The following is a 71,199-nucleotide window of genomic DNA, read 5'->3' on the forward strand; positions in this document are numbered from 1 at the left end:
CCAAGCACATTTTCAGCTCCAAAACAATACAAGTGGGAGTCAATTTTGTCAGGAAATCAAGGCTTATCTCATTTTTTATCCCAGTTGATTCTACACAGATTTATTCCACAAGCAGATTCGTTTCTCTCCTGAATCAGTTACTGTAACTCTGAGGAAAAAGCTTTGAGTGGTATAAACTGTGTTGCTTTTCACCCAACCTCATGCCAAGTATCTCTGTCATAGTCACTTTGCTCACTTCTCAAATGGGTTGTGAGGCAAAAAAGTCCAACAAAGCAGTGCTCTGAGTTGAAAAGTAATATGAGTTTCTTTACAAACATTCTACTGCATTAAGATATACTTTTGAGCCTGTTCTGCAAAGTGATTTGATACAGTCTAATTCTGATGAAAGATGCTCTGCATCTATGAAGCGCCTCATCCTGACCTGCTGCCAGCTGGGAGCAGCTCCCCAGGAACACTGAAGCAAGAGATTTGTGTTCTTCTGAGAGTCAGGGACATAAGTCACTGCTGCAGGTACGTGCTTCTCCTTCTTATTGTGCTCTGCCAAAATACCATCCTCAAGGGATGTGGCAGACAGCTGAGGTAGCTCTGGGGAAGTTCATTGCAGTGCTTTAATAATAAAAAAAATAAGAAGGGGTGAAGCTTAACAGTTATGAAGACACATCTTAACAACTGTCATGCTTGTTGTGCTTGTAGAAATGTGTAATGAATACTCTTAACAATCAAGATTAGTTCCTTACTTGAAGTATAATGAGCTACCTAAAACTTTTCTGCTGATCAATATCTGCTTATTTTTATTATCCAGCATTGCTTACATGCAGCCCTTATTTCCCAGTTCAGAAACAGAATTTAAACATCAAAAATATGGATTTTCTCTTCTTCATCTTACAAGAACCAATAGAAACAGAGCAGCAAGGTTCAAAGCCCTTGACTCCTTTTTGTCTTTAACCTCCAGCATGAGAAGCAGAAAGGTGAGTAAAGATTTGCTCTGCCCAGGAAGATCACTGACCAGGGAGTATTGCTTTAACTGCTGGATCATTCCTGAAGGCTGATCTTTTGAAAGGGCTATGTAATGATAATAAGGATGTGAATTTATAAAATAGCTCAATGTTTGAACAGCAGTATCTCATCAGCATTTGAGTGTGTCAGATGCAGACCTTGACCAGTTATGAATAAAAGAGGTGTCCTGCATTGAGATAAGGACAGGGAGAGATTACTCCCCAGTTACATCATGGGCAAAAAAAGACTTGACTTGAGGAATTAATTAATTAACAATCAAGTCAAAGCAGAATACTGAGGAACAAACTTAAACCTAAAAATACCTTCCCCGACCCTTTTCCTGGACTTTAATTTATTCCTGAATTCTCTGCCTCTTCCCCATCAGTATTGCAGAGGAATGGGGAATGGGGCTTTGGGCTCATCACATGCTGGTTCTGCTGCTCCTTAGGGACATGACTTCTCATACTTTTCCTCTGCTCCAGCATGGAGTCCCTCCTAATGAGACCATCCTCCATGAACTTCTCCAATATGAGTCCTTCCAACTGGCTGCAGTTCTTCACAAACTGCTCTAGCTCTCCCATCCAAAAGGTGCAATTACTCAGGGACAGCTTGCTCCAGCATGGAGCCCCTACAGGTCACAAGGTCTGTCAACAAACCTGCTCCCTGTGGGCTCCTCTGTCCATGGGCTCCTGCCAGCAGCCTGCTGCAGAATGGTCTTCCCATGGGGTACCAGCCTCCTTCAGGCATTCCCCTGCTCTGGTGTGGAGTCTCCATGGGCCACAGGGGATCTCTGCATCCATGGGCTGCAGGAGGGCAGTTGCCTCACCATGTCCTCCACTATAGGCTGCAGGGGAAATCTCAGCTCCAGTGCCTGGAGCACCTCCTGCCCCTCATTCTTTACTGACCTCAGTGTCTGCAGAGGGGTTGCTCTCACATATTATCACTCCTCTCTTCTCTGGCTGCAATCACTTCCATGCAATAACTTTTTCCCTTCTTAATTCTGTTCCCACAGAGGCACCACTGTCACTGGTGGGTCTGGCCTTGGCCAGCAGTGGATCAGTTTTGGATCCAGCTGGCTTTGGCCCTGTCACACATGGAGGAAGCTTCTGGCATCTTCACACAGAAACTGCTCCTGCAGCCCCCTTGTACCAGAACCCTGCCACACCAATCCAACACAGGAGGTGTACACTTAGAGCAGTGAAAATATAGTGAACCTAGCCAAATCTCCTGAAGGAGAAATGGACAAAAAGAACAAATACTTTGTGAATATATATCACTTGTTACCTGTTTACATTATTTAGTTCTATGGTGAAGAACTCACTATTCTCTGAGTTTTGATATTTTACATATAACCACAACTCACTTTATCCTTTGGTCTGGGTAACTCCTTTTCCTGTAATTTTAAAGTGACTGAATGATTTATTTTTTAATTTAGGTCTTTGCTCACCTGAGTTTGCATGAAATGTCTAGAAGAATGAGCATCTACAGGTTATTTTGACAGAATTCAGAACTCCAGTAAAGCCTCAGTTTTTTCTGAGCTTCCAAATGGTGTGCCTCAGAATAAATGACCTTGGAAGCAATTTATGGAGCTTTTCTAGTGCAACTCTCTTGCCCAGAGAAGGGTTCTCTAGAGCAGATGCTTTGGACTATGACTACTAGTGCTTTGACTATCTGCAAGGTTGGAGACTCCACACCTCTCTGTGAAACCAATTCCAGTGTTTGATCACCTACAATGTAAAATGTTTTTTCTTTTATTTAAGTGGAACTGACCCCGGGACCTTTTCTGCCTACATGATTTTCAGCTGGTCAGCTCCCAGCATGGTGCATGGGGTTACCCCATAGGTGCAGGAATTCACATTTCTCCTTGCTCAGCTGCAGGATTCCTGTTAGCCCAATACTCCAGGCTATCCATGTCCCTCACATTGGTAACAAAACCATCTGGAGTATCCTGACAATTTTTTATCATCTGGAAATGGAATAGGCAGCCAGTATTTGAGATTTGGAAAAGTTACGTGTTTTACCAGTACAGCATCTGAAACACCACTGTAGTAAGAGTTAAACTGTGGGGTTGACAGAATTATCACATTTTTTGTGATCTCAGACCTATCATAATAGCACTTGCAAGAATCATTGACATGGTCTTTTCAAATTCATAATTTTCTGGAATTTTTTAGAATTTTTTGAACTTAAAAATTTTGTGCACTTTTAAAAGAACTATAAAAAGAAATTCAAATGAGCCCCTTCTATCAAGTGTATATATAAAGTGAGCAAATTTAATTATCCTTATTATCTTCCAAATATATTGTTTACAATAAATTGATTACAGTTATTAAAAATAACTGTAATCTCTTAATTAAATAGATATGGTTGAGTTAATCACTTTAAATATTTTATTATATCATTAAAGAGAAAGGAAGGTGTGGTAGTTAAAGTGCTAATTGAGGAGACTTAAATTGAGTTCTTTACTGGGATTTTTTTGTGATTTGACACAGACCTGCTAACAAAGAACTGGCAGAGAAAGCCTGAATCATTTGCTCACACTTCACACAATGAGAAGAGCCATATGGTAGACATCTTATGTAGTAAGGGCTCCTAGAATACTCTTTTACGTGCTTCCACTCACTGCAAACTCATCCCAAAACTGATACAAAACTCTGTGTCTATAAAAGGTCAATATTATGTTGGTGGTTGTTTCTCCAACTCTGTTATTGGTAGATGTTAGTTTATTATGGCATGTATTTGACAAAGCTAGATACAAAGATCTCTGCAAAAGTGTTGTTGCAGTCTAGCTAGAATTTTGAAACACCAAAAAGCTTCTGTGCATATGACTTTTTTCCAGTATGAAATAGAAGCAGCAATCTTCAATGCTATGGAGAGACTAAGATAGTTACAAATCACTCGATAGAGACATCCATTGATTAGCCTGAGAGAACTGGTATAGTGTCCATGGGATACATTGGACATCACCAGGATAAAACGTTGTAAGGATTTTCATTGCAGGGCAGGTAATTTTATTTCCACACTTTGAAACATCATGAGGTTATTGTGGAGAAAGAGTATTATTTGTCACAAACCCTGCACCTATATCGGATTCCTGATACTTGGTATCTGGGTGCATTGCAAAGAGTTACACTATAAAGATGTTTTGTATGTCTCCATTAAGGTTTAGGGCTGAGACATCAAAGACTAAATGACTGTTTTGTGTGATTCTGTTCTACAAGTCTAATCTGTACTATTGTAGCTTTGATTCCAGCTAGGGTCTAGGAAGACAGCACCTTATGCCTGATTTCCCTGGAAGGCTCCATGCAATAGCATTCAAGTAATGTCTAAGACTTGTGTTGGTACCATCAAGGCCATGACATTATTTACTCCCAGCCTCCCACCAGTTTTATATACAGTAGCATTCTTCTGGGTGTCTTACCTTGCAAGTGCAGTTTCAACTCTTTCCTCCACTGTTTTTAGATGGGGTGAAACAACAAATGAAGGTATGTTTCATTAGATAATACAGCCTTGGTATATTTCACTGGCAAGAGTATCTTTTCAATGTTAATAAGAATCTTTGAAAGCAAAGATTTTCTGGAAGGGGTTTTGGACTGTGTGTATTAAAGAACCAGTCTGTGTGGGTTACTGTCCCTAACATTCCTGATTAATAGCTGAGAATGAAATATTATGGCTTTGGTTTTTTATGTGTGTCCCAGATGAAAAGCCTGTTGCTTTCAATGCAGTGTTGAGGATACCTAAGCACTTGAATGTTTTTAGCCTATAATCCTTCTCTAATGCAAATTCACATTTATTACATAACAGTGGAGTTATGTTTATAACATAATTGTGAAGCTTTCTTATCTCACAGGGGTTGCATGGCTAGATATACTAAATCCCTATGAGATTCTGAGGGAGAAAGGTCTGTAAACCACACTGAGAAGAATAAATGGAGAACAGCCTGAAATTTTTAAATGGCAGAAAAGTATTTCAAATGGCAGAATTTTCAAATTTTCAAATGGCAGAAAAGTTTTTCAAATGGCATAAAATATTAGTGCTATTACTATTGTCTGCTCTACAGAAATAGAAACACTGCACTTCTTATATAAACAGCTCTTACTTTGCAGTTTAGGAAGAAAAAAAGGAAAAAATAAGTAAAATTTGCATGTGAGGTGAAATTTTGGTGGTACTTTGCAAGTAGAAGTGAAGCTCCTCTTTCTTCTTTCCTTTTGAGGAATTTAAGGAGTAAAAAATCTGACACAGGCTCTAAAAGGGCAAACTACTAAGGCTTTAACAGAATTATATTAACATGTAGTAAAACTCATGAAATACCTTCTTTTCTCAATTATGCCTCAGTTATTCATGATCTATTAGTTCCTGCAGGAGTGGATTTCAGAGAAGTTCTTATACAGGTATTTAAATTTGGCATTGCCTAAAACCACCAGAGTACACACCACACAGGTGTGTTTGTGGACTGGACTCTGGCATCTCCTACAGCCATACTCAGCTGCTCACCCACCAGTCTGCTGAGACAGAGGTAAGGAAGAAGCAACACACCCTAGCTGGCCTGGCCTGCTGCAAGGAAAAATCCTTCTTAAGGATAAAATTTAGGATTTTGAGATTAAATTTAAAGAGATGACATTGTGTTAGATCCATGCTTTGAGAACTCAGAACTACAAAAACTGTTATCCTCAGGTTTTTATCTATTATGCTGAAACTTCCAAAATGAAAATTGTCTGAACCATGCTGAAAGTATGGCAGAATATAATCTATTCTGCGCTATTCATCATCCTCTGCTATATATAATCAGTTTTATGCACACAAATTAGACAACTGTTATTCCTTTTTCTTATTTATAATAAGGTGGTGGTTTCTAGACACTGAAGACTGAATCTGTGGAGAGACCTGTTATCTCAAAGAAAACATCCTGGTATAAAATGCTTCATCAATTCTCTTCCAGATTAACAGTACTGTTAGCCATATGATATAACAAAGCATAAGCCTTTTTCTGTCTTCTTTTACATCTGGTGTTTTTCCTTTCAACTTGCATGATCCACAAAAATAATTTCAAATTAGGAACAATTAGTCACTCTTGAAGAATAGCAAATAAATACTCTGGAATGCCTTCCCTTAACATAAATTTTAACCTTTTTACAATGACAGTTAAAAATCTTAAACTTGACATCAACAAGGAGGAACATCATGCCACCCCACCGCTGGTAAAAAAAAATGAGCAAAAAGTAAAAAAACCCAAGCCAACTAGTAAACAAACAAAAATCCAGGAAAAAACCCCACATCTTTTTGAAGTTCTAAAGGTCTAGGGACAAACATAAACACCACTTTATTTCTAAATGATTTTTTTGCCAAATTGTATAGATTAGGAATTCAGATGGAAATGTATATTTTATATGTCAATTTTTCATTCATTTAAATGAATACACTATGAAATTTCAGCTGCTCTCATTCCATATCATCATGATCAAGCAAATGCTGGAAATACAACATCATCCAAAATTTTTAAGGGAGACAGAAAACTCCAGGATGTGAAGCTTGTCTGTATATACTTTTCTTTCACCCTTTTGTAACTTTGCAGTCCTTACTTAATAGAGACTGAGCATAAAGATAAATTCTGATTTACTTTACCTCTGTTCCTCTGCCTCTAGGTCAGCACAAGGAATGACACAGAAGGGTGCAAAAAGGATATGAGGCTCAGTTTGCAGAGGAGGACAACAAAGCAAAGGCTTTCCAGGGAGCTCTCTGCAATGTCAGCTTTTCCAGGAGTGTTGCCTTTTCTAGGCAGTTTAGCCCTGCCTGGTTTCACTTTGTTGAAGCTGCCTGTGTACTCAGGCAGTGCTGACACTTGTGCAGCTGTGGTGTCAGAGCAGCCATCCACACCTTAGCTCCCCTTATCCTCCAGGTGAGCCCAGCACCAGCTTTGCTAGTGAGGCTCAGAGTTTGGGCTGGGGTAACAGTGTGTTTTGGGTTTCCTACTGTCCTACTACCATTTGCTGAGCTGGGCTGTGTCTCAGGAGGAACCTAGTGATTAAATTAAATTAAATGACTGGGGTTATTTCATTTTGGTTAATTGTATTTGTTTATAGTTATCAGCTTCTACAAAAATATTTTTTTCACGAATTCATTTTCAGATTAGCTTTCTTATTATTCATCAGCTGCATGATTAGCAGAGACCTTTTCACAGTTGTCAAGAAAATTCTTATTGGAATTGGTTTTTGTTTTGCTCTTTCTTAATAACATTCTCAAAGCAATGATTTAGCGTGTGCATTTTAGTTATTAAACTACAGTTTATCTGTAATTGTATAGAGGCGTCTTTTTGTAATGACTTCAGTTTGTGGATCTTATTATTAAGTAACTTCAAGACAGGGATTCATTAAATGAACATCTCAGTCATATTGTGTGAATTAGGTACCCAAAGTTATGTTTCTATTTCTTATTGTCTTCATGGTTTTCCATATCTTACTTTTCTTGTCTCTCCATTTCTAAAAAGAAGCCTAGTTTAATTGTATAACTCTATTCCCCAGATTTATGCATCATTCAGTCTTCCTTTTACTTTCCTTTCTTCATCCCTTCCCATATCAATTTTATATCAAGGTGACCTTAATTTAGCTTGGTAATATAATGTAGTGTTGTTGTAGGACCACCAGGCATCCCATTTATTATCCACTAGTAATTTTTCTCTGAAAATTCTGCTTGCCACCAGGAAAAGAGTAATGGAACTAAGATGTACACTCATTCATGTATTGATGTTGCTCTGAAGGCATTTTTTTTAACCCTGCCTCTAAATTTTGCAGTTCATAACTCATCATCATGGAAGAGCAAGAAGTTAGATGAAATTTAATTGCATGAAATTTCAAAGATGCAAATTGGTCAGGGAAGGGAATATTTAATCTATTAAGTTTTGAAAGCAACTGATACTAACATTAAAGAAGCTCTAGAGGCAACAGAATTCAGTATGTGACAAAGTTCTTCTCTGTAAATCTGTTTTGCACAGTCTCCTCATAAACTGGAAAAAGCTCCTATATATCTGCATTTGCAAGTGGAGCAGAGAAGGGCACTCACTGTGGTAATGACATTAAGCTTCTAATTCCCATACTACTCTCTCAAGCAACTTGTGAAACATTATGCTTATGTGCAGCTTTAATTTAAACATGGAAGTAAGTTTAAACCACTCAATAAATGTGCCAGCAATGCCGTTTTCCCATAGGTAGCTAGTGGGTAACTGTAAAAGCCTCTCACTTCAGGCAAGCTGGTTTGTCTGCGTCTTAAATGGCCACAGAGCAAACCTCTGATTTTTTCCAGTGCTGTGGCTTATTTTTTAATTTTTTTTTTTTTTGCCAGAAAGGTATGACTTGGAGAAGTACAGCAATCCCAGTGAAACCTTAGGTAGGTGGATGAGGGAGGGAGTGTCCCCCACACACCAGACTGAGAGCCCACTTCCCCAGCAATGAGATGTGAGGGGGTCTCATAGTTGATCCCAGCTACTTGACCTAATTTGAGAGGGGAAATAAGGAATGGAAAAAGGGTGCTGCTGTGCTCTAACATAAAATCCGAATGTGTGCCGGAAGGAAGATTGGTCAAGATGTCTAAAAGTAGTTTTCTTATCTCCCGATGATTCTGTGGCAACCTTAGCATAGGGACTGTGAGCTGTTAGGAGCAGCACTAAGCCCGAAGGAAGAACTGGCTAGCCAGATGGTTAATAAAGAATGGATAACCAGACAAATTAGTTTGGTTTTAGAGGAAAGCACCTCTTTGGCCTGAGACTATGTGATAGCTTAAAAGTTTGATGTGCATTATGTAACAAGTTAATGAATGAAGGGGGAAAGCTTTGTGTGAACAGAAATTGCTCTCATCGGTGCAGTGCGTATTCATTTAATAATGTATTGTAATGTGTCTTTAAAATTATTTTTTAGGGGGATAATTAAAGAATTGCAGACCTAGAGATACTCTGCTCCCCTTCTAAATTGGATTTGTCATGTAAATTCCAAGAGAAGCTTTTTGTAATTAGGTGCTGCAAGAATATGTTTTTTGTATAAACTCAAGCACCTTGTACAAAATAAAATCCATCAAAGTGGTTCAGTAAACAGCTACATTTAAGCTTGCATTTTGCTGTAAGCATGTGAATTGTGATTAGTTTCACTGACCTTAGGACAGCTCCCATACATGAGTTTTGTTCAACAATGTCTGCAGGAACTGGGAAAGAATCACTTCCTAAACACTGAAAAATTAAAAGTAAGAAATAGGAAGGTAGTCTTGGTTCATTCCAAATAGCTTTTTTAGTTCTCAAATGTAAAAGTAATTTTTTTTCTAGCCTCCAAGCCTATTCAATGAGCAATAGTACTGTAGGAATACTCTCTGTACTTTTATCTCAAGGCTTAATACTAGTTTCACTTTCTTCCCATTATGCTTAATATACCTCACAGTCATTTAATCCAATTGAGAACAGTGATCACCCACTTTGTCCTGAGATTTCTTCTTAAAAGTGTCTCCATCCACTTTGCCTACCACTTCACTGGTATGAGTGCTCTTATGCAAACAGTGAGTGAAGAAAAAAATCCTTTACTTGGGCTATATTCCTTTATCATCATTGTAAATTGGCATGATAGATTACAACTTCTCTATTTTTTATTTAGCACAAGGATAAGTTTTGAAGTTTAGCAGCTGAATAATTGAGAACAAAAATAGTCACACTTATGGCATTCCCACTATTTGTAGCAGTAAAACAAATACCTGTGTGAGCTGGAGGGTCCTAGCTCACTGACTTCAGTGAGATGGGGGTGATTGTGATGCTCTCTCCTTCCCAGAATTTTTACCCAGATTTTGGGATAAAAATGGCTGTCTGGAGGAACAGAGATGACAGCTATGACATATTTCTACTCTTTTTCTTTTTTCTTTCCTTTCAGTCTTTCCTCTCTGATGTGCTGCCAGCTTTGGTTAGAGATCTCACAAAGTATAATTTCTAGAGATGACAAGCCTAGTTACAGGCTTCCTGAGCACATTGATGATCACAGGATTCAATCCAGTTTATACTTCAGCCTGTGTTGTAATCACTTTATGGTAATTAACCAACTTTCCCTAATGATCAAGTATAGCAACTCAGAATATGTTTTTCATATTAATCTAAATTTCCTGCCAATGAGCCTTGAGTCTTATTCTATTGCTGATTTCAATTAGATGGTTTTGTCACAGTGATTACTTAAAATTAAGAAAAGTAAGTGAACAATTAATTATGAATTATTTATAAATTATCAATCACAATTACATTATGGGAAAGCTGTGTCAGTTTTCAGAGTAGAATGAAATTGGACAGAATCTATCCAACTTATGGATAGATCATGGTTACTTGTCATTTAAAGAGGCACAGTTTTACTTTGGCAGAGACTCAGACATGAGGAAACATTCCTTTAACGTGAAAATCAGAGGATGAGTGCTGACCTTCATACTACAATGTCCAAACCTCTCTCACATTTATTGAAGCCCTGCATTGGTAACATCATTAATATCAAACATTTAACACAGCTGTACTAGTGATTTTTTTCTTTAAAGGCTTGGAGTCAAAACAGCTTCTATAATTCTGCACTCACAAATGGGAACCCATGAACATTCAAGGTGGTGTAGCATTTTCTGGTCACCTCCTGGTAGCCCCTGGAATGCTGTGTGCCATCACATTCCCCTTCTGTGGTGTGTGGGGCCATCCCTGATGCCTCTGGGCTCTGCCAGCCCCTCTGTGTGCCCACAGCAGCTGCGCTCCATTGGCACACGGCTGTGCAGGGGCTTTGGGAGCCTCTTCCTGCTGCCTTTTCCAAACCCACAGAGGCTGCTCTTCAGGGCCTCCAAATTTACATTGTGTCATAGCAATAGCCCATCTGCCTTTTGGCTTCTTTGATTTAAGCTGTAATTAGTATAACAGAAGCATCGCATCATCTGGCTTAAGTCTAGGTTTTTAAATGAAGAATTAGATCTTGCCTTCCTCTTTTCTTCCATCTTCTTGAGCATGCTCCACATGGGCAGAGGGTGTTAGCCTCCCTTCCTCACCCTGGCGTGCTGGGAGCCCAGGCAGCAGCTCAGGATAGTGCAGCTCCTCTCTCAGTCATGAGCCTGCTGCTCCTCCTGCATCCACCCGCTCCCGCTTCCCTGCGCTTCCACCCCTGGGGCTGCAGCTCCTGCGCTGTCCTTGCCCCTCTTTCTCCACCTTTGGCTTAGGCCACCAGAGACTCAGTGCCACAGAGCAGGGGGGATTCCTGAGCCACGCTGCTGAAACCAACATGCAAGGCTGCACCTCTCAGTATTGCCTTTAAAGTCTCTTCAGGAAAGATAACAGTGAAAATACCTATTAGAGTATTTGTTAAGGAAGGAAATCATTGAAGCTCGTGCTCTTCCTTATGCCATCAAGACTTAGTGTCTTGGTATCTGGGCAACACTATGCATATGTGTAGTAAAAATAACAATATAATTTACTTAAAATTCAAGTCACTTTCTGATAATTTTTTTAAGTCATTCCCTACATGACTTCTGCTGTGCTAATTATTCTCCCCTGTAGGATCAATGCTTTACTCATTCAAATATGTTGTAACAATATTGTTACCAATTATCTTTACTGCTTCAAAAGGCAAATTGCTTTATGCCAGCAATTAGGAAAAAATTGTTTTGTTTTTCCTTTATGTAAATTTTTTGGCATTAGCATTTACCTTTTCGAGTAGGCATTTGATACAGGACAAGTAGCTGTATTACAGAAAAGGGTAGAAAGCAAAAAAATAATCATATCTCTCAAGAGAGATAAAATTATAGTAGTGTCTGTGATAAACAGGTAATTCTTAGAATTCAGCTACTGAAGTTACAACCACTCTTGGGAAACGTGATCAGCAGATATCGTACACAGCAGGTAGGGCATGTTCTCACAGCACTGAGTGAAATTATAACAGCAATCCTTACACCTGTAAAACACATGGTATGCCTGATTTATTTTTAAACTTATGATTTGCTTTTCTTTAAATGTTAGGCACTGTGTGCTTCTGTGGTAACACACAGTCTCTACCAGCAAACTATTTTAGGGGCAAGTACTACTTGCCTTACATAAACTATAACATTGACAGTCCTGAACAATTGTTCACTTAAGAAAAGAAGATTTGCTGCCTCTCCTTGTCTGTTCTTTTAACTTGATAATTGCTTAACTGTAAGAGGAAAGGAGAAAGAAGAGCAATGTCTCTTCCATAGAAGCACTCACATTTGTTTGCTTGTTTGATGGAAAACCAGTGTGTATAACAGGCAAAAAAAAAGATTAAACTGAATTAAAAAAATATTGTAAATGAAAATTGACAAAGTAAATATCTCCCTTTTGGACTTTGATTTTCAGTCTATTTACCATTTGGGATTATGAAGCAGTCACTAACTGAAGACATACACATCCATTTTAAAGCACTGGAAGCATTTCTCAATTCAGCTTGAGTATGGTAGATGTCTGATTCTGAGGCTTAGGGATGGCTTAATGTATGTGCAGAATCTGAGGCTCACACTTTAATCAGTCAACATTAGGATTCTCAAAACATGACTGAGTTGTGAAATGTCTAGGAACTGGTTTGGTAGGAGTTTGGGGGGTTTTTTTGGGTTTTTTTTTTCCTCTCTCTGAAAAATATTACCTTTACCTTTCTCACTTAGGTGTCAGAATAACATGTGTCCGTCCGAAATTATCATGTGGGTGAGTTGGAGTGTTTGAGTTCATGAAACACTTGTATTTTTAAGAGATAGAACCAATTTTCCTATTTAACCATGGTGTAAAGAGCACGTGAAAAAAAAAAAAAATTACACTGAGCACACTGACATTGAAATTTATGCAAGAAAGGTGCCTGGGTAATCTCCATGCCCAGAGAGCAGCTGCAGACTGGGAGTCACTGGGTTGCCTGCAGAGCAGTGAGGTGCCTGTCTCCTGGCAGCTCTGGGCCAGACTCACCTTTTTGGCTGGGAGCACAGGTGGAGCAGGGCGCTGTTTGCAAGCTGGGTGGGCCCAGCAAGGGGCTCTGGATGTGCCTCTGCCTGCACAGAGCTGTGCATATGGCACAGCAGCCCAGCATGAACTCTGCTGGCACTTGGCAGAGTGTCCTTGCAAAGAATGGTGATAAACCTGTGCTGTAGTGTAGTGCAAAATAACTTCATCAAAATCAGAGTGCCCAGCTGGTCATGCTCAATAAGTAGTACCTGAAGTTGTGAAGTTTTAGTGGGATGCTTAATTAATGCCTATGCTACTTCTAAAAACAACAGGTAAACATTTACTATGCACTGTGTATGTCTGAAAATGACCATTAATCAGTGGCCAGTTTACCTTCCTCTTATGAAGTCGGAATTCACAGCCTGGTTTGGGAGCATGTGCCCTTATTCCCTGCAGAGCAAAGTCCCTTCCCCTGCAGCTCTGCTTGTATCTGTTCCTCAAAGGTCAGCTGGGCTGATGAAAGACCACTTTAAACACTGCAGAGCTGGTGCTTAAATAACATTCAAATGAACCCCATTCTGCCTCCATTCTACTCTTGTACCAGGTCTGCTTCACAAAGCAGTGCAGGCTTTCATGTCTTTCTCTGAGGGAATAAATCTGAGGCTTCATTCACATGAAAAAATCTCAGTATGATTTATTTACAGGTTAAGGGCCTAAGCACATCCCTATAAATAATGCTTTAGCCTTATTTTTTCCTGTGTGAACTTTGCATTTTTGTGTGTCTCCTAAGGCCTTTGGGTCATTATCACAGTGAATATCACTACATTTTATGTACCATGTAGGAAATGACAAGTTGTTTTCCTTCAACCTAAAGAACTAACACCTAAGTCTAGTCTGTGTAGTAATGATACTTGAAATCCTTTTTTCTATTAATTCCTATCATGATTCTATTTCTTTCCAAAGTAGATACCTAACTACCACTTATCCATCTGCTTTGATATATATTTCAAGATGCTGCAAGTAGTCCAAATAAAAACTGTTAGGTTAGACAGGTTTGTTTCAAATATGTTTATGGTCATATAAAAACAAATATAAATTGTATAAAACACAATACAGAATATAGAGGGGAAAAAGTATTTTATTTTCATAACTTTCTTCAATGATGAGGTATAGTCTTTTTAATTTTTAAATTACAAGTATTAATGTGGTTTATTAGAAATCTAGCTTTGACACATTGTACTACCTGCTACAAAATATTATTAATTGTCACATAGATTATGCATTAATCTTGATTAACTACTAACTGTAACTAAATAATTATTTTAACTGAGGTAAGAGCTACAGGTCTAAAACCAGAACATTAAAAAAATTGCAGAACAAAAGCAGAGTAAAATGATACTATTTCTTTGAAAATGGGTTTCCATAAGGAGATCATACTTTGGTATTGATTTAATTGTTGTAATCAATAAAATTATGTCTTTTTAAATCTCTTTCTGATATTTTAATATCTGACACTTTTAGCCTAGTGTGTGAGAATAAAATACAATTACACATTTCTCACTGGGCTACCAGATGATCTCTTGGTGGAATGACCCCAAGGTCAAAGATATAACAGGCTACTTGCTGCTCTTTATGATGTTTTTACTGGAACTGTTTTTATTAGAGTTATAGTGGATGCTGTTATGTGTCTAGTGAGTCAGGGCCTTGGGACATTTATGCCACCTGTCATCCCCTTGTAACAGCTTTGATCTTGCATGCACTGGTTGAAAAAAATATTGTGCCATTTTTCCGTTTCAGCCTGCAGTGGTTTAACACAGCTACTGACACTTTTTCACAATATGAGTTGATACAGACAAGCATTTTTGAAGAAAGCCCCAAGGCTAACAATAATATTTATATCTTCTGCCATTCATGGAAAAACAGAGCCAATAAAGCAGGCAAAGGAACTGGTATGTGTTCCCTTTTGCTCATTAATGTTTCAGCTGATTCTGTGGGTGTTCTGTGGAAGAGTGGTTGCTTTCATTTTCTCATGAAAAGAAAATGCTGTATTTCTTATTCAAGTCTACTGCCTTTAAGATTCTTCTTTAAGATTTTTCTTGAAGGATGTTGTTCATCTCCTTTACACAGAGAGACGCAAAACACAGAAATATATGTGTATTGAACAATGCTGGATTGGCCTTGAAAAAACAGATGCACTGCAGAAACAGTGTATGACAAATGCAGATGGAGGAACAGAGTGCCTGGTACGACAGGAAGTGCCCACAGCCTTCCAGGCTGCATATCTGTTTGAAGGAGGAGGAGAATGGTTTCCAGAAAGGCAAATCTCTCCTTTCTGTGATTGCACATAAAAGCTATATTTCTCATCCTGATGGTCTGTCTCAAATATGCTAGAAAGAAGTCCATAGAATAATCCACAAGAAAAATTCCAAAGTGTTGATGAATACATTTACATTATTTTTTCATTTTCATCTTTTAAAGTGCCACATTGTGGAGAAAAGTTTGGATTAGGTTGATTTCTATCTCTTAGAAACTAGTCACAGAATCCAGGATAATTCCATGACGATGTGGGCACCTGGCTGTCATACCTAAATTAGGATTCTGAAGTAGAAAGTTCAGTTCTAATGGTAAATTAGATATTCAGTGGACTGAATAATGTTTGAAAGTGATTTTACTCAAAAATCATTGATAGTATAAGAAATAATAATAGAATTCATTTAAATTCTGAAAATGTATTGATGTGAATCTGGAGCCCATATGGAGCAGTGACATTCCAGCTGTTTTCCTTTGTGCCTTATTTTGTGGTGGTCAGTGAAGTCAGTGTTTCTCACCAGCTCCTATAATGCATCCACCTCTTCTTTGCCACTCTTTCAGTCATCCAAATCATCCTAAATGATGTGAAACAATAAAGTACTACTGAAATGTCAGGGGCCAGATAGAAAAATCGGGTAATCAGTCAAAGTTGAGACACACCAAAATTCTCAGGAAGATGAGAATAATACATAGGAAGATCAGGGTGACCTTAAAACAGCATTAATAGAAATGGAATGAAATGTTCTAGTACAAGGTCAGGTGCTTAAGAACTGCTAATAAAAAGTCTACTGTAAATTAAAAATGAGTGATAGAGAGAGAGATGCAGTTAATAATAGAATCTCTGTGTAATAGAGCTTTGAAAAAGACAAGGGCCTTCCTAGAATGTGTAAGTTCAGAGACAGAGAAAGTATTTGTTCTTTTGTAAAAGGTTTTGGTGAAATCATGGTCATATTCCAAAACTACTAGCGTACTTTCATGCATATAATTCAAGAATTTTCTAGGTAAAGAAAAACAAAAAACCCAGCAAAAATAAATCCCTGCCTTCTAATTCATAAGCATGTCATATTATATGTTTGCTCTTACAAGGGAAAATTAAATGACAGCCTGATGACTTCAGAGTCTTCTTTCTTTATGGCAGGTGCCTCTCCTAACATTTTATAGCCACAGCCCTTTACAGCTACAGACTACTACTCCTGATCCAGTCACAGCTGATTTAAGTAATTGGTTATTTTAAATGTGCACTTGAAAATAGTTACAGGTTATGGGTTTTAAAATAGTGAACTTCACAAAAGAGCATGTGGGATGATTGGGACAACAAAGGACATACCTTTGGAGCAAGACTTAAAATCCCTGCTTAGCTTATGTTAAGGAAATTTTCCAGTCTGACCATTCATGAGACCCTCTGGCAGTCACACAGGACAGTAGGATTCCTTTCCCTCAAAGTCCTGTTTATGCCTTCAGTTGGGTAAGTAGATTGACACAGAAAGCTACTACTTAAGATAAAAGGTACAGAAAACTTTGACAATAACAGTAATGGGCTGAGTAAACATATTTTTATTCTAAGAAAAAAGAAGTACAAATACTATAGGAGTTATATTCTGGGACAGCCTTGAAACAGGAGCAGTGGAGAAGGAAGCCCTCAAAACTAATTGGCCTTCTTGATTAGTTTAAAATGGGATTAATTATGTACATTTTTTTGTCATAGCAGGAGACTAGGCTTGATGGCCCTTGAGGGAGTATCCAGTTTTTAGCCTTTTAGTTTTTTTCTGATTATAAAATCCTTTTTTTTTTTGTCAGGCACCAACTTTTAAATTTTTACTTCTCTTTCCCCAGTTTCAGTTTGGAAAGCAACATTCAGTTCTCTTAACACTGACACAGACTTTCTTCTGAGTTAATGGTTATTTATATTACAGCAAAAACTACTTGATTAAATTGGGACTATGTGCTATTTGTATGTCAGTCCCCGGGTGAGTTAACCCGAACACTTAGAATGTTATATAGACTTTTTCTGCTCAGAAACTGCTAAGTATTTTACCATGAGTAATTAAACTCACAACAGCTCAGTGACCTATTGACCTCATGCAATGATAGCTATCGAGTCAAAGGCAGAGCTCCGAAAAGAGTATTTCTCTAATTCTTCTACAAGTTAGTAAATTGGTTTCCACTCACTAGAAGATAACAACATAGGCCTATTTTTACTGTGTTGTACGGTATATGTTATACTATTGTATATAGTAAGGTTCTGTGAAGAAAAATACAAATACAGCTTTACTTTATAATGGAGAAATGCTATCTCATGATGCAAGAATGAGAGGTTTACACAGGCTTAATTTGTAAAAAAGTTTGTTCCTAGTATCTATATCTCAGTTTTAGAGTTATTGATTATCCCAAGAATATACTACTTGTCTGGAAAAAAAGTTATAAAATAATAATAGACACTTTCTAAATCCTGGCAGTAATGAAAGAACAATGTTGAATCATTCTTCTCTTTGCATCATTGAGTGTTGACACAGCCTTGTTTATTTTTCCTAAGCTGACATTTCCAGAACTAAACGTTTAATTATGGTTCATGTGCCAGAAATATTGGTGGTACAAGCATCTCTCATACATCCCAATATCTAGATAAGTACAAAAAATAGTACAAGTGCCAATCTGATGGATTGCCTCAAGAAGTATGTGGTGTCTGCTTTCTTTGTCAATCCTTCAAACAGTGAAATGTTAAAGAAATTGTATGAAAATTATGTTCACCTGAGTTGTACTGAAACTCTGGAGAGTTGTGAATGATGAATAAATTATTTTTGTCTGGTAGAGGCATGTGCCTTTACTCTGTGGCATCATGCTGAGTCGCTGAAAGTGAGGTAGTGGGGACACGATGTCATAGTGATATAAGTTTGGATTGCAAAAAACACCAAGCCCAAAGAAAACACAGAAATTTGAGATCAAAAACATTACTTGTGAAAGTAGGTCTTTTTCTAGTGTGCAAGTGTTGTTCCAGGCCATTTCACATGAAGCCATAATTAAACAAACCATTGAAAAAGGTGCTTTGGAAAACATAAGCAAGGGTGAAGACTTACATTACAGACTTATGCTAAAATGCATGAGCCACAGAGGGCATCTGCTACCTGCAATGACCCATCTGGATAGGTGCAAGTAATCAAACTTCCAGTGGGTTAAATAAGAAGTAGACATCATTCTTGATACCATTTGAAAAAGTGCAAACGTTTCTTTCAAATGTCAATGCAAATAAAATGTTGCTTTTGATTGCACTTAAAGTTGTGTTATGTACAGCATGAAATAGTGCAAGCCAGGGGAATGTGATAAAAAAAATATGTGAAATACTCATTCTCTTGGGTGATAAAATCATGTCATCTCTGCCTTGCCCTCTCCCACCATCCAGGAAGGATGTTATAGTAAAATTTCATGCAGATTAGCTTTGATACACTCAGATATTATGTCTATCCATCAAGGCAATTGGAAAAAGATGCCTATATCACTAATTTGTTATGTCCCATATATTTCTTACAGTTCAGTACCTAAAGAGGATAGCCTAGCACTAAGCACAAAAAGCGAAAGATTTCATCCATTTTATATTTATTACTCATCTAATTCCAAAAGTTGCCAGGTATTTCTGTAGAACAAAAGAACTTGATTATTGTCAATCAAACCTCTCAGGTCAGGTACAGGAAGAAATCTAGTCATTTAGTACAGTGCAAGCTGCAAAATTCATCTAGGAAGCAAGGCAATTTATTTTTTACTGATGTATTTTTTTCTAAGTTTGGGCTTATTTGATGTGAAATCTTTAAATTCTTTTTCACTCAGGATAAAATCAGGACTTCTGTGTTGATATAGTAATTGTTTAGGAAGCTTTCACATCATTTTAGGTATGATAAGGAATAAGAACAATAATGATAGGTGTTTACATGTATTGAACAAATATAAATGAAACAGTAAAGACTATTGCCTCGTAATGGGATGAATATATCTTGATGGCTATCTTTGAGAAAATTGAAGAACACAGTTGTAATTTGCCATGAAAGCTGCATCTGTTAGAAAGTAGAAAATTTATTACTAGAAAGTGATAGTACAGTAAAATGCATACAAGAGCTTTTTCCCCCATGAAAATACCTGCTCAAGGCCTGAAGATGTGGATTCTGTCAAGCTCAACCAGTCTGCCCTGTAGCTATCTATAACATTCCCAGGGAAGACTGAGTTTCAAGTTGTATTTCAAGTGGCATTCAAATTCTCATGAATCTCTATATTAAACTCTCTTGTCTAATTTTTGTATGTGTGCTGTCATGCGAAGAAAACCATGGCTCCATTTTTAATTGTCTGCCTTCCCAAAATGCTGTCAGGCTTAAGGCATATTATCTTATATATCATCCATGAAGAGTTCAAGATTAATTAGCCTTTCACCCATTTTAAAGGTATCATCTATATCCTGAAGGCAGAGTATGGTGTTTGACAGCCTCTTCAATCACTTCAAATTCTTCTCTGTGTACTGTATAAACAATCTGTGGAAAAATTACCCTGTTCTGTGAATAGAATAGTTAGAGGAGGCATGTTCTGTACAATTCCACATTCTGAATCTATACAGATTACCCCTTTTGAACGTTATATATGAAGGATTATTAATATTTTTCATGTATCCTATAATCCTACAAAAAATCTGACATATTAGAATTCATTCTGTGATTTTAGGGCTTCATGCATCTTTTATTTGCCTAGTAAATGTTATTAAGTGCACACAAAAAAGATGGGAGAGCAAATGATAATCAGTTGCAGTGACGATATTTGTATGCCTTACCTATATGAGGATTATTAGTTACTGTCATAAGCAGATTTAATAACCTACTTGTTTACTTCCTGAAATTCCTGCTTATTAGTCCTATTTCTTGTGCATTTAAATATCTGCCCAATATCTACGAGTATGAAAATATGCTGTCTGCCATACTGGTTGTGTCTGCAGCCTGAAAGTACACAGAACACTTTATCTAATGACTGCAGTTTCCTCTATCACTTGTTTGTGATGTTGGGATTTTACCTCCTTTAACAGCCAACAGTGAACAGGGAGCAAAATGGAGACATGCTCTTTTCCTGTGTAATGCACTGTGAACTGGCACCTTATTATCTCACTGTACACTAAAATAAGTGCTATTATTGGGCTGGCTGCTTGCCTTAAACATTGGTGACCATTGCCTGAGGGTAAAATCTCCAGTAAAAGCATCTGAGATGAGAAAAATACGGAACAAAATGCTGAAAGGAAGAAAACTGTGACTGTCTACAGAAGTGTTTTGTCTGGTGATTCTGGGAGAAGTCTTTTCCAAAAAGGTGCATTTTACAGCCCCATCTGACACCATAGGTGTTGGATTTAACCTCATTTCTCTCCTGGCCATTGTGTGGGCAGGACTTTCTGCTGGGACACACTCTGGCCCCAGCATCTGTGAGTCAGTGGGTTGCTGCTGCCTGACAATACTGCAGCTGATAGAATCTAAGCTGTCACTTATAAATAAATAAACAGGCTTCCTGCATTACAAAACCAGCATTCATAATGTGAGCTGATGCACCACTTTCTTGATAAACTGCCTCTGTGCAAAATCTTTGTGAGCCAAACAGTAGAATAATCAAATAATGAATTTAATTACCATAGGTTCCAATATTGCTCTTAGTTCATACTGAGAATGAACTAAGCTATACTCTTATGCACAAAAAATGTGATTTTTTTCTAAATGACTTGTACATTAGCCAAAATGTCTTGGCCCAGTAAGGAAATGGAATACATGACCTAGTGCATATTCTCTATTCTTAATGGCTAAGAACTACTTTTGTTGGAATCACTAGGAAGAACAGAACTTACTTCTTTGTTACTTTGCGTCTCTATTTTTGGTTAAAGCATATGTAGGCTCTTCTCTGAGGTCAACATAAAACCAGCCAAAGTCCAATATTTTTCTGTCATTCTCTCATATAAATTGTGTGGGAGGGGACTTGGGAAACTGTCCCCCCGAATTACCCTGGGAGGTGACAGGTGTGTAGTTCCCTGCCTCCCCTGTTATCAATCAGTATGTCTGTCATCCCTTGGTGCTAGAAAATTCTTTGTTCTTTATACCTCCATTGGTTCCTTCCCTGAAGCCGCTCTTTCCCCTTACCCTCATTGGTTATAACCCTGCCACTCGACCCTGACTCTGCCCCCGAAGCCTTCCTTCACTGAACGCTTCATGCCTGGACCCTCCCTCTCTTGTCCCCGTTATAATCCCGATTCCGCCCCCTGTTCGAGGCTCTCAGAGCGAGCTCCCTCCCGGAGTGGTTGTTTTCCCTTCGCTCCCTGAATTGCTGTTCCTCAATAAACGCTCCTGGAAAAAAGCCGCCTGTGAGCCGTCCCGCCTTCATAGAGGAAGATTTCATTACGCTATCCGGCTTTCGAGGACTCGGCTCTCTGACAAGCAGAGTGGTCGGAGACCCAGAAGCCGCAACTGGCGCCCGAACAGACTGGCCCCTCTCAGGAGTCAGCCGCAGAGCGTCTCCTCGGCTGCCTCGGCTCTGTGATCCGGCTGCCCGAGGACGAAAAGCGCCGTTCGCCGCCAGTTCCACGAGCGGCTGCTCTTCGTTGAAGAAGATCGCCTACCTCGCGGGCTGCAGACACCTCGTCCTGGTTCGACTTCGAGTTTGGGAGCAGACTCCGAACGGGACGAGACCTGCAGCGCTTCCTCTCCCCCTCAGAGGCTTTTTCGTTTTGACAGCGGTCTTCTTTGTCGTGAGTTCCTGGTGCCCTGTCTGGCACCCGACCCTGTCTCTTTTCCTTTTCGTTTCTCTCTTTGTCTCTTTGGGGATTTCCTTTTTTCTGCAGTGAGAATGGGCAACCGCCTGTCTCCTGCCCGGCGGGATTTTTACCTCCACGTTAAATCCTCCCTTGTTTTGGGGAACATTTCTTTTAAAAAGAGGGACCTTAAGGCTTTTGTTAATCTTATTTTCGATAACTTCCCTGACACCTCCAGGGATGATTTTTCTTCTCTTATTTTCTGGGGAAATATTGGAAAACTGTTATACGCATTACAAGTAAAGGGGAATTTTTCTGTGGGGCATTTTTTTCCACTTTTTCATTCTATTTACACTTTATTTAAACAAAAGGGTGAGAGTTGGGTTCCCGGTTCTCCTAACCCTCATTCCGCCCCCCCCACTCCTAACCCGGTTTCCCCTAAGGGTGGGTCGGGCAGCAGATCCTGCCATAACCAGGCACAGGGCTGCTACCGTCTCCCTGCTGCTCCCCGCCCCACTCTGTCCTCTCCTCGTCCTGGGACTGGCCATCCCAGTGCGACTCTTTCCTCTCCCCAAAGCCCTCAAACCCCTGTACCCAGTTTAAAACCATGTTATTCGATTCCTGATCTCTGTCACCACACCTCACAAAATGGCGCCGGCCACATGGCCGAGCAGCCCGCCACCGAGGGACAAAATGGCGCCTCCTCTCCACCTCCTCACTCCCTTCGGGCCCCTGCCAGTCCCCCTCAGGCTCCACCTCCGTCGAGTGCCGCCCCTGCGTCGGGTCCCGCCCCTACCACCGCGTCGATTGTTACGTCGTCGGGACCCGCCCCTCCAGCCCCCATGGCCACACCCCTGGGTGGGCCCCCGGTGGGAGGGACCGGCCTGCAGGAAGGCCACGCCCCGGTGGGAGGGACCGGCCTGCAGGAAGGCCACGCCCCGGTGGGAGGGAACCCCCTGCCGGAAGGCCACGCCCCGGTGGGTGAGCCTGGCCACGCCTCCCCTCAGGCCTCTTCTGGTTCCCACGCCACCGGAACCGGAAGTCGGCCTGGCCGGAAGCAGGCCATCTTGGCCTGCCGGGCTTCATGCCACCGAAGCCCACCGGCCAAGGGGAAGGTCCGAGCCCTTGCTCGTCCTGCCTCATCCTCCGATGAGGATGAGGACAGCGACAGCCCCCGGCCCACACCTAGGCCGGGAGGTGGGTGGGCCCGGATCAGGGCAGAGGCAATTAAGGATGGGGATTTGGAATTCGCAAGAGATCTGGGGCCGTTCGCAGCACCTGTGGTGAGGACCAGGGGGCAGCGGCCACACTGGGAGCAACTCCCATATGTGGAGATTAAAGAACTGAGGAAGGCTGCCAAAGACTATGGTCGAGACTCTCCTTTCTTTAAGAATGTATTGGACCTCACTTTCTCGGGCCATACATTGGTCCAGCATGACGTTAAATATATTGCCAAGTCCCTGCTCACTCCCACCGAGCTTTTATTGTGGGACATTCAATGGAGAAAGCTCCTCAAGCCTCTTCTGAAAAAACACAATTTAGCAGAGGCAATTGGAGAGGGAGAGGAAGCCATAGAAGCCCTGGCAGGGGAGGGGGAGTTCAGCCAGCCAGAGGACCAAATACTGTTACCCACGGAGGTCCTAGATGACATCAAGGAGGCCGGCCGAGCGGCACTGTTAAAAATCCCCGATGGGAAAACCCCGCTCCAGAACTTTTCAGCTATTACCCAGGGCCCAGAGGAATCTTTCATAAAATTCGTGGACCGGCTGAGGGAGGCCATCGACCGGCAGATAGACCATCCTGCAGCGAGGGAAGAGCTCCTGAGAAAGATGGCCATGACCAACGCGACAGCCGAGACAAAGAAGATATTAAGGACTTTACCTCAGGACCCCGAACCCACCATCGCACAGATGGTGGAGGCCTGCACGAAAGCCGCCTCCACCGAGACCACTGTCGCCCTTGCAGTAAGTAAGGGGATTGGGGAGGCGATGTTGACGATGAACACCATCCGGTGCTTCGGGTGTGGCCAGATGGGCCACATACAAGCCAACTGCCCATACTGGCCCCCGGAGCAACCACACTACTCGTACACACCCTCCCCAAGACCAATACCCAGGAACCCGATGCCCTACCATCAGCAGGCGGGAAACGGGTCGCGGAGCGCGGGGAGGGGCCGCGCAAGGACAACAAGTGGCCCCTCACAGCGCCCAGGCCTCCCCACCATCCGGGAGGACCGGTGGCCCAGCGGACAGTTCCGGAGGGTTGGCGGAGCCACGACGACGGGCTCCGCCTCTTCCGTAGAACCCGCAACTTAAATTCAGACACTCACCGGGTCCTCAAAAGCTCCATCACTGTGACTCTCCAGGATGAGGACCTGGTGAGAGTTCCCGCTGGGTTCCTGGAACCCCCTTACCGTAATTGTGAGGTAACAGTGTTAATACTTGGAGATTGCAGGCTCACACCAGACCGTGTTACCGTCGTTCCTGAAGTGGTGTGTTTTCAGCCGGGGTCCGAGGTCACCGTCTCAGTCGTCTGCCATCAACCACCTTGCACCATCACCAAGGGGCTCCCCTTCGCTGCCATGTACCTCCTCGATGTGGCCGACCTCACCGATCCACCAGCACAGGACTATTTCGCTGGACATGACTCCGGGGAAGACAATTTTGTCTTCCTCACACAAAATGTTTGCAAATCCAGACCAATGATTGAGACTGTTTTATCGCTTCAGGGAAAGTCCATCAAACTGGACCTGATGGCAGACACCGGGGCAGACGTCACCATCATTCCCCGGTCAAAGTGGCCCCGCGACTGGGAGTTGGTGCCCCCTTGTGGCACAATCTCCAGAGTGGGAGGAGCTGTCAACTCCATGCGCAGCAAACACCTGGTAAGTGTGGAGGGCCCTGAGGGACAGATTGCCACCATTCGGCCTTTTGTTGTTTCATCTAACATCATGTTATTAGGCAGGGACGTTTTGTCCCAATGGGGTGCCCGCCTCGATATCCCTAGCCCTGCATGGGATTTTTAGTATGGGCCACTGCGGAGCGCACCTCCCCACCGCTGAATTGGAAGACCGATGTTCCAGTGTGGGTGGACCAGTGGCCCCTTGTGGAGGAGAAATTAAAAGCGCTCCATGAATTAGTAGAGGAGCAGGTCCGCCTGGGGCATTTAATACCCTCCACCAGCCCCTGGAACACTCCTGTCTTTGTTATTAAAAAACCTGGCAAAGACAAATGGCGCCTGCTCCAAGACCTGCGCAGGGTCAATGAGGTAATCGAGGACATGGGCCCCCTGCAGCCTGGCCTTCCCTCACCCTCCATGCTTCCCCGGGATTGGCAGCTCGCAGTCATTGACATCAAGGACTGCTTTTTCAACATCCCATTGTATCCCGGAGATGCCCCCAGATTCGCGTTCTCCGTCCCTTCCATCAATAGGGCGGAGCCTTATAAGAGGTACCAATGGGCCACTTTGCCCCAGGGAATAAAAAATTCTCCAGTGCTCTGCCAAACTTTTGTGTCCCAGGTGCTTTCGCCGATCAGAAAGCTGTTCCCTGAAGCGATCATCCTGCATTATATGGATGATGTCTTGATCTGCGCTGAAACACAAGCTTATCTGCAGATCACACTTTCCAAGACTGTTAAGGCCATTAAAGCTGCAGGGTTTGAAATTGCCGAAGAAAAGATCCAGCTGTCAGCGCCATGGAAGTATTTGGGCTTTCACATTACGGGAAGGACTGTCGCGCCCCAATCTGTCACCGTCAAAGACGACCCACGGACCCTGCGGGATCTCCAGCAGATCTGCGGTACCATCACGTGGATCCGACCTCTCCTGGGACTCACCACGGAGGAGCTGGCGCCGCTCTTCAACCTGCTACGAGGAGATGGCGACCTGGCTTCCCCTCGCGAGCTAACACCTGCCGCCAAAGGAGCCCTGGAGAGAGTCGCTGAGGCCATACGATCCCGTCAGGCCCACCGTGTGGATCGGCTCCTTCCCATCACCCTTGCCATACTGGGTAAGTGCCCAAACTTCCATGGTCTGCTTTTTCAATGGGACGCTGGGCGGAAGGACCCACTCCTTATCATTGAGTGGCTGTTTCTCCCGCACCAGCCAGCGAAAACTATTTCAACTCCTGCAGAGTTGATGGCTAGGATAATAATAAAGGCCAGACAACGCCTCCGGACCCTCGCAGGGTGTGACCCGGCGTGCATTTACCTACCTCTTAATTTAGAACAATTGGAATCCCTGCTTCAGACAAACGAAAGTTTGCAAATTGCTTTAGACAGTTACCCTGGACAGATTTCCATTCATTACCCTAAACATAAAATATTCAAAGACACGTTATATTTGGCCCCAAAGTCATTCAAAAATAAAACACCTATTAAAGGTGCTCTCACGGTGTTCACCGATGGGTCGGGAAAATCCCACAAATCGGTGATCACTTGGAAGGACCCGGAGAGTCAGAAGTGGGAGTCTGACATCCAACTGGTTGAGGGTTCCCCCCAGATCGCAGAACTTGCTGCGGTCGTGAGAGCATTCAAAAAATTTCAGCAACCTTTCAATCTGGTAACAGATTCGGCTTATGTTGCCGGAGTAGCAGAACGGGCAGAACACGCCCTGCTCAAAGAAGTTCAAAACAAACAGTTATTCGATTTGCTCACGGAATTAATCTGGCTGATCTCCCACCGAGAGCAACTCTATTATATTATGCACGTCCGGGCTCACACAGACCTGCCAGGAGCTATTGCAGAGGGGAACCGGATGGCCGACCTCCTTGCAATGACATCTCATTACTCTGCACCTGCACTTTCATTAACCTTACCAGACATCTTTGCACAGGCAAGGCTCAGCCATGCGTTTTTCCATCAAAATGCACCTGCCCTTGCCCGACAATTTAAAATATCAAAAGAACAAGCCAAAGCCATACTAGCCACATGCCCAAACTGTCAGTCCTTCGCCCTTCCACCGCTGCCAACGGGGATAAACCCCCGAGGGTTGGCAGCATTGAAGCTGTGGCAAACAGACATCACTCACTATAATCCTTTTGGCCGCCTGAAATACCTGCATGTGTCCATAGACACATTTTCTGGGGCCGTGTTCGCGTCACTCCACACTGGTGAGAAAACAAAAGATATCATCAAACATCTATTCATGGCATTTGCCACATTAGGAGTCCCAAAAGCCATCAAAACGGACAATGGGCCTGGATTCACCTCGACAAGATTTGCACAATTTCTACAACAATGGGGAATTGCCCATTCCACCGGCATTCCCCATAACCCCACAGGACAGGCAATAGTGGAACGCTCCCACAAAGAGTTAAAAAGGCTGCTAGAACAACAACACGATTCGGCTCTGGCCATGACACCAGTTGAAAGATTATGCAAGGCACTTTATGTTCTTAATTTCTTAAATTGTTCTGACCGGGAGCCGAATCCCCCTGCACTCAGACACTTTTGCAATAACACCAGGGCAGTTTTGAAAGAGCGTCCGCCAGTCCTCATCAGAGACCCAGAATCAAAAATCATCTCAGGGCCGTACCCTCTGATAACGTGGGGGAGAGGGTACGCTTGTGTTTCCACAGCCCAGGGTCCCAAATGGATTCCTGGAAAATACGTCAAACCGTACCTGGAGAGCACTACCACGGACCCCCCAGCGAGGAGCAACCCAGCGACCCCATCACAATCACCACCAGATAATGCAGTGGCGTGGCGACGGAGAAAAAAGAAGAGGACCGGAAGACCACCCAACATCGTCTCCCGGGTCCTCATCACAAGGACATACCTACCTCTGCAAGACTTAACAACTTCCGCCACCCCATCCCCTCCTGTGCCGTTCCCTCTACCCTCATACCTAACCCGTCATCCCTTTACCCCTCCGTCCTGAAATTTATTTTTATTTTAACCCAAAAGGGGGAGCTGGGGGAGGGGAGGGAACCAAATGTATGTTGGTAATATTGTTTTGTTTAATTTTAGTACTAGGATGGCTGCCAGAACATCATTCACCCAAAAGAAACAACAGAAGATGTCCCACTGCGCCCAGCTGGTTGCAGCCACGCTTTCCATCCTCCTGTGGCTGCATGTAGCAGATGGCTGGGTGGTACCACAGCCGAAAGAAAACGTCTGGATCACGCTGGCAAAGTCCTTGCAGCAGGATAACCTATGTCTGGCCATGGGCAACGTGGACAATCCCCTGTCCACTTGCCTGGTGGGGGTCCCCTTGGTAGCTGATGATTGGCCGGTATCCAATTCCGACCTGCTCCGAACCACGGGTAAGAGGCCTAACCCGGTCGATACTTGGGATGAGTGGACCAAAATTTTGCCCAACAGCAAAGAGGAACCCCAAGAATTAGACTTACTGGGGTCCTCCACAGCTAGATATTGTGTCAAATTCTATTATAGAAGGCCAAGTCAAAATTGGCACGGAATTGACTTGGCCAAAAACACATACCGGAAAGATGTAGCACCTATCAGTAAAAAATATAACAGCCAAACCTGGTGCAATTATACTAGCCAGGTGATTTCGGTTTCATCCACTCATCCCAAGACATTGCCCAGGGGGATGTTTCTTATCTGTGGGGACAGAGTATGGTCGGGAATTCCATCTCGGCTCCAGGGAGGCCCATGCAGCCTTGGCAAGCTTGCTACCCTCACTCCAAACAGAACTCAAATTCTGGATTGGAAAAAAGAGAGACAATTGGCACGCACCAAAAGATCATATGCTCAATTCGACGAAAATTGTGACTCCGAAATTTACGATTGGGGAAAAACAAAGAGGGTCGCTGTATCCATCTTTTTACCATGGTATGCAGCAGCTAAGGCCCTCGGTGAGCTTTCTCACCTGGAGTGTTGGATAAGTAAGCATGCCAACGCCTCGTCTGCCGCCCTCTCCGATCTACTGGCAGACCAGCAAACCACCAGGCAAGCCACATTACAAAACAGAGCGGCTATTGATTTCCTGCTGCTCGCCCATGGCCACAGCTGCGAGGACTTCGAAGGATTGTGTTGCTTCAATTTAACATCACGGAGCACTTCCATCCAAGCCAACATCCAGCGGATCCGGACCGAAGTACAGGACATCAAAACGGAAACTTCGGCTGTAGACCCCGTCCACAAACTATTGATGCAGTGGGGCATTCCCGGGTGGGCAGCCTCCATTTTAAAAGGACTCTTTTGGATTTTCATAATTGTCCTTCTCATTTCAGTTGCCTTAACCATCTTCAAAAAGACGCTTACCAAGACTTTAGCAAATATTTATTTAATTAACAAGAACGGGGGAGATGTGGGAGGGGACTTGGGAAACTGTCCCCCCGAATTACCCTGGGAGGTGACAGGTGTGTAGTTCCCTGCCTCCCCTGTTATCAATCAGTATGTCTGTCATCCCTTGGTGCTAGAAAATTCTTTGTTCTTTATACCTCCATTGGTTCCTTCCCTGAAGCCGCTCTTTCCCCTTACCCTCATTGGTTATAACCCTGCCACTCGACCCTGACTCTGCCCCCGAAGCCTTCCTTCACTGAACGCTTCATGCCTGGACCCTCCCTCTCTTGTCCCCGTTATAATCCCGATTCCGCCCCCTGTTCGAGGCTCTCAGAGCGAGCTCCCTCCCGGAGAGGTTGTTTTCCCTTCGCTCCCTGAATTGCTGTTCCTCAATAAACGCTCCTGGAAAAAAGCCGCCTGTGAGCCGTCCCGCCTTCATAGAGGAAGATTTCATTACGCTATCCGGCTTTCGAGGACTCGGCTCTCTGACAAGCAGAGTGGTCGGAGACCCAGAAGCCTCAAAATTGTTTTATTTAATTTCCATTATATTTGGTCTTTTTTTTCTGTTCTTCTGTGATTCAGTCAATACCATTTATGCTGAAGTGAGATCAGAAGGCAGTGTCTGAATATTTTTTTACATGTAAATGAGTTTTGAGCCCCCCCTGCCTTTTTAATATTCATTTTAAAGATGAGATTCTGAAATATCTTGGAGTTTTATATAAAAACACTGATATATTCAAGACAATACTTTTCTTTGCATTGATGCAAATATTATAAAGCTGTCTTAAAGTTATGGATGAGAGAAGTGCTTGAAACCTTTTGAGAATGCCACCAAGAAATAAAGGAGATATTTATATTAATAAGTGCCAGGTATACAAGCATACATACCTTTCATCCTGGATTGGATTATCTTTAGAACTCCCAGTGAAAACTCACTGAGTGAGGAACATGAAATTTACCTACATCCACTGTGGAGATTGCAGCCTTTGACTTAGTGGGTCCATGTATTTCAACTGTGTCTCTTACGCTACCAGCAAGCTGAGATAACAGCTGGTGAGATAACAGTGGGACACAGCGAGATAACAGGTACCTCTGGTGGGATTACTCAAGGTTTGTAGCTCTCAGTTTTCCTGAACATTTCTGCTGTAAGTGTGAGAATGTCCACGTGTCGGTGTACTGGGGCGAGAGCAACAGAAGGTCATCTCATTGCACAGTGCACACCTCTCATTTCAGGGGAATATAAAATTCAGTCACTGTGTGGATTTTGGATGTTTTCCACAAAACTGCTAGAAGAAGGCCATGGCCTTTAATGATCACACTGGCATCTATGCTCAATTGAGTGCGACTAGATGAAACAAGAATTCAAACTGAGTCTATTCAGTAAATTGTTTGCTGATTAAGATGTAACTCAGTGAGAGTAAAATGGTCCCATGAGAACAAACTTCTCCTGAAAAAGTGGAAAAAAGGATTTGAGGCTAGGAAGTGTTTTCTGGACAGGCTAGGATGCAGAATTCTCATAAAGATGGAAGGGAGAGTGATAACAAAATGCTTGCTTACAGCTATTATTTTTTAGAAATAAAACCACCCATCACTTGTTTATTCAAACCCCCCCCAACTCTTAGTTTCCTGCTCTTTCTGTGCAAATATATTCTGTATAATCTACACATAGAACTCGTGAAAAGTCCCATTACTCGTGTTGCTCAGACTTTCAATATTCCTTTTGTAAGATATTTCAGATAAGCAACTGGCACCTTACGTTGAATTAAAGAGCAGTTTTCAAGTCACACACTCAGCATTGCTAACTTTGCTAGGCATCTTATTGGGTAAGAATTGGCAAAATTTCCCTTAATTTCTACCTTTCTGTTGTTCTTATTCTATATTGGAGAGTAAAATATTAGAAAACATAGCAGGGAATAAAAGAAAAAGGAGGAGGAGAGTTTATTATACAGGAAAATCCCCCTAAGATACAATCTCTTTTTACACAGAGAGAAAAATACTGTATGCCTAAAACAGCATAGTACATTCAAGCCTTTGCAAACCACTCTGCTTCCCCACAGACTGGGAAAGGGCCTCAGAAAAGGGTGAGCTTTTGGGGTGCTGATGATCTACTCTGAAGCTCCTTCCACACATGGAAAATTTTTAGACCAGTAATTTCCCTCATCTTCCCCCCCCATATCAGAGCTGTTTAGGACAGAGCCTGTTTGACATGAGCAATGTCTACAATGGTACTTTTACTTTTCTAGCTAAAATATTGCCAGCAGTTTTGTAGATTAATTTAAGAATATTTTTTTAAGGAATTTGACCATTCCAATTCTTATTTGAGTATGGATGATTCTGTGTAAAGATCTATTGGAATTCTATCTGCCTGTCTTTTTTTGTAATGAGCATATTGTAAATGTGTAACTGTTTGCCCTGAAGTATGCAATAGATAAATGCAGACAGAGCATAGGTAATGAGAATGGTTTGTCATAGCCTTAAAGTCTTCAGGGGCCTAGTATAAATCAAGGGCTAACTCATCCCAGGGGTCTCATAATTTTGAGAGTATAGTTTTATTTTCCATTTGTATTCTGATAACAAGTCATATTTATTATGATCTTACTAATAGCATATCTTCACTCAAGTATTAAAGAATATATAATTCACAGGTGACTAGAATTGAAAATAGATAGGCCCTGAAGAATATCATCCCTATATCATTACTCAAAACATTTTAATGAAAAAATGTGCATTTTGATGAGACAAATAAAAAGGATGCAAATTAAGACAGAGAAATTGAAAATTTACAGAACACAAACAATATTTGCATACAGGCTACCAATTTATAGGTGATTTACATTTCTTTCAGAAATTAAAGTACAGCAGAAAAATTGCTCAGTTTTTTCATACAGTTAATTACCTAACTATACAGCAAGTGTTTTTATTATTATAGTAAGTCATATAAAGGTTGTCTGCTACGCAAATGGCATATCATATATTTGGAGTCAACCCAGTTTTAAATCATGGTTCAACTGCACAGTGGATGCCAATTGAAACTGTATCAAGAGCTTTAATTTGGAAAATGTACTTTTGGAAAAGTGAATACTTGAACTGGAAAGAGATGACCATCCAGTTGCTCAGCCAGGACTAGGGCTTCAGAGGAAGGGAATAGGACTTTGTATATAAAGCAAATTATCCTTCCATATTTGGCTTATAATGGCATAAGTCCCAAAGCAGCAGATTCCATACTGCTCTGCAAACTTCAGCAATAATCTTGGCAATGTTGTAATGTCCTGTAAAAATTAATGTGAAGCCATTAATTACAATACTCAGATGGTGCAAAGCCAGTTTTTATTTCAGTTGCACTCTGCTCCAATTGCTTATGTACACTCTAGAGCTGGATCAAGTTCAAACCTGCAAACTTTAAAAAATTGGTTATAAAAACTGTATTGTTCCCATGCTTCACTCAAATTTCTGAAAATGCCAGTCTCATTTTTTTGGGGTCCTAGGGCTGAGATTCTGAAATGTTTCACCGTAAACTAGTGTTAGTAGGAGAAAGAAAGTTGTGATACTACTACTACTACAACAACTACTACTACTGATTTTACTATTACTTACAAAATGAAGTGCATTTGTTTACATTATATAACTCAAAGCTTTTCTATGAATGTTTATCTATCTCTAACCAGTTCATAGTGCTGTTTTTTTTTTTTTCTTAGTGGAAGAGATTATTGATCTGGTATGAAACTTTTTAAATACAAATTTCTTCTAAAATAAAACATACAATACTGGATGAGAAGCATTTCTAATAACTCAGCAACTCTTAACAACTTTATATAAGGAGTGCTGAATATGTTACTATTCCTTCATGCCAGTAGACTGAAGTGTCTTTCTAAACAAAAATAATGATTTTCAGATTAAAAAATATAAATGTACTCATGCATATTTATATCCATAACATAATTAGTCTAATGGGCTGTAATTATTTATGTTGCTAACATTCTTAATATATGTTTGAAAGATCTGGAATTTCTTCAGCAGTGCAAATATTTATTTTAATCGTGGTGAGAGTTTGCATGGAAAGAAAATAATGGGTAGTCAGTAAATTTGTTCCATTCTAAAAATTCAGAGAAGACTTTCTAATTCACAATTAATTTGTACTTATATATGGTGAAATAAGATTAAACATGTAGTTACATTTTTTGAAATACACTTTTTGTAGTTTTTCACAGTTTTTCTTGTTCTTACAGGCAAAGTTACATTGTGTTTTTTGTAGGTAGCACACACAGAGTATATTTAAATCTCATACTATATAATTCCCAAAAGCATAAAAATAATTCAGTTGTAATACAACATCCCAGTTAACATCTGCTTTTATCAAAACCTGATATAACTGCATCTTGGAAATATTTGTTCACATTTTTCTATATATTCTTATCTACCACACTCACATACATTTCTTGGTCACTTTGACCAAATATTTATTCAACTGGATCACTTAAATTTACAGAACAACATTTATTGAATCAAAGTTGATCTGGCTGTGCCCTCTGCAAAGATGAGGCCTTACCATGAGCATTGTGTTAGACCAAAACTGGGCAGGAGGTGATTGAATAGCCAAGAGATGCATGAAGAATTGTCAGGTTACAGGAATTTACGTTCATCTATCCTCATGCATAAAATTCTGTTATTAATTCCTCTAGGGTTTTTTTGTTTGTTTGTTTGTTTGTTTGTTTTTCTCATTCTCCTAATTTTTCTTGATTTTTTTTATGGTTAAGTTTTCCTTTCCACTGTAATGTTTTTGAAAATCTTTTTATTTTTTAATATTACAGTGAAGTTTCTGAGTTTATACTAAATAGAATGTTATACAAATGCAAAAGCAACTACCCAAAATAATCTTTAGGTATGTTAAACCAAGAAAAACTCCCCTATGCCCAAAAAATAAGGGTCTTTTGCCATTAATGACTCATTGGAATTATTTATGATAATTAAGCAGAATCCAAGTATTGATTTTTATGCTAATTAGTTCCACTGGAAAAGATCCTTTCTATCAGGTGATTGTCATGCTCTTAATGGAGGCCCTGTATCTATTGAAAGCACTTCAGAGGAAGGTCACAGCAGAAGAAATTACAGCTAAATTACCAGGGTTAGAGATAAGCTTCTGCTTTTCAGTTTTAGTCTTTTTGCATCTCTAAATCATAGATTCCCCTAATTTAATGTCTTAACCTTGCTAGCCAAGATTTATTGTTACTGAGGATGGGCTCTTCATGCTTTAAATCTGTGAATCACTTGCAGTGACAGAACACCATGCCACCCTCTAGAAGTATTACAAGTGGAAGACACCAAAATGTCACAGCTGGACTCCAGAAGACTGAGACATGACTTCAGTGTCTCTTCAGCTCCTCTTTATGGTGCTGGTACATGTGTTAGGTGACAAGGGTGGCCAGGGGGAAGCAGGACAGCATGGGTGGCACCTTTGTGGGTGACCTGCCTTTCTTGCAAAGTGAGGAAGTGGCTCTTCTGCCCGGAGGGAGCCCTGTTACCTTGCCTGACCATTGCACCAGTAAGCCTTACACTGAAGAAGCTGAACTGTCTGGTGGAGCACATCAGTAGTTGAATGATATGGAGTGTTTTTTGGTTGCCTTTCTCCCCTGGCTCTTACCCCCTGAAAAGTAGCATCTCCATATGTACACTTCATGGATCTTAAAAGCTGAACAAAACTCAAGACAGCTTAAAGAGAGGATGAAAATGAATCATGTTTTTAATGGCATATGGTGTTAGAAAAATTCTGTCTGTGGATATTCTTGTATCACACAGTCAGTAGGGATCAGAAAATAACTGCACTGGGAAGCCTCTGTTCTAGTGCAGGATTGCTCTTCATAAAACATTTCTTAAAAATACATTCTTGCTTTTTTTGGTCAGGAGTCTCAAGCAGTAGGAATCAAAGAGAAATAGCATTTGAAAGGCAATTTGGCAACTTGATTTTTATGAGTCAGGAAAGCTTTCTTTAATATTGTTTTTAATTTTCTCCTCTCTTAATAGTATTTGGTGCATCATAAAAATTTTTTTCATACTGTGTTATGCCCTTGATGCACATCCTCCTGTAGATACTCACAGGATCTTTCCTACTAATCATCAAATATAGCCAGAGATTCACAGCCAAGAGTTCTATTTGCCATAGTAGGGACTCAATAATCTGTATTCCTTAACCTTGTTTGGAAAAGATCATTTTAAAAGGTGAATGAGCAGTCAAGTTCCTTTGTTTTTTCTATCTTTGCTTTAATTTCTGAGGGTTAAATTTGGTTTCCCTTACACATTGGCATCTAGACAGTTTAGATATATTAAAGCATCCTGCCTGCCCTCCACTCATCAATGCAAAGTAGTGTGGGTCTCCCCTGCCCTATTAACTTACTCTGTATGGGTCATTGCTCCCCAAGGATGTATCAGAGAAGAATAGGTAAATAAATAATAACCAAAATGTCTGCACTAGACATGGACAAGTGAATTTAGACCACGAAGCAACACATTTAAAATTTACTCCTGGAAAAACCCATTAAAACCTAAATTAAAAAAAAAAAAAAGTAAAATTAACCTGTATCTTGTAGCAAATATTGTAAGACAACTGAAATTAAGAAAATAGTATTCTTTAGCTCAATATTGAATTAAAAGCATGAGTCCCAGTAAAAGTGTTAATGCTAAGTTATATTAATGCATCAATTTTACCCCCTGTGGTAATTCTTTTGTTGTTCTGAAAATACCAAATCATTAATTTGATATAAAATACTGCTGACAGGGAAAATAAGAAAGAATGTCCCTGCACTACTGAATAGTAGGATCAACACTTTTTCCATTTTTGCTGTAAATTTGACAGCTATGTCATTGCAAAAGCCAAACTAATAAGGTCAAAGTAAAACATCTGTAAAAAGAAAACTGCTGGTCCAGCAGTATTTCATGATGCTCACACAAACTACGAGGTACCTCTTCAGCTTGCTTAGTGCACATATAATTTTCTATTGATACTGCCATTATTTTGTTAACTTTTTTTAGTTATACTGCACTTCTCACATTTTCATTGCATTTAATTTTGATGGTAACCAACAATATGCTTTTTATATGTAGGATTTTATAAGGATCTATTATTTTTCTGCTCAAAACCATTGTTTGTTTTTAAATTTCTACTGAAGGGACTAATTCCTACTAGTATTTTTTTTTCTAAAACACTTGGCATAGTAAGACCTATCTATCCACTGAGAAATGCCAGCAATAACCTACAATAATACAAATATTTGTTATTATTTGCTTCAGGAGCTATTAGTGTCTTCCTCACAACACAAAAGGCTACAAATTCCCTGTACTGAACAAATTGATTAAATTGATTTCTGGTAATAACAACTTTGTAATAAAAAGGAATTATAGCTTCAGAACATGGGACGTATATTAACCATTGAAATACCCTTGTAGGCTATTTTTATTGTATTAAAGTATCATTGAATTAAAACATCCCCTGCTTTCTTCAAGACTTGAACTTTAGTCTCTTGGTTTTTGTTTTCTCAAAGAAATACAATAGTCTTTTTAATTTCCTTGATGGTATATTGAGAAGGTTATTGAAGGTCTATTTAAAATGTTGTTCGTAATGCTGATGAAATAAATAGTGCTAAAATAGCCCTGATCTTGTGATAGGCACACAGAGTACAATACATAAAGAAAATACTGCTTCCAGTGTTTGAGGAAATGGGAAATATATCAGCCAAACATATATAAAGCACTGACAAAGATTATGCAGTAATTCCATTCTGTTCCTTGATAGACAAATTCAATGACAGACAATCCGTGTGATTCACCTGTTTCCACTGCAGCTGTAGTCTCAGGGACACCACTTTTCAGATGCTTGTAGGCAACTTCATTAGAAAAGAAACCAGCAGCTGATTAGGGTGTCTGGTGTCCATAGTGGTGCCTGTTAACAAGGAGAGCTTAAATGGGTACAGGAGCAGTTGCTGGCTGCATTTCTGTTTCCATCATGGTGTATGAACTGGTAATGCTGGCAAAGAACAGAGGTGTGGTTAAAGCACAGCTTCCTAATGCCCAGGTTTTACTGACTGTGCACTTACTTCACTGCAGTGTGTGGGTAGCTTTGGGAATGGGTCATGGACCTCTTTTCTGGATGTGTGTTGAACCATAGGGCTTTGTGCAGATATTCAATACTTTTCCTCTTTCAAGATCATACAGAAAAGGTTAAAGGGTGTACTGAAACCATGGTGAAAGTTAGTTGCATTTGTTGTAATTTCTCAAACATCCTTTTGCCTGAAAGACAAAGCAACCGATTGCAATAGAATCACTGGGTAATGGTAATAATACAGTTATTTTAAAGGATAAAGGATTGTGAAAATTGGCTCAGATGGATAAAAAGTATTTCAAGACACGAATTTATCTAATTAGTCATATGTTTTCTTTTTATAGTTATTTGAATGGCTGTCTTTTGTGGATCTGTTGAAGCTTAAACTCTGTTGGAAAAAGTTACATCCTGAAAAATTTTGGATGACTAGTGCACAAAATAAATGCCTGGATAACCCAAAAGAGAGATGTATTCCTCTACAGCACTCCACAGAAACCTGCTTCTGAGCTATTAAAATGTAAATTGCCCACCGGATTTTTAGCTTAATATGTGACATCTTTATTTACCACACAAAAACATAAGAATTAGATTCTAAAAAGTGAGTACTCTTTTTTTAAATTTAAATCCTCCAAATAATTACAATATAACTTCCACTCCAATTAATATTTTCTCTTATATTTTAATTAAGTAAAATCCAACTCAGGTTTGTTCACTTTGCATTCTGTGCACTTCCCCAGGGAAGCATCATCTTTACAGCAACTGAAAACAACAGTTATGCTTAAATGTGTCTGTCATTCTACCTTTCAAGGATAAAGCCTTATCTCCAAGCTCATAGTCACCTTAAATTTGCTGATTAACAGCATCTCTGGGTCCAGTTCTAAAGCAAGTACCAGAGTACGAGACTGTGCAGATGAAAAATTCTAATAATCAAAATGGGCTAAGAATCTGCTCAGTGCTTTTCCAAACACCAGCACACTTGCTTTCTGAATAAAAAAGATCAATCTGATGTTTGGACTGAGAAAGGGCAAAAAATGAGAACAGTTGACTTCAAGGGCTTCATGGTCCTAACATTCTCCATAAAATGCACCCATGGAATGCTGGATATGTTTTACAACCAACTTTTGTTCTATATGTCGGAATACCTGAAGTTGGGCAGCTGGAGATAGAAGATCTGTGAATCAAGAGCTGAAAAATATAGTCTGATCTTTCCTGTCAAGCACCTGCTTCTGTAAGTCTTTGTTACTTTATATTTATGAAACTCAAAATATACAGAAATATTTAGTCTTAGACTCTTGTACATCAGCAGTGATGTACAATGATCCTAGCAGAGTAAGATGTTTGTCTTTAAAGCACTTCATCTCACTGATTGTTGCAACCTTCAAACTGTGTTTGGAAGGCTTGTTGATCTCAGCTTAAGACTCTCAGTTTGCGTTCCTGATTTGCCACACAGGCCAAGAAGGCAAGGATCTGGTGGCTGCTCTGAGCTTGTACTCATTGGTGAGTGTGGGCAAGGGTGTTTACTGACATAGGGGTTCAATGATAGGCTGAGACCCTTTGACCTGATTTTAGTAAGTGTGCACCCTTCATCATGCTTGTATTTTGAAAATGATCATTACATAAAAAAGTTATTATTAATTTAAAATAAATCTGTATACTATTTACAAAAAGTCTGATAGATGTAACTTCTTTTTCCATTATATTATTTCCCCATGAAATTTTCTGATCCATCTCTGATTATTATTTTCTGTTCAGCTGGTAGAAAATTCCCCATGATCCAGAAACACAGCAAATACTTCATAATGATAGTCACACTTTTATTGCTTGTACATGAGGTTTTGGCCAAATTATCCCCTTGCTTACACTGAAGACAAACTTTGGTCTTTAAATTTGTATGAACTAGATATGAAAACCCATAAATGCTTCTTAGTGATTTTTTTTCCTAATAGCAGAGTAATAGTTGTTTTTTTTTTTTTTTCTGTCATGTTTGTGGGAGATATCATAGCCATTAGCATGGATTGGAAGAGCATAAAGTGATATTCAATAATGCAATACAGAAGTTGTATCTCCAAATTTGGCTTCTAGAGTTCTGAAATGGCTCAGCCACTCCCCTTGGATAATTTAGTGAAACAATATGGCACTGGTATTTTTGACTTTTGAAAAAACATTATTTATGGTGAATTATATTTATCACTAAGTAAATGTATTTTTCAATGCATTTTCAGCTTTTCAATATATTTTCCAGTTCTGAGATCATTCTCTTTACTCTTGAATATATATAATTCATATAGTAAATTCTTTGCTGTGGGAAACATGCTTAGCTGAAAGATGATATTCCTAAAATAGACAGAGATGTAAAATCCACATCAATTCTGTAATAATTTCTTTAAGCTTAGTGATGATGCAAGGAGAGAAATGCTGAAAAATAAGGCATGTAAATAGTAAATGTTTGTATTTTTATTGTAACTGGAAAAAATTACATCAGGAGTGAAAATGTGGCCTGTCTGTGATTATGCCTGGAGTTTCAACCACTAGCTTCAAGCAGTCAGGAATTCACATCAGAAGTCAGGAGCTAATGGATTAAAAGCATCATGTGTTCTTAACAGAGTCACTTCCAAAGATGCTTTTGAAAGTACTCGTCTACTTCATGATGACAGTTGTATAACAGCAATGCACTCAAGCATAATTTTCATTAAAAAATAATTATACTTAACTCCTTAATTTGCCATGAGTTCATTATAAAATAATAAACTGCTTTCATATTGTACAAGACATTCTTGAATAAAAAAATTGAGGGGTTTAAAGTGCATTGCAAATGTCTGTGACCACAGCCCAAGGAAACAGTTGTCACCTGCTAATTCACACTTGCCACAGGTGAAGTTTAGGGACCCTGACTGTAGGTGACAGGACACGTGAGCTAAAAGCAAACCTGTGCATGATGCAGGGTTCAAACCCATGGTTACTGCTGCCTGACAAGATCTTGCTTGTCTCATTTAGGCTGTAGGAACAGGCAGCATGAATCTTCTTCACCTGTTCCAGCTCCAGAGTGAAGCAAGCTGTCTGAAATTCGGGTTAAGGAAGTCTCAGCTTTGGAGCTTGACAGCTAGAGGAGATGCTCAGGGGACACACTCAGCTTGAGGGACACTGTTTCTCATGACAGGGACCTTTCTGGCAGTCTACTGGGAACATTAGAGAACACTGTCAGGAAACACTTTTTGTTCCAACTCTACTTGCTCAGATTCTTCTATAAGAGAGCCCCAGTCTTCCTAGTCAAATAACTGAAGCAGAAAATCACAGAAATTTTCCTGTGGAACTTAAAAAAAACCTAAACATAGTGAAATTAATTTGTTTCTTCTTAATCTGTTATAGGTGTTATGTAGAATCCTGGCTGTATTTTCATACAATTATCTCATGCAGGCCTGCCTGGGAACAGAAAGGGAATTCAAAAAAGATGTTTGTTTTTGATTTCCTGATTTTTCACATCCTGGAGACTCAGTTTTAAAATTATAAGACAACAATTTTGTTCAAAACATATCATCATTTCATTATGACAGCTGATGGACTTAGTGCCCTCTGATGACAATTATTACAAAATATTTCATACAACACCTGCAAAAAATACCATTGTCCTGAACATTTACTCAGTGGCTTATTTACAGTCCTTTCCCTTGAGTACTACAAACCATAATGACAGATTTTTCTCTTAGAAATCATTCGTCTTTGCCTTGAATTTGTCAAGATGAGTAAGGCTGTGACCTGGTCTTCTATAATGGCATTTATATTTTTAAAGCCAAGGATTTCAAAAAGATAAGTCTCTTTCAGGTAGAGAAATGTGATCAGGTTCTTTGAAGTATTTAAAATCATCCCTTAATTACATATGTAAACTCTAGAATGTCTAAGAGCTCCTAAAGAAAACAGAGTTTAATGTTGCTTGTTACTTTCTTTTAGAGTGGCATAGTAAGTAAATCTCAATTATCCATACTGTGAAATGACAGTAGATAAATTATGTCCCTTTATCTGCTTTTTAGTCTTTGAATTTTATACCAAATTAATTTTCATATTTATGTTGAATCTAGAGATTTAATATGACAAATCAGAATTCTGAGGAAGAGACAATCATAGATGATAAAGTATACTAAAAATAATGAAATTGCTCTTTGAGGATGTTTGGGCATGGAGCCAGTGCATAGGCAGCCCCTATAACAGTGATGGCCATGCAGAGCCCCAAAGTATTTCTAAGTGTTCAGCTGTGGGGAGACCAGAATCCACTTCACCCTATGCCTCTTCCATGACAAATCTGTCCATATGCTGGATGTGAATGGAGTAGGCAGCTTTTCCTCTTCATGTGAGGTCTCAGACCCATAGAGTGAAGTTTTGGTCTCTGAGTCAAACAAAACAGGCAGGGAGTACATGGCTGGCTCAGATTTCCAGCAGGTATCTGCATTAATAAACAGCATGCATCTTGCTTCTTATATAACCTGCATTAAGAGGCAATTTAGGCTGGAAATCAGGAAGTCAGGTAACCTTATTTGGTAAAGATATATAGCTAAGAACCTGCAACAGCTACTCTTGGGCTTCAAAAACATAAATAACTTTTTGGGAACAGCAGCAGCTGGCTGTGCCTGGGGGTCATTCCAAGCAAGAGGAGCCATTCCTGGGGAAGAGACAACACGTCAGCAGCCACTAGATCACTCTCATTTCTAGACTAGGCCTTATTTTCTGTCTCTACCAGAAAATAAAATAATCCCAGATTACTGTGAACACACTAGATAAAGCTCTCTAATTATAATTTTAATTGCATCTGGGTGCCATGTTGCATTCCATTGCGTAAGTCTGCCTTATTCTCTGACAGATGTGAATTCATTCAGCTTGAAAACCCTTCAGAGTCTGAGGTATGTAAGTTCATGGCAGGCATTGCTCTTGCTCCAGATGGCTGCAGCTTTAGGTTTGTAGCATTTTTTAAGAGTTCTTTTTTGAGTTCTTCAGATATGTCTCCACATTTTTGAGAACATATGGTAATACAGAGCAATGACGTCATTCAGATGGCAGAACCCCTCAGTCTCCCAGCCCCAAACATTTCATTTTACATTATTTATTTAAACATAAAAGAATGGAGCTGAAGAATCTGACAGGATGATTTTGAAAGAGTGCAAATAGAATAAATGGAATTTGAAAATATAACATATGAAACAGAAGACAATTGAGAGTGTTACAGAAAAAGTAGTATTTTAGTCTATTTTCTAGTGGTTTGTTCTACAGATGCCATTTTTTCTATGGAAATAAAGCAAACCCCAGTGATCAACATCGCCACTTTTTTTTAAAGTGGAATTTAAAAATAATTGTATTATTATCTCCATTAATGTATTTATAAATACAGATGATAGAACTACTTATCATCTGTAGAGTCTGTATCGTAATATCTAAATCCTTTAGCCTTTAACATACTGTAGTACTAATATTCCTGTCAAATTTGAAAATGTGATTTTGCCATGTAACTTGAGAAACTGAGGCAGAGAAAGGGGAGCCCTACAGAAAGACAAAAATATTGTCAGTTACAGGTACAACACTGAAACTGGTAGAGAATGGATTAAGTAAGGAGGAGATTGAAAAGTAAAAGAATATTTCTTTTAGAGTGTCTGGAGGCAACAGGGCTTATATATTTTCAAAGCAAGATTTTGAGAAAGAAATTACTTAGCTAGGTGTTTTACTGGGAATGTGTCCCATTTATCCAATGTAAATTCTTCCTATTTTCATCTTTCCTCTTTTGAGCTACAATAGGATAAGCACCACTAGTGACCCTGTATTTACTGGCTGCAGGGAGTGTTGGTGCTCCACATAAAGTTTTTCACCATTCAGTGATATAATTTGGCTTACATTTTTACCTTACCCTTTTCCTCTTTACCTACAGGAATTGTATTAGTTCTTTTGTACATATTCACAAAAGCAGACTTTAGGTGGTTTCAGGTAAGGCAGGAGACCCTTAGCTAATCTGGAACCCTGCTGATTCCTTCTTCCTTCTCAGCCTCATCTATCTAACAGGGGAATTTTAAAGGTTTTTGCTTTTTAATTTTTTCTGCAGATATATGCTTAACTTGACATCTTCAGGTTAAAAAAAATACAATATTATTACTTAGTTCATAAATTCACAGGATCACAAAATGATAAGTTTGGAAAGGACCACTGGATGTCTTCTAGTTCAATCTCCCTCCTCTTCATAATTTTTCATCAGGTGCTTGTGCACACTGAGATCCCCCATGAACATTCTCTTTTCCAGGCTGAATGGTCCCAGCTCTCTCAGTCCATATGAGAGATGCTCCAGTCTCTTAATCATCTTTGCAGTCCTGTGTTGGACTCACACAAACAAGTCCATGGCTTGCTTCTACTCAGAAGCCCAGAACTGTGCTCAGCACTTGAGATGTGTACTCATATTTACCAACAAGAGAGGAAGAATCATCTGACAGAAAGGATCCTTATGCATCTGGGGACATTTTTTGCTTCAAGGGTGTACTGCTGGCTTCTATTGCTGTTCCCCAGGACACTGAGGCCCTTCTTAGGAAAGCTGCTTTCTAGCTGATGAGCCCCCAGGATAAACAGGTGCTTGAGGATGTGTGTACAGCCTCCCTGTGTGCAGAGCCCTGCATTTCTTCTTGAACTGCATACTTTTCCTGTCAGCCACCCCCTGGCTTGTCCAGGCTCCTCTAAAAGATGGCACAACTATCTGGTGTACCAGCTACTCCTTCCTGTTTTGTATCCTCTGTGAACTTGCCGAGGCTGTTCTCTGTCTCACCGTCCAGGTCATCAGTGAGGCTATTGAACATCTTTGGACCCATTAGTGAGCCTTGAGATGCAGCACTCAGGACTTGCCTCCAGCTGGACCAAAGCTTTAGTAAAATTGTGGTCAACAACACCCAAAGCTCTCCTCTCATCCACCGGTGTAGCCTCCCCATTGTAGAAGGCTATCAGGTTGGTCAAGTGGGATTTCCCCTTCCTAAATCCAAGCTGGCTATTCTCAATCAGTTTCTTGAGCTTCGTGTGTTTGGAAATATTTCTCAGGAGTATTTTTTGCTATAAAAGCTGAGTTTAAAAGGCAGATTTTATCTGTGTTATTCTCTTCTGTATATTTCACATATGAATTCACAAGGTCACCAACTAGGTTTCTATTAAAGTGTGACTTTTCTTGTATCAAAACTTGACAGACAATATTAGTTAATTTGTCTGTAGCTTGTTGGCTTGTTGAAGATATTACCAGACAATAACTACAACCATATGGGCAAGAAGAAGGAACAGAAAAATACAGATATTTTTCAATCAGAGCCTCAGTATTTATTTAAAAATGTCATTACCAAAATTAAACAACACAATTATCTCAAATAGCTGTGCTGTGTAGAGCCATCAATTCAGACATATTTTAGTTTGGGGGCAATCTGTCAGGCATGACCATTGTTCTTTCAGCAAATGTGTATGGTTATAGTTCATAACAACTTGAAAAGCCAAGAGGAAAATTGATGTGGCTGATTGTTGCAGAGATAATGTTAAGCACTTGGTTGGGCTGCCTAAATTAGGATTCTCTAGCCTTTGGTCTAGAGAGAAAAGAGAAAAATAAGCATCTTCAGAGTGTATTTTTGGTCCTAGGCAAACTGTGTTTCTTCCTTTGAAGCCTTTCTCTCAGCAGATAAGAGCCATGAACGGTCTGCACATCGAGGTGAAGTTCCTAGAAGCAGGAAGGAGAAAATAAAACCTCTGTTCAAATGAGAGACATGAATGTTAAAAGTGTTTAAGATGTGGCTTCAGCCACATCATTGCCACACACCACTGCCTCATGCCCACAAACATCCTCACATGTTCAGGATGCTGCTGTGTGTTGGAATGCCTGTGTGAAACCTGAGTGACCTCAGAGCATCTCTGCATAAACCTGCAGCAGAGCTGGCTGCAGAATTAGAGGGGAAGGGGACTCAAACTTTGCAAGTGGAAAGCAGCATCAGTTAGGCCCCCCCAGAAAAATGTGCTTCTCTTAGGAGTGCTGAATTGGGAAAGAGCATGTTCAGTAATGGTGTGAGAACTGGAACCACTTTAAAGAAATAGAGCACATGAGAGAGTCTGTAACAGAAGATTTACTTTTTGTCTATTGAGCTGACCATTGGATATCCATTTGCATCCAAAGAAAAATTTGCATTCAGTGTCTTCTACTTTGCCACACTTCTACTGCCCTTGCATTAGAATTGAATAATTAGCAGCTCCAAGATTTTAACAGTATATACCAGGTGGAACCAATACAACCTCAAGACTTCAAACATCACACTTCTCCTTGGAATATATAGATATTTTAATTTGTTTATCAATAACTGGGGAATATATTCTAACCTCAAATTTAGGCAACAAATTTTTGTAGGTTTAATGTTTTTTCTGAAACAGATATAGATTGTGATGGTCTCCTTTCCTGTTCACATGGAGAACAGATATTTGTTTTATAGGATGTCTGGGTTTTATAATATATACTACACAACTGGCAAGTCATTGCAAAATAAGTCAATGAATGACCTATGTCATAGACACAGATATTAGGTCATTCATTAGTTTTCATGAGATGGCTGAATAAATTAATTTTCTGTCATGGAAATCCATTTAGACCTCATTCTTCAGAAAGGGACCTATCTCAGTCTCCTATACAGGCACATATCTCTATAATATAAGACAAATTGTGGTTTAGGCTTAGCCAACATAGTAAAACCTTTATCTTTGTCTATGACTACTGATTCTATAGCTCAGTTTCATCCCTATGAACTCTAAGATTCTAACCAAAAAATTTAAGTTGAGAATGTTCTCTGCTCCTTCTGTAGACTTTGGTGATGTAGCAAGAGGCCCTCAGGGAGTGAGTGCCATAGAGGCAGGTGATGTTGGTTCTCCTTTGATAACCAACTCTGGATAACTACTCTCAGCTAGAGGCACTTAATTAGATGTGGGTTGGAAATAATTAGCTAAGGGCTAATTGATTGATAGGGATGACAAATTTACAGGCCTTAAACTCCTTCCTGTGTTGTATCATGGTTTCAGTAGGGAGAATGTCCTTGGGCTGGGATAATTGGTGGTTTGGGCTGAGTACCCTGGCAGTGACATTTAGCCCTCCTGGGTTAATTCACATTTCTTGTCTTCATTGGGTTTTTGTTTGTTTGTTTATGTGGTTTTGTTTGGTTTTGGTTTTTTTTCTGTGAATTCTTTAACTACTGAAGACAGAATGGTGAAGTAGGTGAATAGAACTAATATTTTTCCTTGTTTTCTTGAATTGTTTCTCTAGTTCAAAAGAAGTGTGCTGATAAGCCTGTTCACACAGAGGGACTCTCTCTACATACTATAAATCAATGTCTAAATTTGGGAAAGGGTAACATTTCAGGTATATTCTTCTTTCTAGCTTCCTTTACTGGCCCCTTCAGGCAGCTTCCTAGTAAAATTCTGTAGGATGTAGGAAATCAACCATAAATTTAATTTTGAATAAAACCAAAGGAAAAAAAAAAATAAATTACACAGAGCTCTTGCCCAGGGCTGTAGTGTCCGTTTTGGCAATGTGGCAATGATGAAAGAGCTGTTCTGAGCTGCCTTACTCTCCCACCTCTCAGTTTCTTTGAGCAGCTGTGGATATTGGCAAAACGACAGATGTCGCAGGCCATACATGTTCTGTGTATCTCCAGAACACAGGAGATTTGTGGTCTCAGTTTTAAATCACTGAAGTAATATGAGGTCCTTATTCCCTTCCTACAGGACTTAAAGAGCCAAAGTAAAGGGTTTGGTCATACCAAATGTATTACTTGATACCACACCAAAGAGAGACCCTAGTTCAAAGAATTTGTTGCTGGTTTAATGGTGCACAATACTGAGTTCTTGCTTCTAATATAAAAAAACCAAAAGGGCTTGGTTGTGTCCAAATCTTGAGTGCTGCTCTTCAAATCAATAAGCTGTTCAAATCACTGCTGCTTTGCTATTTCTTGTAATAACCTAGGTTTATATTGGGTAAGGTTTCTGGAAACAAAATCATGTTAAATCTGTGGATTTTTAAGTGAAATTTTGCAGCTTTTACAGTGCCTAAAGTTACTGTTTCTAAGAGCAACCTATTCTCTCCTCACTTTTTTTTTTTAAATCCAACTTTCCCCAGCTGTTTAGCCATAAATGTGGGTGGTGGGAGAATCTCGTTTCATCTCACTTTGCCAATGCACTGCTTTGAATTTTTAATGATGACAGCTACATAATAAACACTCCCCAAAGGTAACAAAATCACAGTAACATTCTGGTGACTTCTCTGCAGTCTGCTTTGGAAACAAACATCTGTGAAAGATGATTTCCTTTAATGCTGTCTGATGGAGATGACCTTTCGAGTTATCACAAAAACAATGCTTTAACCACCAGCAGAGGAAGAAAAAGCAGGTATTTGCATGGTTAATATTTTAACTACTGTAGGGAAAAATATCCAGAAAATTATTTAGGTAAGTCATCAAATTATATGATAGTTGAAAATTGGACACTAGGAACTTCTCCAAAGTTACTCTGTTACAGTTTCTGTTCATGTTTAGTAGGTTATAACAACACAAAGGAATAACTCAAAAGGTACCAAATACATACGTTTTTGAATAGGCACACACAATATTTCATCTGTAAATTAAGAGAGAACAGCATTAAAATAAATACTAAATGTAAAGTTACCAAGACTTTGGTAAGATGTGCAAAGTAGTGGCTGCAGTACAGACTAAAGGAACCTGTGCCAGAGTAGCTCCAGGGTAGCAGCTAAAAGTACACTAAGTGATGGTGATATGGGCTGATGCAAACTAGCAAATGCCTTCTGAAAAATTTCCTAAGTTAAGTTGAAATGGAAAGTAGAATTTACAGAAGACTTCTATAAAACAGAATAGAGTTTGACATTTCCAATATTCAGAACATTGGATCAATACACTTTGAGGTATATGAGAGTACAATTTTTTTCTAGGGGAAAAAAGTTTAAAAGATTTAATTTTATGTTTATATATATTTTTACTAAAATCCAGTTATACTTGCATGTAGGCAACATTATGCTAACATATCAACATAAGTCCACATAATATTCATACAACTTTATGGGGTTGGAAGGGACCTCTAGAACCACCTAGTCCCAACTCCCTCTCCAATGGGCAGCAACACCTCCCACCATACAAGGTTGCTCAAGGCTTTATCCAGTCTGGCCTTGAAAAATATATTTACACAAAATACAGGGGCGAAACCCACAAACTATAAATTATACTTAAAATTGTTCCTCTTTGATTCCACCCAGCAGTCAGTAAGGGGTTTTGTTTTTGTTTTGTTTGGGTTTTTTGGGTTTTTTTGAGTGAAAAAAGTTTGTACTCCCAGAAATGCATTTATTCCAACATTAGTTGGGGGCATTGATTAATTTGGCCTTGAAAACAAGATGAGCCATATGTAAAGCCTCAAAAGTTACTACATGTTTAGCTTCTAGCATTTTTAGGAAATCTCTCCATTCATGTCCTTGCTTATGTTGTCAGAAGGGATTGAGTCACAGAACATGGCTCAGTGGATATCCTTGCCTCTTGTTTTTTTTTTTTTTTGGGGGGGGGGGCGTTGTAGGGTTTTTTATGTTGTGTGTTTGGGTTTTTCCTCCTCTTTATTTCCCATCCAGATGGGACTGATTCCTAGTGAAGAGATGTAACAATCTCTAAAGTATCTGTGATATTTTCTTGTTTGGTTAGGTTTTTCCCTATTAGCATATAGACTTGACTTTCACAAGGTAATCTTTAATACTTAAGGGACTATATTCTCAACACAACAATATGTGGGGAGAATACGTGTGATTATCAAGAATAAAAATAAATAATAAATCTAAAGGGATAAAATATATTTTTATTTTTCCCAGACATTGGTTTAGTGACTGGAAAAGAAGTAAAATTGATTTTTTTTCAGAGAAAAGCAATTATCAAAGTTAGTTAACTGTTAACTGCAGGATTTAATAAACCTTAAATGATCTAGACAGAAGATAAATCATTAAAATCAGCCTTTAATTATAGAGGCTGGCCATTTCTGGAAGGATTTCATGCAAAATATCCTCTCTGTATAAATAGTATAAATCCACTACTTCATTATATCAGCTATGCTGTAAGATTTTGACAATGGTTTGCTTAGACTCGTTGTAGGTAAATTAATTTTAGAAGAGTTTTTGTAAGTACTTTCTTGAGATGTTTATCCCTTTCTCATCATTCAAGCTGAGATTAAATGATCTTGTTACAGCTTTCCTGGCATGAGTTTTTACCAGTTTACAGTTCTTTGGGAACTGTTCTTTCAGCTGAGTTCATGGATACATTTTTTCTGATATGCATGCAGCCCATTTAGATCTTGGTTCCACAGGGAATACATGCTCCAAGATCAGCCATCTTCTCACATAAACTGTTGTAAGTTTTGAGAGATTATTTCTAGATTTTCATGGACCTGTTCTCAGAAAAGAAATAACTTCCTCTTTTTCCAAATCCTTGAGACATGACTACTTGAATGATGTTTGAATTTCAGCTTGAGTTACCTTGGGAGTGGTCTGGATAAATAAGAGAAAAGTTTCCATTCAAAAGCCTAAAGTGAAATAATTTAAGATCACTTGTATCTGTAGGTACTTGTTAATAGAGACATTTTTTGCTTAGGGGTAGCTTATGCTTGTGAGAAGACTTTCAGGTTAAGATGAAATGTGTTACTTTGAGTTGCCAGAAATGAAGAGTTGCAACTAATGTCAGAGGAATTTTAGAAAGTAAAAATTTCAAGTGTATCACATTATGTAGCAAATAATTGAAGCATGCTCTCAGCTTCTACCTTAATCATAAAACTAATAAAATTCAATTATCAGTTATCAGAAGCAGTAATGTGTGAAGTATCTTCTTTAGGGATCAATCTAAATTTTAATGAAGGATTACATTTGGGACTTTGGAAACAAAATAAAGCTCTGACTGTTGGTCTACGGTGAGAAAATCATGAGGGCTGAAATACTGATGATTCAAGGATTTGGGTGTTTAAGCAGTTTGCCTATGCTGAGATTGTTTTATAAGACCTTCATTAAAGTTCTGTTTGAGCAGCTAGAGGAGAGAAATGGCATTGCTAAACCCATTTTCTTGTAGTAGGACTATTATATTATGATCCACTTAAATTCTAATTAAAGCATTTAACCTGTTTAGGTCTGGGACATAGGGCCATATCCACAAAGCTATTTGAAAACCTAATTCTTATTTGACCACCTAATTGTTACTGATTTTGAAAGACTGGACTTGCCAGAACAGGAGTTAAGTGCCTTGGAATAGCTGATCAGTAATGCTTTTCTTCAGAGCTGTAGTTTATGCAGGTACCTATGTTCTAATTTTCTGTCAAACTAGGCAATACCTTTCTAACCTTTTCTGCTCAAACAACATGTACCTGCAAATTATGGTCTGACACAGTGAAACAGGGAGGCCTTTATCACTTATTTTTGTCTATATTGCTGCAGAAATATAAAAGCTAGACATTTATGTAAGCAAATAATGCCTTGTCAGTCCATTTCTTCAATATTCTTTGACTTTGTAGTTGTTAATGCACTCTCTCTGAATTGTTGATGCCAACAGCTAAATGAAGCTCTTGTGAATAAGCAGGGAATTTTTCTTAACTGGAAGTCAAATATTCAGCCAGCAGAGCCACCTGATTACTTCATATCTTTATGTAGCTATATTCTCTTCCATGTAATTGGGCTGCTACTATTAGCAGAAACCATTCAGACTTTATTAAACATATTTGTAAACCTAATTTTCATTAAATATGTGACATCTGCATTTTTGTCTGCTGGGTTCTGCCTTCCTACCTGAAACAATCAAAACTAGACACATTATCCATCTGTCATTTTTCATAATTTAAACTGCCTCAAAAAGGAACAATGCATTTATGTATTCTAATGAAAAGAAAGCTTCTAAATGTCAACTACTAGACATAAATGATTATCTTTCTATTTGCCAGGCTTGGATTGTCAGACATTAAATTTTTTAACAGCCACTTCCACTGAATTATTGATGTTCCCACTATTTAGAAAATGGATCACATCACTAGAGTAATTAGCACCCTGCCACTTCTGGCTATCGTATTTAATGTGTCACAAGAGAAGGCTGTGTTGAACTATTTCTTTTTAAGTGCATGACTAGCATTGTTTCTCATCCATTGCCCTGTTGCATATCATCCAACTGGCATAGACAGATGGTCTTCCATAGGGTTAGGATCCAACATGCATATGTGGCTTCCGTTTAGTATAAGTATACATGCTTCTTGATGGAATTTAATTATGGATTTTTCCTCAGGAATAATCTTTACATGCAAAACATGCAAAAAAATTTTTACATGAAAAAAAAATTATGCCTTCTGAAAGTGTTGAATTTGCAATAAAGGCAGTAATTGAGGTGTGTGCAAATTCATACAACAGAGTGTTATACCTTATCTGTAAGATAACTTACTTCAGGATATCTAAATATTTAGAAATAATGATTAGCAGATTTTGATTATTTCAAATGCATAAAACAAAATGCTGCTTTGAGCTTTATATTCAACATATAACACTTTGTGAAGATGTATCTACAGATTCAGAAAAAAAAATATCCCAAAGCCTTCAACATAAATGCAGGCTATTGAAATCTCATCAAAGTTCCTTGCCATCATTTTCTATCCTTTTGCAAAATTAAGATACAACACTTGTGGTTTTGCTTTCTTCTTGATTTATATACATCTATGCACTTTGGAATTTGTTATGTGTTAGTCATCTCTTTCTTCCCAAGAGCCTGCTGGAAATGACTAAAAACAGAACTAAATGTGTATCAGCAAAGTAATTTTTATCAGGCCAGTAATTTATAAACATACTGCCTGTTACTTAGAAATACAAATTTTAGAGCATATATGGAACTGCATATTTGCCTCAGTTATTGTGCACTTAACTGAGCACTCAATTATTCTCTGAATTTAATGTATATCAACACCTGATCCTTGGGAAAGCATTAATAAGAAGGTTCTCAAGAAAATAATAAAGTGGAAAAAATATCTCATAGAGCTCGTGCTTATCAAAGTTTTTTAAAAATCAGTGTGTACCTAAACAAGAGGCTCTGGAAAGAGAAACTGGCCTCATTCAGGTATTTAAATGGACAAGGGCATTAGCATAATTAGATACTTAACTGGACATGCTAGTCTATGGACTTGAATGTGTAACTATGATGCACAGTACTGAAAGGTAAGTTCTGAAGGTGTTCTGTTTCAAAGGGTTTTGTTTTCTGGTTTCAGACAATTTATATTAGTGAAGAATATAGATTATGTAACAAGGAAAATAGGGGCAAAAGCACCCAGACACAAATAAGAATCTTCCACAGAATAAAAACAAAATCTGAAAAATTAAAATGAAAACTAAGCAATTATAAGCAGAATCAACTTAATGACCTCCTGGTACTTCTTAAGATAATTTATTCTCAGTGATAGATGTCCATTTATATTGTGACCTGCAATTGGAAAGTGAAATTGTGTCCTTATTTCCAAGTTTAAATGGACTTTTCTTGAAGAAACGGGCGCTTTCCCTCTTGGTGTCTAGTATATTTGGGATGGAAGAACTGCCAGGCAATTTCTCTGATCACCTGGCAGGAATCTCTAATTTGGGTGCATTAGGCTTTAGGATGCATTTCAAGTATTAATGGAGGATAGAACCATAGAATCACTTAGCTTGGAAAAGACCTCTAAGAACATCAAGTCCAGCCATTAATCCAGCCCTGCCATGCCCACCCCAACCCGTGGCTCTAAGTGCCTTGTCTACATGTCTTTTAAACGCAGACAGGGATGATGACTCTACTGCATGTTCCTGTGGTGACTCTACCACATAGCCTGTTCCAATATTTGATTGCTCTTTCAGTGAAAAAAGTCTGTCCTAATGTCTGATCTAAACTTCCTCTGGAACAGCTTGAGGCCCTTTCCTCTTCTGTCACTTCTTATGTGGGAGAAGAAAAGAAGAAACCAAGCCCCACCTGGCCACACCTTTCTTTCAGTAAGTTGTAGAGAGCAATGAGATCTCCCTAGAGCCTCCTTTTCTCCAGGCTGAACATCCCCAGCTCCCTCAACTGCTCCTCACAGGACTTGTGCTCCAGGCTCTTCCTCAGCTCCTTTATCACTCCAGCAGCTCAATGTGTTTCCTGTAGTGAGGGGCCCAGAACTGGCCACAGTTACTCAAGGTGCAGAGTGAAAATAACGGGGGGGAACCCTGCCCTGGTCCTGCTGGCCACACTATTGCTGACACAGGCCAGGATGCCACTGGCTTTCTTTGCCACCTGGGCACAGCTGGCTCATGTTCAGCCACTGCCAACCAGCACCCCCAGGCCCTTTTCCTCTGGGCAGCTGCCCAGCCATTGTCCCAGCCTGTAGTGCCGCATAGGGTTGTTGGGACCCAAGGGCATGACCCAGCCTTTTCTTCATCCATCAGATGGATCACTTTGTCATAAAGGAGATGAGGTTAGTCAAGGATTTACTGCTCTTCATCTTTCATCTTGGTGTGTGTATTTTGTTGTTGAGCTGCCTCTGTGCTGGAAGGGAAGCTAATGCTATGCCACAAACAAAAGCACACAGAAAGGTGCAGAGGTGGTTGTCTCTTCACTGCCTGCTGCTGCAGTGGAATAGCAATAGCTTCATTTCTGCAGTGCAGCACTGGGATTCACTTAAACGCATGAAGGGTCTGCCAGATTTTTCTGTATGCCCAACCTATCACGATTTCCTATAGAGACCTATATCTCTGCAGAGCTCGTCACCAGCATTAGATGTTGTATAGCCTCCTTTTCAGTGCTGTAGAAATACATTGTATATCATTATCTCTACCTGAAAGTAGAGTAACTCGTGATTTGCTCTTATTTTCATTTGGCATAGGGCAAAGGGAGATACTGGTACCAGTAATACAAGCTACAAAAAAACCAGCAAAGAACATGTGTTAGTGACTAAGGCAGCACTGATCACACTGCAAATGAGAGCACACCACTCATCTATTGGCTTTGCTGTACTCAGACTGAGCTGCTTGCTGTACATTGGAGAGCTGATGCAGTGCTCTAGAAAGGTCCTTGCCAGACTGGTCAGCTTATTTTAATGCTGATATAGGAGGCTCTGATGTCAGGCCAGGTTTCAAGACCTGAGAACAAGGTAGCAGATGTGTTGGACTGGTGTGCTTGATGAGCCTATGCAAGATTGTGTGTTTTCAGTAGAAGGTTGCTCCTGAGGAAAAGCACTTCCAAGGAAGCTGCTTCCATACAGGTGTTGTAAATTACAGGGGTTGCATTGCTCCAGGGGGGGATTATATTGTGATACAATTGAGTTTATGGGTTGTGAAGCACGTGTAGTAGAAAAGCAGAATATTTAATTTCTATGCAGAATGGAAAATAAACAGTAAACTCTACAAATACTGGCTGGTATCAGAGAGAGACAGATTGAGATATTTGAATTGGGCAAGTCACTTGGCCTCCTTCTCTCATTCCTGTTTTTCTTGCCCATATACTCTTTCATATTTGCTAAGTTTTCCTGACCAGACCAAATTCTGTTTCTGCAGCATGCTAAAAAACTCACTATGCTTCCTAATTCTGCAGCTGAAAATCTTGCATGCTGATTCTCAGATTCCTGCAGAGAAAAGCTTGTCCTCTGTTGTAGACTCAATTTCTGGATTAGGATTGAAAGTTCTCCTTTTATTCTAGAAGTTGTCGTGTTGGTACAAACCTCGAGAATGTTTGATACTTCCTACAAGGTGTGCTTTATTTTCCCTCTTTGTTTCAGAGTTCACAATTCAAAGCTGAAGTGATTCTCCAGTAGCAAATTTCAGTAAGAAAGAAAAAAAGAATTGAAATGTAATGTCTCTAAACTCAATGGCCTGCACTCCTGCAGTTAGCACTAGCAGGCTTATAACACTGCAGTGGAATCTCTGATCAGTGGAGATCACGGAACAGGAGTTGCTCTCCGAGCTGTCAGTTGCTATGTGCGTATCTTGGTTTGCATTCCAAAGGGTGTACTACCAATACTTGCATACCCTTTAAAATTAAGTCTGTAGGAGAAAAGGACTGCTATTATGGTCTCAGAATACAAATTGGGGAGTTCTATAAGCAAAAAAAAAGGGTTTGTGTGTGTGCTAAAAATTGCTTGAATTATGTTTGGTTTATATTGTTTTTTTGTGTAATTAGCTTGGATGTACTTCAAAGAACAATTGTGGCTTACAAATCCTTTCTTCCTAAGTACAGCCAAATAATAATGAACAAAAGATGTGTAGGAAAAAATAATTAAAAAATCAATTCTGTTGCTTTCAAAAAGTAATTATGTACACAGAGAAAAAATAAGACACATTGCAGACTAATAATTGAATTTAATATTTTCTTTTATCTTAGATAGCTGCAATTGTCCAGAAGACTACTTAACTTCTCTTTCTATTAGGATTATAAAACTCATGTAACATTGTGTTTTTACTCACCTAATGTCAATATGAAAGTCTTGTATCTCTCTTCTTTAAAAATCTTGCTTTAGTATTTGACATAAATAGTTACATCACACTGTCTAATGGAAATAACAATAAAGAAAAAAGTACTTTGATGACTCAGGACTTCCTTCTCATTGACTTTCAATAATGCACAGGCGTCTACAAGTCTTACTGAGTCATACAGAAAGGCAGTGAACATTAAAACAGAATTTAGACAGACTTCAAGCCCATGCTTCTGTTAAAAAGTCCCATTTAGCAGTCATCTTCCCCTAAAACACAGTACCTCCTATTTATCTGATCTGGCATTTGTAGAGCCTCTTGCTTGATGTAGCTGTGCAGTTGCCCCATTCTGACCATCTGACTCTCACCTAAGATATGCAGAGATCTAGAAATTAGGGCAAATGATGATTTAGTCTTTTGTGCCTTTTCTGGCACTTCTGCTCTAGGGGTGCCCTATAACCAGGCCAGAAATACTGCCTAAGCATGGCAGCAGTTTGGTTTTTTTTGGTTTTTTTCCCCCTGCTGTCAGCCAGCTTAGCTGCCTTTGGGAGAGCACCTCAGGGTAGAAAGCTTCAGATGCCTCCTGTGGTTTCTAATGGTGAAGGAGCAATGGGAGGGTGCTAAAACAGTGGCTTCCAATCTGCAGTCTATGGGTTCTCCAGGTCTTCCTGAACTCTTTTTAAAACTCTTTTTAAAAAAGAGTCCAAAAACAGGAAATGTAGTAAATTTACCCTATCATTTGGTGTCAGTTCACAGTATAGAACTATTCCTGCAGAAAAATAAAAAAAAAAAAAAAAAAAAAAAAAAAAAGCAAAAAACCACCAAAAACCTGAAAAATAATTTATTTGCATCAATCTCACTGCTGTATGGACTTGATACTGAACTTAGATTTTTGGGTAGTCTTAAATCTCTTTAACATTACAGTGAGATTAAGTAGAGGCTCTCTAACAGCACATTTAAATCCTACATTTAAGAACTCAAACCAATATATTGGGATTCTGAAAAGCTATTTATTTGCTAAAGCATCATTTTGAGCTTTTAAATAGAGGACTAGAAAGACTGCAACGTTAAAAGATGGCTTCCATGCATACCTGAAGTCATGTTTAGGAGCCTAACTTGCAGCTTTACCTGTGTTCTCTCAGAGTGCACACACAAACCTACAAAAATTTCATACCCTGAAATAATGTTTAGTAGGTAATACAGACACTTTCCCTGCAAAACAAAATGAAAACAATGCTTTTGTTTTTCTCTCTGTTATTTCCTGTAAAATAATGATAAAATGTATGTTTTCTGTGACAGGCTACCAGGAAGGTAATGAAAAGATCTGAGTATATAAGGTTGTTCAATTTTTTCTGGATTTTGTGCCCTGTACTTCTGCACCCATATGTTTGTTGTTTTACATGGCTTATGTTCAAATGAAAACTATGTATGCGTGTGCTAATATACTGTACCTGGGGAATTCCAGTACAGAAACTAATTATTTCTTCAATCTGACACCATGCACAATTGATGCTGATGGGTGATGAGATTATAATTTTCTTGTGGTTAAACTGATTGTAAAAGTAGTGGTGTCTGTTAGTGGGTAAGAATAGCTTCACCCTGTAATTGAGTGACAGCCATAAACTCATTGTCATGTGTAGTCATTTCCTGTTCACAATAAGGACCTATTGGACTTAAAGTTCAATAGCAATTGATTTTTCTTTGTAATGTGCTGCCAAGAAGATACAAATTCTGGTTGTAATAACATGACTATATTTCCAGGCAATTGTGGTAAAACTATCTCAGGGATTGTCCATGTGGAAGCTAGGTCTGACATAACAGCAGAATTTTTTTTCATAATGGTTTTGATTACAAGTGGAAGCCCAATAGCAGTGGTGTGAAGGACAGAGAACAGAGTATTTAGGATATGTTATCACCATGAACAGTCATAGATTTATTTATTTTTGCATTGAGAATGCATTGGGACAAGGGAAAAAAGCGACCCTGAAAAAAGATCATCTGCACATCTATTTTACTGTGATATAAGCTTTATTTTTCTTTCCTGTCAGCCATAGATCTGCTACTGTGCTGGCTCTGTGACACATTTTTTTAGGCCTTTGTATGTCTGGAAGGTAATAGTGTTTCATTTTGTTTATTTACATATTTTGGATTCGAGGGGAAATCTCTGCCCCTTGGGAAAATGCAAGGGTAGATGATGAGGAGAAGAGCATCATAAAAATGTATTAGGAGGCAGACAGGCTTCTCTGCATTAGTTATGGCCTAACTTGGAACATTTTAAAGAACTTAACATTATTTCTAGAATTGCAAAGTCAAATATTTCAAAATGGTTACTGCCAGGGTCACTTCAACATTGCCATTTTGAGCATATGAGTAGCAACAATCTTAATGTGGTCACATACTGCTCCCTTAATCCCTTTAGGTCCCTAGACTTACTCAATGTGCAGAAGGTGCCTTGCAATTAAAATGTAGGAAAAATTAATTAACCTTTTAATCTTATTGCTTGGTATATGGCATTCAAGTTCTAACCTTCCTAGAGATACAAAATTATTTTACCCATATGCTTTTCTGTAAATCTTCATTATCCTATTGTTAGCATTCAGGAATGCATAATCAAGGAATATGATTATATGCAAGTACTTTTATTTGAAGAGCTCTGGGTGTCAGGGGTTTCAGAACCAAATCTGACTCTGACATGGGTTTGAGCTGAACATGTTTTATATTCTATCATTACATAACTACATACTAATTATTAAAATTACATTGTTCTATTGTATACATTGACCTCATCCAAGCATGGATTTCTTGTGATCCCCCCAAACCCCCCGAACATAGTTCTCATGATTCTTGTTACAATCAAACAATAATTATATCTAATTACTAAGCAAGCATTGCATCTAACAATCATATCATTTATCATATAATGATAACACAGTTGCAGTGCATTTTCCCATGATCTAGCAAAGACAAGGCCTAACATTTTCCCAGGGCCTACCAAGCTCAACTCCCCAAATTCCCAAGATTTTAGAAACCTTTTATTATTGCTATCCAAATGCATAAACTAATTTTCATGATACTGAGAAAATGTATATTATTCCATTAATTCCATTACCCAGATAGAAGACCTGGGACATCAAGTAGCATCAATATTGGAACAGATTCTGGCTTTCTTCTTTGGAAGAGCTTGCAGAATTCATGCCTTGAAAGCACAGTTCTGATCAGCTTTAGACACAGTTGTGACTATTCAGCGACGAACTCCAGAGTCTCAAGATGCATGTATATAAGTAGAAAATATATTGGTATCCAGCTGTGAAGCTTATATATCAAAGACTGTGCAAGAATCACGTCAGCTTGAATCAGCCATGGTGTGGGAGCAGGGCAGTGACTGTTCCCCTGTGCTCAGCACCAGCGAGGCCACAGCTGGAGTGCTGTGTCCAGTTCTGGGCCCCTCACTGCAGGAAACACACTGAGGTGCTGGAGTGTGTCCAGAGAAGGGCAATGGAGCTGGTGAAGGGTCTGGATCATAGGTATTCTGAGGAGCAGCTGAGACTGTTTAGCCTGGAAAAAATGATGTTTGAGGGAGATTTTGTCACTCTCTACTACTGCTTGAAGGGAGGGATATTGTAGAGAGGTTGGTTTCTTCTCACAGCCAACAAATAACAAGACAAGAGAAAAGGGCTTCAGAGGAGGTTTAGATTGGATATTAGGAAACAGTTCTTCACTGAAAGCATTGGAACAGGTCAAGTAGTAGAGTCCGTCTACCTGGAGGACTCTACCACTGGAGTAGAGGAGGTATTTAAGAGATACCTAGATATGGCACTTAGGGGCATGGTTTTGTGGTGGCCTTGGGAGTACTGGGTTAACAGTTGGACTTGATGGTCTTAGAGGTATTTTTCAGCATAAACAATCCTATAATTCTGTGATTCCATCACAGTTCACATTAGTGTGTTACTGCACACTTATGTCACTTTGCTTACATGCAGAGTTCAGCTGATCTGCATTAGCATGGCATTCCCACTTTGCTTTGTTTAGCCTCAGTGGAGCCAGCACAGCACTGTGCTGTGGACACAGATCCTGTCACATACAGCAGTAGCATCCAGCTTGGCATTGGGCTATTTGTGCCCTTTTTCACAAGAGCAGTTTCTGTGAACAAACTGAGAAAGCCCCTGTCTTTATTCACTATACATGTTCTAAATCCCCAAAACAATGTAATATCTGGTAGAAGACATGTCCACCTGTTTATTTAAAGCCATGTGGAGAAAACTAGTGCAAAATAAGGTCTTTGAAGATTTTACTTTTATGCATTTGTGGAAGGTTCTTGGTTTGAAAAGCTTGCTTTATTCAGTGGGGTTTTTAGGAAAAAGTACTCCCAGGGAATTCTGATACCACTTACCTGATTTATTCCATATTCTCATGCTCTTCTTAAAAAAATATATTTACTCTGTTGCTTACTGTGGCAATGCCAATTTGCTCGTGTTGTTTTCTCTCTGTATGCATCTATGTGATCTTGTCTCTTGCCAAGCAGTTGCGCCCACAAGCTACAACAAATCAATTTCTCTAAATGGATGCAAAATGGTAAACTTTTCAAATGCATTTTAGAATGCCAATTTCCCTACTTTGACAATAATTTTAATTATAATACCATACTTTTAAAATAGTACAAGCAGCAAGACATGTTTTGGCTTTGTGGTTGGGTTTATTTGTTGTTCTTTGTTTGGTTTTGTTTTCACTCCAGTACATTTGTTTGATCCTGTAAACCCACCTTTGGCAATTCTGGTGCAGCTCTGTTCATGACTTTGACAACTCATCAAACACTAGGAGGACAGTGCACAGACCTGGCAAACAGCAGGGATCAGATGAGGACTGAATCACAACTCACTTATTGCTTAACATCAGAGGGAAAGAAAATTCTCTCATTCTTTCTTGTGAGGTATCTTGCATCTCCCTTCCCCTTGATTTGTATCAGCTTCACCTCCCTGTCTGGGAGCAAAAATGATACCCTATTGCAGAAGTCCTTTGCTTCAAATACAAAGTGCTTGGCATTCCCACACAGAGGAGTTCAGGAGATCAGCAGAACACCTCCTTTGCTTCCTCATGAGGACATGTGGCTGGGCCTGCAAACCACTCACCAGCTTCTGTTTTCTTCAGCTCTGCTCTTTCTTTGGTAGTGTTGGGATTTTTGTTATGCCTCCTTCTTTCCTTATTTTTTGTTAGGTAATATTCAGAGTATGCTCTTATCAGATGCTTCTGAAAAACTAAAGAATGCAGTATTTCCACATGCCTGTTGTAATGGTAAGATCTTTTAAAATTTCCTGCAAGTTACTTATGACATTTCTCTCTAAAATTCACAGTTTGTCTCTGTCAGAGCATGTTTTTCATTCACTGTGGAATATATCCTTTATACTAAATCTGGCATTAATATGTCTATAATTCTGTTCATCTTCCTTCAGTAGTGGTCAGCTACTTTATGCTGAACCTGTTTTTGCACTGCAAAACACTTTCTTAAAACTGTACCTTCTGTCATTTATGGGAGGGTGAATTTAGGTTTTATACAAAGAGAATCTTAACATATAGTATGTGAGTACTATTAAATGCCTCAAACCTCCACGTACTTCTCTGCTGAAGTAATAGTATGGAGAAATCAATGCTGAAGGTTCAAAGCAAGAAAATCTAGCTACCAAGCTTTTCTCCCTCTGCTTTTTCTTCAAGCTAGACTACGGTTTGTGTGTATCTGCTCTGCAGTCACTGGACTTCAGGAGTCAGAAGTTTTGTTGCCATAATCTACAGATCATAGATGGATGCACCAAAACCTTCTGGAATACCAGGGTAAGTAAGCTTATGTCATGATAGCATGGGAGACTTCTGCTTTTGCACTTTGCTGTCAGGGAGATTACAAATGCCCATCTATTCTGGTATTTCAGGTAGTGCTAGAAGGCTCATTCTCCAGAAAGTTTTTCTTTTTCCTGGCTGTGAATTAAGAGGGTGTCATGATAGTTTTGTTTCAGATCAGGTAAAGCCACCAGAGTCTCTTCTATGCCTATTTTCTAAGTAGCTGTAATGTTCTAATATTTCGCAGGCTTTTGATTAGTGTGACAAAAAAACTTTCTTCATTTCCTTCCAGTCTCTTAGCGATATACCGCTAGACAGAGTACTTTGTCTATTTTAATACACGACTAATCTTTTCAGACCCATTTCCATTGCTATCTGTGCACTACAATTGCTAACTGTATTTTGCCATTCAATATGGTGTGCAGCAGTCCATCAATCCTCTTTCTTCATCTAAAAGCAGAAAATATATAGTAATTGCTTAATAAATCTGCCATTCCTTTATCTCGGTCTCCCAATTCCCCATTTGCATTTTTAGTACTTTTATCTTTAAGGCTGGCTGGTCATCTAACCAAGACAGGACGATAGCTAACTTTTATAGTACAGAAAGAAATAGAATTCTATAGTGAATTAATATTTTTTTATTAATAACAGATACTAAATCTTGATGGAATAGTTAATGTCATGCATAGCTCCAACCCCTGCAGAACTTGTCTTGGGTACCTGGGATGGGTAGTATTCTCTTAATTTGCTTCAGGCTTGTAATGCAAATAAGTTTCCTCCATTTTGGCACAAATAATTTGACAACAAATTCAGGGCTGAATTCCAGCCTGTATTCTGAGCAACTATTCCTTTCAAGAGGATGATTATATTTTTATTGAAAATAGTGGCATATTATTTTTACAAGGAGTTATTTTTTGTTTGTTGTTGAGCAATGATAGGTTCACCAGGTGTGATCTTATTTTTCTGCTATAGTATCAAAGAGATCATGTTAGATTAAACTAGTAATGATTTAAGGTTTTTATGTGTATAGTTATTTATGAATTGACAAGAATTGTTTGCCATGAAGAAATCTAAAATTTCTAGCTAGGTAAAACAAAGGAAAAACACAAAGGGTTTCAGTTAGTATGTTAACTAGATTCGTGACACCTCATTCTGTGCTGCACTGAAGCTTAACACTCCATTCCTTAACTGAAGTTTAATTTTCTAATTGTTTCCCTTCTGAACTTTGAGTTGTGTGATAGGGAGGATGTGCAAGGAGGCATTTATCACTGGTCTTACTTATATATGTGCTTCTTGCCTTTTCTGAACGGGAGCTTTTGTTGCACAAATCTGATTTGATAGCGAAAATTTTCAGCATTTAGGAAGCATGAACCCCTGCAGACTCATAAAGCATATCTCATTAGCAAAACAGCTTTTTGTAAACATTGACCCATCCCACCCCTCCTATTCTTCAGGCTTATGTCAAAAAGTGAAAACAAGTTCAAGACCTCTGTCTTCATCCTGAGGGAATTCCATAAATCTTTAGATATCAGAAAGAACTTAAGAAATTACAGCATAAAATCTGTTTTGGAAAACTGGCATGATGCACCATTCTACCTAGGATTAAATCTCATTTCTGATAACAATGAAACTCTTAAGGACTCTGTTTGAGACTATGGGCTAAACAGGGAATTTTGACAAATACAAGTCTCGTGTAGCCTCTCAAATATGTCCTTGCTAGAATAAATACATAGCAGTAGACAGAAATGAAGAAAAAAATCCCCAAACCAAACACTTTTAAATGCAAATTGGAGAAGTCACTAAGTCAAGACATTGATTGCCTGTGCTCCTGAGGGACTGTTAATAAATGGAAACACATGGCTGATACTTAGTTATTTTTCCTAAATAAATACCCAGAAAGTATTAAATACAACCTTTGGAGGATTTCCATAGAACTGCCAAAACATATTGCTGCTTGCTGCTATTACAACCCACATCAACATTCAGGAGCAATATAAAATCCTTCATTTATTTTGAATTGAGTGCCAAAGCAAGAGGAATAAGCAATTTTGAAATAAGTAAGTACAATAATATGACACACAGCTCCGGCCTTACGCTTCAAGGAACCAAGGAGATTTTATTTCTGGGGGAGTAGAGGTACATAAGGGAGCATACAGTGGAAGAATTACTCCTTTAATGTTTACATTTTCAATATAATGGTAAAAATAAAAAGATAAAAACTTTTGTAGTTAAGCTGAACAAATATTTCTTCATGGAATCTTCTACTGCAATTTTTTTTCAGACGTAGAACAGACCAAATAGTGAGTATGTGACATGAATCTGGCTTTGTGTGGCTTGTGGTCCAACACAAGCTGCACAAGTGGGGAGACTATCTCAAATTTTAGAAGATTATATTTTAATACTGACAAATGAGAACAGTAAGAGACAGAACTGTGTTTTATATGGAACAGATTCTAAGAGTGTAGATCTTAAAAAGTAGTTACAAGAACACTAAATCCAGATTCAAAATAGAGTTCCTGCTTAAAGGTGGGATAGCCACATCCAGTTAATTTTCTGACTTTGAAAGAGCTACATGTGAGTACTATAATCAAAGATCTTCCTGCAGAGAGATTGCTCTGTGTGTGTGAATATCTCTCTTTTCAACCTCCCATAACGGAGAGACAATCTTTCTTATTCTTCAGTCTGCTTCTGATTCACCCAAGAATTTTAAATTCCTTTCAATTTTTCAGAGTATTCCATATTTTAAATGATTCTCATTGCTTATAATATTATTGATTATTTAATTATACTTGATAAAATTGGTCTTTGTTGACCTATTGTCTTTTAGTTCACCCACTCACCGTAAGTGAATTTCAGTTATCTTCTATTCTCATTCTTGCAAATTTTGATCCTATTTTCTTAGACTATTTTACATTTTTAAAATATACTTATATTTTTAAAAATAGCACTTTTTTTTTTTTTTTTTTTTTAGTGCTTTCATTCTTGGATGTTTATATTAAGTGAATGTGCTTTGTTGAAGTATTCCCTAATATTGAATTCACCTGGTTTACTTTTTCCCATTTGGCATATGAGTTTATGGACAGCCTTTTTCCACATTGCCTTGTCAGGACACCAAAAGAATCAATTTCATTCCCTTTAAAAGTGGCAGAAATCCTTCTGATTTATCCAAGTGTGAGATTGAGGCTCTCTTGTAAATAATGCCTTCCAAGTTCCAGATATGCAGTTCTTCTCCTAAACAATACCCGTGCATTTTTCACAGATCTCTTGAAAACTTTCTACAGACATTCAGCAGTATACATCATTCATCTAACAGGCAAAATGAACAGGGTAACTTCTCTGTATTTTTTGCTATCATTCTTTACCCTTACAACTGACCTTCTTCCTGCCCTGTTTTTCTCTATATATTTGATAAAAATGTGCATTCGTGTATTTTTGTTCCATACGTTTGTTTTTCAGTCAACCTTATATTAGTGAGTAGGATGTGTGGAAAAAAGGGCATGTGTGAGATTTTTGCCCTTTTTTTTTAAGTAATCAGTGCTTTATAACTGTATTCATGTAGGTAAAAAGGAACACTTGAATATCAAGGCTTAAACCTGTAGTTAAATCCCAGATGAATTCACTAAATAAAATCTCTGAAGTCTGTTTTAAATGGCTATGCTTCTGCAATTATAATGTCAGTAAAAGCCTGGAACTACTGTAAATAAAACAAATATAAAGTTGAATTATTTCTTTTTCTGTCCTGTAACAACAAGCTATTTATGAGAAAAAAACCTTTAAATTGTTTTGTGTCAGCAATGTATATGAAGTTGGCTTCTGTATTCAGGAGGAGAAAATAAAGATGGGAAGGCAGAAGGCAAAGGAATAAAGTAGTATTTTGAATTATTTTTCTACATGACATGTCTGTGAGCCACTTAATTCTGTATCTGTGTGAGGTTTTAATAAAAGAAACCCTCAGAAACAAAACAATAAGCCAACTTGAGACTTGAATCATAAATTAATTCAGGGATTTCTACAGAAATTGCCAGTGTATATGCTTGGAAAATCCATTGTGCAGGATGTATCTTCCTCTTGCTTTGGCTGATCAGTTACATGAATGCAAAATATTTCAAGTAGAGTCTCAATGGGGACTGAAGAGCTGTGATCCTGGTGAAGTGCTAAACTTCAACAGATCTCAGCAGACCTCAGGTTTCACCTGAGGAGCCAGAAGACATTCCTTGTTCTCCTGGTTGCAGGCTTGGAGCTGAGACTGGAGGAAATTGATATGAACTGTACTAAACCACTGCAGGTAACAACACACAGTGATCACAGTAAAGTTTCAAGGAATTAATTTACTGTGTGGGGAGGCAATGCAGAAGTGAGTGCATACTTTCTCTACCCTGCACCACACCCCTCTCTCTCTCCCCAAACTCTCTTTGTAGTGACAATAGGGGCACTAGAATTATAAATAGACTTAAAAAAATAACTATTTTCCCAGTGGTCTCAGAAATATTATTACATGTTCTCAATCTTATTGCTGGAACAGAAAGTTTATTTCTAAGTCATCGGAAAACATGATATTTGGTATGGAGGTTCTCTGAAGGTCTGGGAACACCATTTCTCCAAGAAGGAAGGATCCACTTGCTAACTAACTGCTCAGTGTCATCCCTATAGTTTTTGCTTCTTGACAATGAGCAACAGGGTTCAGATCAGAAATCAGGCTGCATCCTCAGGTCATGAGCGATTTAAAAGCCTAACATCTATACATCCAACATCTATACCAGGCAAGGAACAGAATAGGACAACTATGAACCATAAGCTGGTTTTGAACTATCTTATAAAACCAACATCAATAAAATAGTCTACCATATAATGATACAGAATAAATAAATAAATAAATAAATAAATATATATATATGTGAGATATTAATTATGAAACAAAACAGCCATCTAGAACATCTTTGTTTTGTTTAGGCTGTTTTTAGTTTGAACAAATGGGAATCTGGAAATCACTTTACTGTTGCTAGTCTATAATACTCTCTGTTTCTGGGTTTTATTGTATTTCCTTTACAGGTGTGATTTGTGACCATTTGCATTTTTGCTGACAGGTACTAAGGGTAAGTCAATATTTATAAAGTACTTTTTCCTATTCCTTCCTTTTACTAGAGACTTTCCCAGTTGTAATGAGCTCTTTTTTCAGAAAGTGAAATACAATTTGGGTGCACATGCCAACAATAATTGTACTTGTCAAAAGAAATAGATAACATTATAACTGCCTGAAATTTAATCACAAGAAATGTGATAATTCATATGGGAAATCATGTTTTATAATTTCTTTCTTTCCATGTGGTTTACAGACATTAAGGGGGAAAAATTATTCTGTTTAGGCCAGGCATGCAGAATGGCATAGAAAGGCAATTTAATGCAAAGCTTTTCAAATGTGTTGGTGTTTCCTGCCAACAGAAACATACCTGAGACTACAGTAAGAACACCATATGAGAATAATTATAATTAAGAGTTGTATAAAATACTTTGATTTAATTTTGAATTTTAAAATTTCTCTTTTAAATTTTTGGCATTGCTGCTGGTAACAAGTATGATGTAGCATATAATAACATTTCAACTGTGAGGTGTGAGATCTATTTCTGTCGTTAGTGTACCTGAGGTAATTTGTTACATCAGATTTGTTCGTTCCATATTGATAGCCACATCAGTGAAGCTTGAATCTGGGCCAGATCTTGTATACTAAAATCAACTGTAATTTTAAATTATGATTTTCAATAACAACAATCAAATTACTTGTTAACAGCATGAGCCCATTGCTCTAAAAGTGAAGAACAAAAATCCCAGATCACAAACTCAACAAAACCAATCAAACAGTAAAACTCACCTAATCAATCAAAAAGTTATTAACAAAATATTTCTCATTTTCACATTTTTTAATTATGTTTTCATACCAACCAAGATGTGTTCTTACTATGTTGCTTGGAGAACCCCATAACCAGAATGAAGGTAGATCTTTAGAGACAGACTTTAGATGTGTGAGCCTGGCTGGAGAGAAGAGCAGAGAGCTCATGTGCTTGGCTACCCTACAGAAATCCTGGCTAGAGTTCCAGCTGGGGTCAGGCACCGTGGCTTAGCTCTGAGCCTTGCTTTGCATGCCTGCTCCTCCCAGTGAACATCTTTGCCATCAGTCATCTTCTGGTGGTATTTGGATAACTTTTGGTATCCCTCTTTACTGGAGGCATCTTGCTTAATGAGAGGGAGTGGCTGATTCACTTGAGATGTATCTAAAAACTTTGGAAAGAATGGGTAAAAGTACATTAATTACTCAAGTACATATCCGGCCTTTGCAAGAATACAGTCAGGGTGAGGGTTTGTACAGATTTAGACATGCATTTTGTGTGTGTGTGTGTGTGTGTGTGTGTGTGTTTGGTTTGGTTTGTTTTTTGTCAATGTTCTGCAAAGCAAAGCTCCTGTGGCACAATCCAAATTAAATGTAAGAGTTAGTAAGTTGTTTAGCATAGTGTTCCTCTCAGAAGGATAGAGAAAATTAATATGCTGTTTTGATTTCCTTGAATTTGGTCAATGAGCAATAGGGGTAGTCCATGTGGCTTGAAACTGAGACTCTGCCTACTTTGCTTTATGCATATTGATTTATCCTGCAAATGGGGAAACTTAGCAATTCAACAGTCCCTTGAAGTTTTTATGATTGTGATGTTCCCTGCCTGGAAATGGAGTTTTGGAGTGGAGTGTGGAAATGAACAGCAACAGGAGTTTTAATAAAGCCAGGCCATGGCAAAGAAAAGCAGGAAGGTTAAAATGAAGATGAATATAAATTCAGTTCAGAATAATGATTATATACTTTTCATCAGGGCTGATAGAGATCTTTTCCCAGCTAGGAAAATTATCAACAGTTTAATGGCAGGAGATTCTTTGTACTCAATCCTTGCTAGTGCATAAAGAAAATAAAATGGCTTGTAGGCTAAATCTTGCCATACTCTGCTAAAAAGTCTTGATTCTGTTCAATACTAAAAAACCACAGAAGATTCAGAATTAGATTTTCTTTTATATTTTCATTTTTATTGTTAGATATGTAATATGAACAGTTGTACATGAAAACGGTTCTATAAATTAATGAATTTCAGAGTTGGTATGACCATAGAAACCCATCATAGTTTATATTTCAAGGGAAAAGTTTCCTGCTTCAGAAAGAAGGTCACAAGCAGTATACAGTGACTTAGAGTTGATATGTTAATATATCCCTAAAGAATCCAGCAAATAATTCTGAAGAAACCAGCTATTTATACTGCAATCTCATGAAGCAAGACCTCTGGAGATGTAATCTATGAGTTTTGAGCTCTGTACAAGTACTAATCATCAGAAGAACTCGACAGCTCTGTAATTTTTCTCTCTGTGGGTTCCCACAGTATATTATTAAGGTGATTCATGAAACAAATCAGCTACAGATTTAAGATTATAAATATATGAGCTAAGAGAAAATATTTTAATAATTTTCTCGTATTTATATGTAGCTGTATTTATATTGAATTTGAGGAACATATACCTAGAGAACAGTATCTCCTGTAAATGTAGGCAATCTGATTTATCACCAATAAATTTCACATTGTTGCAGAACTTATATTACAATGTAGTTTTATGTAAAGCCAAAGTGAAACTTCCTTCAGTCATGAAAATTGTATAGAAAGTGGGTATAAAGACTGAGTTTTTCCTATTTTATCATGCTTTGGGTTCTTAAGGTTATTGCTATGACCTCATTTTTCAAAGAGATATCCACAGTGCTCTGCAATATATTTTTCATCATTATATCCAGCATTTAAGATACCACTAACTTTTACTTTGTCACATGATTATTACTTTTTCTTTCAACATTTTTGCTTTTGTTGCTGGCTCCTGAATTACTTGCAAGTGATGCCTCTGATGTTATCACACCATTGGCAGTGTTGATCTTCTGTCATGTTGGGTGTAGACACCAAGGGTGTAATAACACTATATGAGAGAAAAGAAGTTGAGTAATGTGTATGTGATTTTTAAATGCATCATTTGCACCCTGAACTATGCCCTCTGCATTTTAAATAATGACGCTTATTTCAAGCCAGCTGCTACTGAATATAAAGAAATTCACAAATGAAAGAATTTTTATTAGAAATTTCTCCTTCCATACCGAGATGAGAAAAAGCTTGCTGTTTCCCAGCTGGTTTGGGAGAGTAAATAGGAACTGCTAGAGCTTAGGGAGGTATCAAAATTGATTTTTAACCTATCTCGACAGTTTGAATATACATTTAACTAGATCACTAGAAAATTAAATTAATTTGGAGTATCAGTAAGTCCATTAAAATTTCTCTATTTATTACACAAAGCAACAGGGAGCAAGAACATCTAATTTTGACCCACATGTTCCAAATTCAGCAATAAAATGTGAAAGATTGTCTTTTTTCCATTTCTAATGCCTATTGGAAGTAGATAAAGGAGAGCTTCATGCGTCTTCCATCCATTTGTATTCTTTCTTCCTACTACCTCTAAGTTGCTTTAGTACTTTAGGATACCATGTTCCATTAAACAGTAGATCTTTTCACTGTATAACCTCCACAGGGTTTACACAGTGTCTTTCAGCCTATTTCATAGGTGGACTGGAATAAATGAAAAGGCATCTTTCTCTGGAGAATAACAAACTCCTACATGGGAGTATGAACTTCTCCCCAGGGAACTGAAGTAGGTAAAAGAAGTGCAGCACTTGACAGGAACAATTGGCATATGGAACCTGGAGAGGTGAGGAAGGAGACTTGAAGCTGGTTGGTTCTGTGTATGAGGGTCAATTGAGTTTATTTAACTTACTTGACAAATAAAAATACACTGTGTTTTTCCCATCCATGAAATAAGGATCCTTCCAAGAAAGTGGGGAAAAAAGCAAGGTGAGAGAGATGTGCATGTGAGGTCAGCCATCAGCTGTGTGTGTATGCAGGCAGAGAAGGGAGACGGGGCTCTGCTCTGTTTTCCCTTCAGCACTGGGGGGATGGTGGATGTTACTTAAAGAAAATTTGTAGCCAGCACATCTCATGGATAACCTTCCGTGTCTTTAAATTACAGATGTTTAGAATAAAACTAGAGGTCTAAATATCCTTGTTCAATTTAAAAATTCAGAACTGAATGTAATTCAATTAACTATTAAGACTTTCTCCTGTCCTTGATTGACCAGCTCTGATAAAAGAGAAGAATCTCTTAATTTATGTTATTAATAGGAAAGACCAAATCAATTTCCAACTATGCAAAAATTAATCAAAGTAAAAATAATTTTGGTAGAATAAACATAAATTGAGTAATTTATTAAAGGACTTTAAAATAAAATATAAAATAATTGGAGAATTAAATAACAAAAAACCAAAAATCCCTGAAGAAATGAGGAAAAACTAATTTTTCAGGACTGTGGTTCAGAACATGTCCTTTTAGTGATGGAAAGCTCCAAGAAAGGTAAAGCAAATTTTATGGCAACTTCTGGGATAAATTCTTTGCAAATCAGATAAACCCAGATGAAGAGCCATATGCAATTGTAATTAAAGAATTGTATCTGTGCCTTCT

General features: G+C 38.8%; 2 protein-coding genes and 1 long non-coding RNA gene across 3 annotated transcripts; 2 read left to right on the forward strand and 1 right to left on the reverse strand.

The window, feature by feature from the left end:
- The first annotated feature begins 20,989 nt into the window (after positions 1 to 20,989).
- LOC146767597 (uncharacterized) lies at positions 20,990 to 24,782 on the forward strand. The gene is made up of 2 exons (XM_085577998.1): positions 20,990 to 23,938; positions 24,422 to 24,782. The coding sequence occupies exons 1-2, from the start codon at positions 22,070 to 22,072 to the stop codon at positions 24,677 to 24,679; spliced, it is 2,127 nt and encodes a 708-aa protein (XP_085434124.1). The 5' UTR covers positions 20,990 to 22,069; the 3' UTR covers positions 24,680 to 24,782.
- Positions 24,783 to 27,908: 3,126 nt separating this feature from the next.
- Positions 27,909 to 29,726, forward strand: LOC146767598 (uncharacterized). The gene has a single exon (XM_085577999.1). It carries the CDS (start codon positions 27,909 to 27,911, stop codon positions 29,307 to 29,309), a length of 1,401 nt encoding a protein of 466 aa, XP_085434125.1. The 3' UTR covers positions 29,310 to 29,726.
- A 4,203-nt stretch (positions 29,727 to 33,929) lies between these two features.
- On the reverse strand, positions 33,930 to 58,315 carry LOC146767599 (uncharacterized). Its single transcript, XR_014954793.1, has 2 exons — positions 46,107 to 58,315; positions 33,930 to 45,021 (listed from the first exon to the last, which is right to left on the reverse strand). It is a non-coding gene; the product is annotated as an uncharacterized LOC146767599 (long non-coding RNA).
- Positions 58,316 to 71,199: the final 12,884 nt, after the last annotated feature.

The sequence above is a fragment of the Lonchura striata genome, chromosome 4 (genome assembly GCF_050655825.1).
Source record: "Lonchura striata isolate lonStrDom1 chromosome 4, ASM5065582v1, whole genome shotgun sequence".
Lineage (NCBI taxonomy): Eukaryota > Metazoa > Chordata > Aves > Passeriformes > Estrildidae > Lonchura > Lonchura striata.

Bases quoted from the DNA above. Each gene is read 5' to 3' on its own strand.
- LOC146767598 (XM_085577999.1), top strand. From the start codon at position 27,909: ATGTATGTTGGTAATATTGTTTTGTTTAATTTTAGTACTAGGATGGCT.
- LOC146767597 (XM_085577998.1), top strand. From the start codon at position 22,070: ATGGGCAACCGCCTGTCTCCTGCCCGGCGGGATTTTTACCTCCACGTT. The intron at 23,939-24,421 runs GTAAGTAAGGGG...TAATACTTGGAG, and splicing joins AGACCACTGTCGCCCTTGCA to ATTGCAGGCTCACACCAGAC.